Source organism: Lactuca sativa, chromosome 5 (assembly GCF_002870075.4).
Source record: "Lactuca sativa cultivar Salinas chromosome 5, Lsat_Salinas_v11, whole genome shotgun sequence".
In the NCBI taxonomy this organism is placed as follows: Eukaryota; Viridiplantae; Streptophyta; class Magnoliopsida; order Asterales; family Asteraceae; genus Lactuca; species Lactuca sativa.
Window position 1 is genome coordinate 139,401,300 of NC_056627.2, and position 72,089 is coordinate 139,473,388.

At 38.4% G+C, this 72,089-nt stretch overlaps 2 protein-coding genes across 6 annotated transcripts; one reads left to right on the forward strand and one right to left on the reverse strand.

The window, feature by feature from the left end:
- The first annotated feature begins 16,298 nt into the window (after positions 1 to 16,298).
- Positions 16,299 to 35,569, forward strand: LOC111875857 (uncharacterized). 5 transcript variants are annotated; one of them, XM_052764320.1, is made up of 5 exons: positions 16,299 to 19,737; positions 19,876 to 34,371; positions 35,015 to 35,072; positions 35,200 to 35,323; positions 35,395 to 35,569. In XM_052764320.1, the coding sequence occupies exon 1, from the start codon at positions 18,551 to 18,553 to the stop codon at positions 19,646 to 19,648; it is 1,098 nt and encodes a 365-aa protein (XP_052620280.1). In that variant the 5' UTR covers positions 16,299 to 18,550; the 3' UTR covers positions 19,649 to 19,737; positions 19,876 to 34,371; positions 35,015 to 35,072; positions 35,200 to 35,323; positions 35,395 to 35,569. The 5 variants fall into 5 exon arrangements, with proteins under 5 accessions (XP_052620280.1, XP_052620276.1, XP_052620278.1 ...); XM_052764316.1 differs by having other exon boundaries at positions 16,300 to 34,371; XM_052764318.1 differs by having other exon boundaries at positions 16,300 to 34,371; positions 35,200 to 35,303.
- A 1,767-nt stretch (positions 35,570 to 37,336) lies between these two features.
- On the reverse strand, positions 37,337 to 40,950 carry LOC111875858 (putative receptor-like protein kinase At5g39000). The gene is made up of 4 exons (XM_023872382.3): positions 39,920 to 40,950; positions 39,637 to 39,702; positions 39,115 to 39,261; positions 37,337 to 38,041 (listed from the first exon to the last, which is right to left on the reverse strand). The coding sequence occupies exons 1-4, from the start codon at positions 40,937 to 40,939 to the stop codon at positions 37,514 to 37,516; spliced, it is 1,761 nt and encodes a 586-aa protein (XP_023728150.2). The 5' UTR covers positions 40,940 to 40,950; the 3' UTR covers positions 37,337 to 37,513.
- Positions 40,951 to 72,089: the final 31,139 nt, after the last annotated feature.

The window sequence follows — 72,089 nt, forward strand, 5'->3', positions numbered from 1 at the left end:
ATATCTCATATGATATCTAGAATGGAGGAATATATGATCCCTTATCTAAGGACATGCGTATTTGATATGATCAGAGTTGACAGCGGCTTTGGAAAGCTACGATTGCAGATCGGGATCCGAAGTCATACGCAGAATAGTTGTTAGACTTATCCAAGTGGGAGACGGTTGGATTAGTGTCTAAGTCCATAACTATTTTGATATGTACTTGACCCGATGGTGCATGGTCCTTTTGGGTTGCCTTCACCAAAGCAACTTGACTGGAGAAATAAATAAAGAGAGAGGTTATTATGATTTATTAATATGTTATAAGAATAATATTTTAAAGGAGAAATCATATTTGTTTAATTAATATTGGTCAATAATTAATTAAGAATTAATTTTGTGATCAAATGTAATTAATTAAACTAGAGGGACTGAATTGTAATTATGTGATAGTTGCAAAATAAGGCAATGGTTATCCTTGTTAAAGGATGGACGAATTCAAGGATAAAGATATCCTTAAAATCGTCCAAAGGTCCAAGAGATAGGGATTTCCAAGGCTTATCTTATGGTTGCTTGATGGGCAAGTAACTAGATAAGGATAAGGACTGAAACCCTAATCCCAACCCTATATAAAGACCCCTAAGGCCTTAGAATTTCGTACACTTGATCCCTAGAGCATCTAGAGACGAATTCCTACCTCTCTCCTCTCTCTTTATACCTTCTCCATTTGCTCTTGGTGTTTGTAAGCCATTACATGAGTGACACTTGTGACTCTAAGCCTGCCAAAGTCAATTCAAGGAGGAATTGGGATTGTTATTACTACATAACAATCAAGGTAATATCTTAAACCTAATTATATGTTAATATTGATTTCCATATGCTAGAATTAGGGTTTATAGTCATGGATTCAAAGCATGTACAATAGAGAAACCTAGATCCAAGCATTAGGGTTTGTATGAGCACATAGGATGTCTTATGACCAAAAACCCATCAAAAATCATATATAGTATGAAACACAATGTATATAAAACAAGTTTTAAGTACAAGACTCACTTGTACTTTGCTTGTATTCCCCCCTGAAAACAGTGAAAACAGTGAAAATTGTCACAACTAGAAATTTTGTGTCATGTAATCTCTACACTCAAGTATAATGAAGAATCAAAAACATAAAGAGCATGTATGATGCTTACTCTATGACATCTAATTTTTAAACAAATACAGCATATAAGTGCTACAAATGGTCAACAAGCAATTGGAAACCTTACAAGTTCTTGTTAGGTCCATTTTGGACTAGGACTTCCTTATTGGACTCATTGGGCCAATAAGCATCCAATTTGACTATCATGGGATTAGAACCTTTAAATGGGCTCTAATTGGACCCACATCCATTTATTTCAACATTTTGGGCCATATTGGGCCTAGAATGAAATAAATTAATAATTATGAACCATGATTAACCTAAACTAGCCCAACAAAGTGTAAAAATCATATTATATTTATTTTGGGACCAAAAATCATCCAACTTAACCTCTATATGGGCTTAGGGGCAATAAAGCCCAAAAACCTTTTTCCTTTCCAAATTCTCGGCCCAAGGCCCAAATCCAAGAAGAAAGGGGGGGGGGGGTTGACTTCTTCATGCCACCTCACTTTTGTATGGGGGATATCCAAGTCTTTACATCCCAAACATCCATGCAAGTCTCATTTCTCCATGAAAACCACCCTCTTCTTCTCTCCCTCTCTCACTCTTGGCCGATTACACACACACACAATTCTCTCACAACTCTCTCTTAAGAAAACTCCCTCCATTCTTCATCAAGATCTCGAAAATTAGAAGGTTTTCAAGGGGATATTTCCACAAACTCTTCATCTAAGGTAAGGTTATGCTTGGATCTATGATCTAGAATTCTTTGTTTTATCAAAAATCTCTTCCTAATCCATGCAAAAATCATGATCTTGCATCCTAGAATCACCTCAAGGCTGAGATCTTCATCATAGTGTGCTAGGGCCAAAAATCACCTCAAACTTCTTCCAATCCTCTCCAAAACCGAAACCACACCCAAGGTGAGCTTCATACCCCCTTATTTTCGGTTTTTATAAGTTTTGTGGGGGGAGAATACCAGCAAATGTATAGATCTATCATTATGTCTATGCCTTGTATGATTTCTATGTTTATTTACATACTTTTGTGTGTTTATGGTGTTGAAACTAGTCAAAAGGACCTAAAAATCGAGATTGTATTATGATACATGAAACAAGTGCAAAAACATATCATTATACATAAGTCATTACTAGAAAAATAACCAAGTTGGTTTAGATGAACATCTTGGGCTAAAAATCACATTTTTGGACTTAAAATGCTAAAAATATGAAGTTTAAGGGCTCAAAATGTCAAAATACAAATTCTGGAGGTTAATATGTGTCAAAACAGTTTCATAAAGGAATTTTCCAGAAATTTACACTCTAGATTGTTTAAAATGTAAATTTTTAAACTTAATGGGCTAAAAGAGAACTTTTCGGCCCAATAAGGCCCAATATGCGAAAATTTCAAAGTTGAGGGGCTGAAAATGCATTTTTCTGTAAAACAGGGGACTGCTAGTGTCCCAAGTCCATTTCAAAGGTTAAAAATGCTTTTCACATTTAAAAGGGACAAAAATGCAAAAATTCTCTATTTTGGGCCAAAAGCGTAAAATTTGCGAAAATGAAGGTTCCAGTAAAAAAGTTTCATTTTGAGGGACTAAAACTGTTCTTCAAAAAGCTTTGAGCTGAAAATTACTTTTTCTACAAGTTTTGATACTAAAGTGTCAAGAAAAATGGCTTAGGGACTAAAATATAAATTATTTTATGTAAGGGTCCAAAAGTGTAAATTCATCTAAAAAATAAAGAAGGTCTGAAAAATGTAAAAGACTAATGTCTTAAGCAGTGAACCCGACATGATGGAATGCTAGTACCTCGACTATCGGCAAATTACAATACACCTACAACACCAAAAAAAATCGTTACCAAACGAATTGATTCGGTCTCGAATCAATAACAAATCCGAAACTACTAACGCGACGATACTTCAATACACACATGGAAATCTCGGAAACTCGATACACACGCGGGAATACACCAAACATCGATACACCGTCCTTGGGCCCAAAAGTTTCAAATCATGCTTGTTGGGCCTAGCTAGCCCAATGACATGATCTTTAGGCCCGAAGGAAATTTGCTTACATGTAGTTGGGTCTAACACGACTTAATTCCGTGTAAAAGGACTTTCAATGACAAACGTGCTGCTGGTCCCCAAGGGTCCTTCGGTACTGCTAGCGAAGTCGAGAATTCACCAATGCGAGTTGGGCTAAGGGCCCTTCGCATTCACGATAGCCTTGAACGACGTAGGGAATTACCGGGGGCTTCGCACCCTCTTTTTCCCCTCGGTTGTGGGGCTACATGAGTCCGGGGGGTTGGGTTAAGTGAATAAGTGCAAGCGACGCCTAAGGGATCGTTTGTACGGTTGTCAACTGGTCGTTTTCATTAATGTACGTTACAACAATTCACAATCCACAATTAATCCAACGTCTCCGGAGCTCAACGAATACACCTGTCGTAACGAAATAACAATACATTAATTAATAAAAGCAAAGTGATAGGAAAACGTCGGGTTTTCCTAGGGTTTTCAATTATTACACCTACGAACTACATACCGAGTTTTACAAATCGTACTCTTACGTTTATAGAAACAAACAAGCATACTTATGGATCTTCACACCTTTTTTTACTATACTATTTTCAGAAAATATCGGATTTTCTGGTGGTTTTCAAAACAATACAAAACATTGGATTTCAAACATTACTTATGAACTCACCAACATTTCATATGTTGACGTTTTTCAAAATACTTGTATTCTCAGGTAACAGATAAAGTGAAGGAAGAATTGTACTCTATGACGTTTTGTTGTTGTTTAATTAGTAACGAACAATTTACTTTTGGGCATGTAGTATTATGGAACAATGTAATGGATGTAAATACTATCAGTTGTAATATTCCAATGCTTGGTGATGAATGATGTTATGTTTCATGTATATTCATTGTGATGGTATTCAATTGAGTCACAACAGCCCCCGGACGTTTCCGCCGTTTCGTTCAGGGGTGTGACAAGTTGGTATCAAAGCTCTGTTTATAGTGAACTAGCATATCGAACCATACATTGATATGCAACTATAAACCAAAAGAGGGACTAACATAAATCTGAACAAAACAAGTAAAATACAACAGTAAAACACCTTTGGCTGCATTAGGAACAAGGAACATAATACCGAACCAAACAACATAATGCTAGTATCTCGGTTAAATCAGGACTGTTCTTAATGGTACCAAGGAGTGGATGTAGCTTGATCAACTACATTCTCTCCAAAGTATAACTAACACACGTTCTGATGAGATCGTGATAGCTAGGGAACCTAAAACTATACCCCTTTATCACCAAAAAGAGAACGCTTGTTTAGTCTGTACAATAGTTGTAGCACCCTAGGAATAATGTTAGCATATTTACATACTCGCGCAGATAGCATGGCTGGTTTTCATCACCCTTGAGACCCTTATTTCCCTAATCAGGGGAATAACGGATGGTTAGAGGAAGAGCCTGAGGAAGACCCCGAAGAGGAATCTGATGGGGAACTGGAGGCTGGAGACGAAGGCGAGCCTGCCGAACCCGAAGAAGACGAAGAGAACTTCGAAGAGGAACCCGATGACAGTGAAGGGGTGTTTCGGACGCAGAGTCCGAAGTCATCAACCCCCCTTACCCGATCAGGGTGCCTGCTTACCGTGTGGGCCCCAGTGGTCCTACCCCTCCTTGAGGTATTGATCTTTGGAGATGGAGCAGACAGCAGGGACAGCGACCCCCGTTCGGCATGTCGCGCGAGTTCTTTGACCTGAGGGACGGAGGACCGGCCGACCGAGCCGTACCGGTCATGGTGAGACGATTACGGAACACCGGCGATCTTGCTCAGGGCACTGCTGATCAGGTACGCCAGCTGTGGACTAGGGTCGAGCGTGCGGAACAGGAGACACGTGACGTTCTTCGGGAGTTTCACATGAGGCAGGTAAGGTGGGAGTCTCGACTTCAGGACGCAGAACGATTGGTGGCTCGTCTTCAGGGAGCATCTACATCCTTGGCACCACCTCCGAACGCAGATCGTCGCGGTTAGGGATAGACTTATCTTAGTAGGTCGTTAGGAACTATGCTATGTACCCCCGACTCTATGTTTAAGTGACTACACTACTCATAGAGCCGTCATGCTGTCGAACTAGTGTCACCCATGTATGCTCTTACGAGCAAATTTTTCATATATCAAATGCGGATAATATTAGTAAACTTTTACATGCTTTGTTATGATATTACAAATTGCTATGTGTTGAGAATCTATGATTGTATGTTAAATGGTAGGAGTGTTTAAATTCGTACCTTGCACCTAGTTAGTAGAGTCACAACCTCTCAGACACCCCAAACACTCAACATCTTTCCGTTTCATGACAGAAAGATGCCTCACCGACCTACTCGCGGAAACCCTGGACCAACCCCACCCGAAGTTGACTCCACTGCATTCCAGGCGGCCGTGTCTGCTGCGGTCACCGCAGCTATGGCACAACTCCACCAAGGGAATAACGGAGGAGGCAATGGGCAAGGGTCAGGGAGAGGTGATTCAGGACCCCGCTGTTGTTACCGGTACGTTTCCCCTAAACCACACCTATGCATGCATCCTGTTTGACACCGGAGCGGAACGAAGTTTCGTAAGTAATAAGTTTAAGCATTTATTAAAACAACAACCCCAGAAGCTCAATGAAACCTTTACGGTGGAAATGGCCAATGGGAAAACCGAATCTACCGGGGAAATCTACATCGGATGTACCCTAACCCTCAATTAACACGTCTTTCGAATAGACTTGATGCCCGTATCAATTAGGAGTTTCGATGTGATTATTGGCATGGACTGGTTAAGCCCCCACCATGCTGAAATCATGTGTCACGAGAAGGCCGTTCGCCTTCGCCTTCCCAATCATGAAACCCTAGTACTTTACGGAGACAGACCTAGCATGAACCTCCGCCTCATCTCGTGCATCAAGGCACAAAAATATCTACGAAAGAACAACTTGGCGTTCCTGTCTCACATAGTTGATAAAACCAAGGAAGAGGTTAACGTTCAAGACATTCCCGTAGCATGTGAGTTCCCAGACGTGTTTCCTGAAGATCTTCCAGGAGTACCCCCGGAAAGACAAGTGGAATTTCGAATCGACCTCATTCCAGGAGCAACTCCTCTCGCTAAATCACCCTATCGGCTAGCTCCTGCTGAAATGCAGGAATTGTCCAGCCAACTCAGCGAACTCTTGGACAAGGCATTCATCCGCCCTAGTTACTCGCCATGGGGAGCTCCAGTCCTCTTTGTCAAAAAGAAGGACGGATCTTTTAGAATGTGCATCGATTACGGAGAGTTAAATAAACTCACTGTTAAAAATCGCTACCTACTCCCACGAATCGATGATCTATTTGACCAGCTGCAAGGAGCTAGTTATTTTTCTAAAATAGATCTACGGTCCGGATACCATCAACTCAAAGTCCAGGAAGAGGATATTCCAAAAACCGCATTCCTAACTCGCTACGGACATTACGAATTTGTCGTAATGCCCTTCGGTCTGACAAATGCCCCTGCCGCATTTATGGACCTAATGAATTGAATTTGTCGACCATTCCTCGACAACTTTGTCATTGTTTTCATCGATGACATCCTCGTCTATTCTCGAAGCAAAGAAGAGCATGGCCAACATCTCTGACAAGTCCTAGAAACTCTGCGATCGGAAAAGCTATACGCCAAACTCTCCAAGTGTGAGTTTTGGCTTCGGAGTGTGAACTTCCTAGGTCATGTAGTTAGCCAAGATGGAATTCATGTGGATCCCTCTAAGGTCAAAGCTGTTGAAGGATGGGCAATCCCGACAACACCCACGGAAATCCGTCAATTCTTGGGTCTAGCAGGCTACTATAGGAGATTCATTCAAAACTTCTCTAAGATCGCCAAACCACTTACCTCGCTTACACAAAAGGGCATGCCATTCAAATGGACGGACAAACAAGAAATCGCATTCCGAACCCTGAAACAAGCTCTCTGTAGTGCCCCGGTACTGTCACTACCGGAGGGAACGGAAGATTTCGTGGTCTACTGTGACGCGTCAAATCAGGGCTTAGGTTGTGTTCTCATGCAGCGTGGAAGGGTGATAGCTTACGCATCCCGCCAGCTAAAGACACACGAAGTAAACTATACGACCCATGATCTAGAATTGGGAGCCGTAGTCTTTGCCCTAAAGATTTGGAGGCATTACCTTTACGGTACAAAGTGCACCATCTTCACGGACCACAAGAGTCTCCAGCACATCTTGAACCAGAAGGAGCTGAACATGAGGCAACGAAGATGGGTTGAATTACTAAATGATTACGAGTGTGAAATCAAGTACCACCCGGGCAAGGCCAACATGGTAGCCGACGCATTAAGTCGGAAGGAGTACTCAAATCGTCGTACAAAAACTCTCTCTATAACCATTCAATCTCACCTAGTCACTCAAAATTCGGTAGCCCAGTCGGAGGCCATGAAAGCGGAAAACAGGGCAAGCGAAGCGTTGCGCGGAATGGAGAAGAACCTAGAGGCAAAGGAGAATGGAGTATACTATTTCATGAACCGTATTTGGGTCCCTAAACTCGGAGGATTTAGGGAGGTAGTTATGAAGGAAGCTCACAAGACACGATACTCCATTCATCCTGGCTCAGACAAGATGTATTTGGATATTAAACAACACTATTGGTGGCCTAACATGAAGGCGGAAATTGCTACCTATGTTAGTAAGTGCCTTACGTGTGCCAAGGTAAAGGTGGAATACCATAAGCCCTCAGGGTTATTACAGCAACCGGTAATTCCTGAATGGAAATGGGAGGGGATTTCTATGGATTTCGTGACCAAGCTACCAAAAACGTCGGATGGACTAGACACCATATGGGTAATAATCGACCGACTGACGAAATCTGCCCATTTCCTGCCAATAAAAGAATCCTACAAGATGGAGAGATTGACGCATTTATACGTTCGAGAAATCGTGAGACTCCACGGAGTGCCAATATCTATTATCTCGGATAGGGACAGTAGGTTCACTTCACGTTTTTGGCAATCACTCCATAAGGCATTGGGGACTCATCTCGACATGAGCACCGCTTATCATCCGCAAACGGATGGTCAAAGCGAACGAACCATCCAAACGCTCGAATACATGCTCCGCGCATGCGTGATAGACTTTGGGAAGTCTTGGGATACCCACTTACCTTTAATCGAATTCTCGTATAACAATAGTTATCATTCGAGCATCAAGGTGGCTCCTTTCGAAGCACTGTACGGGCGTAAGTGTAGATCACCGTTATGTTGAGCTGAGGTGGGTGATACCCAACTAGCAAAAACACATACGTCGGACAAGGCACTAACGGGACCGGAGATCATTCGTGAAACCACGGAAAAGATCGTCCAAATCAGAGCTCGATTACAAGCATCGTGCGATCAACAAAAGAGCTACGCCGATAAATGGCGAAAGCCCTTAGAATTTCAGGTCGGGGATCGAGTACTGTTGAAAGTCTCACCCTGGAAAGGGGTTATTCGTTTCGGAAAACAGGGAAAACTAAACCCACGATACATTGGACCCTTCGAGATCGTCACTCGAATAGGTCCAGTGGCGTATAAGTTGCAGCTACCCGCAGAGCTAAACAGTGTTCACCCCGTGTTCCATGTCTCTAATCTAAAGAAGTGCCTATCGGATGAAACACTCGTCATTCCCCTTGACGAAATCGAAATCAACGAGAATCTCCTGTTCGTGGAAGAACCGGTTGAAATCATGGACAGGGAGGTGAAGCGTACTAAGCAAAGCCGCATCCCGATCGTGAAGGTACGGTGGAACGCGAAGCGTGGTCCAGAATTCACATGGGAGCACGAAGACCAAATGAAGCAAAAGTACCCTCACCTATTCTAGCATTCTCAAATCTAGCTTTCAAATAGAATTTCGGGACAAAATTCCCTCTAACGGGGGGATGATGTCACAACTAGAAATTTTGTTTCATGTAATCTCTACACTCAAGTATAATGAAGAACCAAAAACTTAAAGAGCATGTATGATGCTTACTCTATGACATCTAATTTTCAAACAAACACACCATACAAGTGCTACAAATGGTCAACAAGCAATTGGAAACCTTACAAGTTCTTGTTAGGTCCATTTTGGACTAAGACTTCCTTATTGGACTCATTGGGCCAATAAGCCTCCAATTTGACGATCATGGGATTAGAACCTTTAAATGGACTCTAACTGGACCCACATCCATTTATTTCAACATTTTGGGCCATATTGGGCCTAGAATGAAATAAATTAAAAATTATGAACCATGATTAACCTAAACTAGCCCAACAAAGTGTAAAAATCATATTATATTTATTTTGGGACCAAAAATCATCCAACTTAACCTCTATATGGGCTTAGGGGCAATAAAGCCTAAAAACCTTTTTCCTTTCCAAATTCTCGGCCCAAGGCCCAAATCCAAGAAGAAAGGGGGGGGGGGGGGGGTTGACTTCTTCATGCCACCTCACTTTTGTATGGGGGATATCCAAGTCTTTACACCCCAAACATCCATGCAAGTCTCATTTCTCCATGAAAACCACCCTCTTCTTCTCTCCCTCTCTCACTCTCGGCCGATTACACACACACACACACAATTCTCTCACAACTCTCTCTCAAGAAAACTCCCTCCATTCTTCATCAAGATCTCGAAAATTAGAAGGTTTTCAAGGGGATATTTCCACAAACTCTTCATCTAAGGTAAGGTTATGCTTGGATCTATGATCTAGAATTCTTTGTTTTATCAAAAATCTCTTCCTAATCCATGCAAAAATCATGATCTTGCATCCTAGAATCACCTCAAGGCCGAGATCTTCATCATAGTGTGCTAGGGCCGAAAATCACCTCAAACTTCTTCCAATCCTCTCCAAAACCGAAACCACACCCAAGGTGAGCTTCATACCCCCTTATTTTTTGTTTTTATAAGTTTTGTGGGGGGAGAATACAAGCAAATGTATAGATCTATCATTATGTCTATGCCTTGTATGATTTCTATGTTTATTTACATACTTTTGTGTGTTTATGGTGTTGAAACTAGTCAAAAGGACCTAAAAATCGAGATTTGTATTATGATACATGAAACAAGTGCTAAAACATATCATTATACATAACTCATTACTAGAAAAATAACCAAGTTGGTTTAGATGAACATCTTGGGCTAAAAATCACATTTTTGGACTTAAAATGCTAAAAATATGAAGTTTAAGGGCTCAAAATGTCAAAATACAAATTCTGGAGGTTAATATGTGTCAAAACAGTTTCATAAAGGAATTTTCCAGAAATTTACACTCTAGAATGTTTAAAATGTAAATTTTTAAACTTAATGGGCTAAAAGAGAACTTTTCGGCCCAATAAGGCCCAATATGCAAAAATTTCAAAGTTGAGGGGCTGAAAATGCATTTTTCTGTAAAAAAGGGGACTGCTAGTGTCCCAAGTCCATTTCAAAGGTTAAAAATGCTTTTCACATTTAAAAGGGACCAAAAATGCAAAAATTCTCTATTTTGGGCCAAAAGCGTAAAATTTGCGAAAATGAAGGTTCCAGTCGAAAAAGTTTCATTTTGAGGGACTAAAACTGTTTTTCAAAAAGCTTTGAGCTGAAAATTACTTTTTCTACAAGTTTTGATACTAAAGTGTCAAGAAAAATGGCTTAGGGACTAAAATATAAATTATTTTATGTAAGGGTCCAAAAGTGTAAATTCATCTAAAAAATAAAGAAGGGTCTGAAAAATGTAAAAGACTAATGTCTTAAGCAATGAACCCGACACGATGAAATGCTAGTACCTCGACTATCGGCAAATTACAATACACCTACAACACCAAAAAAAATCGTTACCAAACGAATTGATTCGGTCTCGAATCAATAACAAATCCGAAACTACTAACACGACGATACTTCAATAAACACATGGAAATCTCGGAAACTCGATACACACGCGGGAATACACCAGACGTCGATACACCGTCCTTGGGCCCAAAAGTTTCAAATCATGCTTGTTGGGCCTAGCTAGCCCAATGACATGATCTTTATGCCCGAAGGAAATTTGCTTACATGTAGTTGGGTCTAATACGACTTAATTCCGTGTAAAAGGACTTTCAATGGCAAACGTGCTGCTGGTCCCCAAGGGTCCTTCGGTACTGCTAGCGAAGTCGAGAATTCACCAATGCGAGTTGGGCTAAGGGCCCTTCGCATTCACGATAGCCTTGAACGACGTAGGGAATTACCGGGGGCTTCGCACCCTCTTTTTCCCCTCGGTTGTGGGGCTACATGAGTCCGGGGGGTTAGGTTAAGTGAATAAGTGCAAGCGACGCCTAAGGGATCGTTTGTATGGTTGTCAACTGGTCGTTTTCATTAATGTACGTTACAACAATTCACAATCCACAATTAATCCAACGTCTCCGGAGCTCAACGAATACACCTGTCGTAACAAAATAACAATACATAAATTAATTAAAGCAAAGTGATAGGAAAACGTCGGGTTTTCCTAGGGTTTTCAATTATTACACCTACGAACTACATATCGAGTTTTACAAATCATACTCTTACGTTTATAGAAACAAACAAGCATACTTATGGATCTTCACACTTTTTTTTACTATACTATTTTCAGAAAATATCGGATTTTCTGGTGGTTTTCAAAACAATACAAAACATTGGATTTCAAACATTACTTATGAACTCACCGACATTTCATATGTTGACGTTTTTCAAAATACTTGTATTCTCAGGTAACAGATAAAGTGAAGGAAGAATTGTACTCTATGACATTTTGCTGTTGTTTAATTAGTAACGAACAATTTACTTTTGGGCATGTAGTATTATGGAACAATGTAATGGATGTAAACACTATCAGTTGTAATATTCCAATGCTTGGTGATGAATGATGTTATGTTTCATGTATATTCATTGTGATGGTATTCAATTGAGTCACAACAGCCCCCGGACGTTTCCGCCGTCTGGTTCGGGGGTGTGACAAAAATGGGTAGGGGTATGAACTCACCAGACGAGAAAACGCGACGGCTTGGATGCTATGTGACGGTTCGGGGCTTGATTACGCGCGAGGTTCCTATGTAATATGAAATGATATGCAATTGTATCTAATTAGACTTTGAACCCTAATTAGACATGAATATGCACTCCAAGACGTGAAAACACTTCAATTCAAGTGTTAGGAGTGATCCGGGTAGCATCTAAGGGTGTGTAGGGCCTAAATATGGAGTTTACTGAGTAAACTCCTTAAGGATTTTACGGCCCATTGACCATATCCGCATGAGTTTACAACTGTAAACTGATGGGTGGTGGGTTCTTGGATGCCAAATGGTCATACAATGCACACGGGAGGTTCAAGGGTCGATTCCATGGCTTAGGAAGTGATCGAGACTTGAAATGGCCTTGGAAATGAGTTTATGGTCTAAGGAGATGTTCTTGGGGAGTTTACTACCTTAAACTCATGAGTTTACAACTGTAAACTCATGTTTGTCCATGAATCAAGGGCTTTGGTGGTTGTAGGTTAATCACATGTGATTCTAGGTCTAAATCCAAGTTATTCAAGGGGTTAAAGGCACCTTAACACCCTTTGAGGGGTGCTTACAGCCTAAGGAGGTGGGTTTACGGTCCAAGAATGTTCTTGGGCTGTAAACTCAAGTTTATCCCATTTGATGATGATTTGGTGCATCACATGAAGGTTTATGAGGTTCTACACTCCCATGGAAGCATTTTGAAGGTGTTTAAGGGCATTTTGACTCATTAACATGAGTTTATGGTCCATGAATGAGGGTTTACGGTCCAAGAACATGCTTGGGCCGTAAACTCATGTCCATACATCATATGATACGATTTTGGGGTCCTAAGCTCATGCATGCAAGTTTCTAGGCTGAATCTAAGCCCTAGAATTGTCTTCGAGGGTTTTTGAGGCTTCAAAACCCTCATATGAGGTGTTCATGGCCTAAGGAGGTTCCTAGACCGTAAACACGTGTTTATGGTCTCATTCCTCATAAAAATTCCGAATTTGAAGGTCTAAGATGCTATATCATGAGTTTGGGATGTTACCTTACTGATTTGGAGCTTGTTTTGGATGATTTTGGCTATGTTTTGGATTTTAGAGAGAGAGTAGTGAGAGAAAAATTTTAGAGAGAGAGAGAGAGTAAAAGCCTCAAAATGATGTCACTCAATCCCTTATATAGGGGTTGAGTTTGTGGCCCGGTGGAATTCTACCCGATACTGCCGTTAGACGATGCTTTTGGTCGAACCCGATAAATTTGCCGTAATTACGATTTACATGAAAATAATAATTTTCCAAACAAATATGGAAAATATTTTAATGATTATAACACATTCCGACATTTACGAGATCAAAATAAATGTTGCGATAAAATTAGATTAATTTAACGCAAAGGTTAACGGAACGAAATTAATACGACAGTTTTATTAGACGGGAACGGTTTTAGTGACGGAATAAATTACAGGTTGTCACATTATCCCCCCGTTAGAGGGAACTTCGTCCCGAAATTCTGAATTAAGATACAAATCATGGATTTGGAAAGAGATGTGGATACTTCTGTTTCATTGAGTCTTCATGCTCCCAAGTGAATTCCGGTCCCCGCTTGGCATTCCAGCGAACCTTCACTATCGGGATGCGACTTTGTTTCGTGCGTTTGATCTCTCGATCCATGATTTCGATTGGCTCCTCCACGAAGTTTAAGTTCTCGTTGATCTCGATCTCTTCAAGAGGAATCACGAGGGTTTCATCGGATAGACACTTTTTAAGGTTTGACACGTGGAAGACAGGATGAATGTTGCTAAGCTCATGAGGTAATCGAAGTTTATAGGCTACCGGACCGATCCTGGCTAGGATCTCGAAGGGTCCAATGTACCTCGGATTAAGTTTCCCACGCTTTCCAAAGCGTACCATGCCTTTCCAGGGCGAGACCTTCAACAGGACACGGTCTCCAACCTGGAACTCCGTCGGTTTCCGTCGGTTATCAGCATAACTCTTCTGTCTATCACGTGAAGCTTTCAATCGTTCTCGGATTTGGATGATCTTTTTCAGTGGTTTCGCGGATGATTTCAGGACCAACGAGAGCACTTTCAGGAAGTTGACTCTTGGCTAGCTGCGTGTCTCCTACCTCGGCCCAACATAGATGGGATCTGCACTTGCGACCGTAGAGGGCCTCGAACAGAGCAACCTTGATGCTGGTATGGTAACTGTTGTTGTACGAGAATTCGATCAATGGAAAATGTTTGTCCCACGACTTGACGAAATCGATGACACATGCCCTCAGCATGTCTTCTAGGGTTTGGATAGTTCTCTCACTCTGTCCGTCGGTTTGAGGGTGATAAGCTGTGCTCATGTCTAGATTAGTTCCAAGAGACTTCTGAAGAGACTGCCAAAATCTGGAGGTAAACCTGCTATCTCGATCAGAGATAATGGACGTAGGTACACCGTGCAGTCGAACTACCTCTTGGATGTAGATATGTGCGAGCCTTTCCATCTTAAACGATTCTTTAATCGGGATGAAGTGAGCGGATTTGGTCAAACGATCGACAATTACCCAAATGGTATCATACCCACTCGGACACTTGGGTAACTTGGTGATGAAATCCATGGTAATCATCTCCCATTTCCATTCAGGTATCTCGGGTTGTTGGAGTAGAACCGAGGGTTTCTGGTACTCAACTTTCACCTTGGCGCAAGTCAGACACTTGCCCACAAACGTAGCGATCTTGGCTTTCATGTTCGGCCACCAGTATTGTTTCTTGAGATCTAGGTACATCTTGTCCGAACCTGGGTGAATGGAGTATTTGGTATTGTGTGCTTCCTCCATGACAATCTCCCTGAATCCTCCGGACTTTGGAATCCAGATTCGGTCCATAAATTTGCCGTAATCCAAATTCGGTGCATGAATTCTACCCGATACTGCCGTTAGACGGTGCTTTTGATCGAATCCGATTAATTTGGCGTAATTACAATTTACATTAAAATAATAATTTTCCAAACAAATATGGAAAATATTTTAATGATTATAACACATTCCGACATTTACGAGATCAAAATAAATGTCGCGATAAATTACAGGTTTTCACAGAAACCGCATACAACGAAGCATACAAAGCAGTAATAAAAGATAACGTCGAATGTTCAAAAACAGTTCTCCTAACACCACAAAAACCTATATCCAGCTTCACACCACAAAAACCTGTATCTATCCCAAGATCTCTTAACTAATTAAATGCAAAAATTGCCCTTGAATCCATTCTATCAACCAAAGAAAAAGAAGCCATGAAAAAACCATCTGCCAAAAAATTTGCCGAATTATGGGACAGCCTCATTTCATACACCGAAGTCCATTCCTTGATGGGCTTTTACCCAATAGCCAGACGCCCAGGTCCTAAAGCAGTTTTCTTAGCCGACTTATCAGATCCTATGACTTTATGGGATTATTTTATTCATAGATTCATCAACGCCATCTATCTAGAAGGCACCAATTTACACTGCATCAGCGAGTTCCCTTCTACTGTGCAAACTATCATCAGAAATTATAAAATACGATTTGCAAAACAGGAAAGAGGATTATTCATTAAAATGCATTCTAGCTATCCAATTTTTGATGAAGACTCTCAACTAATTGTCCCAAGTATTACTTTCGCAAACATGGGAATAAGCAACGGCTCAAAACCAACAAAAGATGATCTACCACGAGAATCACCAACACAGGATCATCTAATTTTTGCACTCGCCGGTGTCTATTTAGCATCATCACACATAGGCAACGGTAAAGATCAAAAGTCAAGAATCAGAGTGAAGAATGCCAGTAAAACTTTCATTATCTATTCGTTAACAAACAGTGAAATCACTCCGGAAGCAATGAAAGCAATTGAAACCTTCGAACAACCTTTCGAAAAGTTTTCTAATCAATTAGCTGAATTACCTGCTGATATCCAAAAAACAACTTTGTAAACATATTATGCATGCACCAAGACACAATTGCAAGTCAATGTTCAGAAAACACAAAAGAAACACCATTCATGGAAGATTAACGATAAAAGAAAACATTATTCAAAAATATGTCTTTTTAGAGGTGGGAGGAATGAGAATGACGTAAGCAATCATCATTAAAGAAAACACATCAATGAAGATAACGAAACATTATAGAAGATAATAATTCCATCTTATCTTTTGTAATTATGTAAGTGTCGGCAAGAATAATTTGTATTTGTCGTTTGTATTAAAATAGTGTCGGTAGGATGTAAGACCCTCCATAGTCTAGGGGTCTATATTGTAAATTATGTGTATCGTTTTGCAATCAAACGATTGCAACAATAGTTGTAACCGGCTCCTTCGAGCCTATAAATAGGGCCTTCGCCCATATGAAATAAACAAGTTAAGTTTGAGTGTTTAAGACTTGAGTTGATCTCAAAGTTCTTCTCTGTTGAAATAGTTTGTCTATTTCTGAATAGCAGAGCCCTATCAAAACTATCCACATAAACATTCAATTATTCAACATAATCCATCATCAAGACAATCCAACGCATCATTCAGGTATAATCTTATCCTAATATTCATTTATCCGTCATGTTGTTAAAGTTGAGAATGAGAATGAGGTAAGCAATCATCATTAAAGAAAACACATCATTGAAGATAATGAAACATTATAGAAGATAATAATTCTATCTTGTCTTTTGTAATTATGTAAGTGTCGGCAAGAATAATTTGTATTTGTCGTTTGTATTAAAATAGTGTCGGTAGGATGTAAGACCCTCCATAGTCTAGGGGTCTATATTGTAAATTATGTGTATCGTTTTGTAATCAAACGATTGCAACAATAGTTGTAACCGACTCCTTCGAGCTTATAAATAGGGCCTTCGCCCATATGAAATAAACAAGTTAAGTTTGAGTGTTTAAGACTTGAGTTGATCTCAAAGTTCTTCTCTGTTGAAATAGTTTGTCTATTTCTGAATAGCAGAGCCCTATACAAACTATCCACATAAACATTCAATTATTCAACATAATCCATCATCAAGACAATCCAACGCATCATTCAGGTATAATTTTATACTAATATTCATTTATCCGTCATGTTGCTAAATTTGGTATCAGAGCTAAGTAACGTTCTTATTATTTTACATATTCAATCTATCGTCAATAAGAAGATAAACATATGCAACATCGTAAACATAATAACGAAAAATCAATGTTTTTAAATACTCATATTTAAATAGTCATCACCAATAATTAAAATATTTATCATAAGAAGATTTAATATCATAAATATGTCTCAAGATATTTTCAATTGTTATATTACTTTTATTTCTCCATGATAGTATCATTTCGAGTTTTTCTAACTATTAATTCTACAAAATTTGAAATTTTTATAATACTCGTTTTTAATAATAATAATCAAATTAATCAAATTCATGCTTGAAATATATATTTATCTCTAACAAAATTTTGATGAATTGTATTCCTAATAAAAATATTATTTTAAGAATACAGCAAATCGATGAATCTATAAATAATTATGAGCAAAATCTCAATCATTCTTACGAACCTAATAATCAACGTACGATTTTAAACAATAACCGATGTTAGATATTTTATAAGAACTAGTACTAAAATTCGTTACAAGCAAATACGTCATCTAAAAACAAAACTATTTGTATTTTAAAATAAAACATATAACTTTTAAATATTAATAAACATTCATTTATACTATTATTTCTATCCTTGGTATGACCGTCTTTATTTGTCATCTTAAACATTATATAAATAATCATCATTATAAGTTATTAAAGTTATAATTATGAGTTTTTCAGGCCTAAACACATATAAACAAGAATTAAATTTTTTTCGTAAAACATTAAAACAGTCTAAAAAATTTCTTCTAAATTTAAAAATAGATTCTAACATATCAATAATAAATTGTATATCTAATATTGAAGCAATACATATAATAAATAATAGTATAAATTGGAAACAAGAACAAATAAAAAACCTTGAAGATAAGATAACAAAATTAATTTGTTAAATAAGTTTCAAAAAATAGAAAAAGCGTTAATAATAACTAATTCACTAGAAAAAAGAAACTAAAAATTTTATTTAATATAGATGGAAACTTTACAAGAAAAAGCAGAAACACTAACTAAATTATTTGCAGCATTAGAAATCCATCTAAAACTCTAGAAAATAATATAATAGAAAATAATTCAGATAATGATGACGCAGAAGTAATATATGATTTTTCTTCAAATGATGAACACCCTTATTCAAATCCATATAGAGATTCACAACACAATTTTGGATTAAAACGAAACAATCATATGTTGAAGATGATTATCAAGGTTAATATATTTATGGACCACCTTCATTAGAAATTTTTTTTTTATATAGACAAGGAATGGTCAAAAATAAACAAAACAAATGGGAAAAAATACCTCCACAATATATACCTAAACTATTTACTTTTCCAACAAATTCAGATATTCTTCTTATTGATTGTGAGCAAAATCCCGAAGCAAAAATTCAAGAATGGAGTAATAAAATGGGAATTCAAATTCAACTAACTGAAGAATTAAGAAATCTACATCCAAAAAATTTTCTTAATTATATTATACATAAAACACAGGGAAATGCATATCGTTTCCTTTCATCTCTCGATGAAACAGAGACGATGATGATAGCAACCACTGATGCTATAGAAACATTTAAAAATGTATTAAATCGGCTTATTCAAGAATTCATAGGAAATCAAATAGAAGATAAAACATCTCAAGAAGCTTTTCAATCAGAATCATTATGGCATCTAACTAACTTACGAATTTGTAACATGTGTTATTTAGACCCATTTATATGCGAATATTCTGAACATTATTATAATCTAGATTTTACTAGAAAAAAGATAGCATTAGACATGTTTTACCAAAAATTACCATCATTAGTAAGTCAAAATGTAATAAAAGATTTCCAAGAAACATTACAACAAAATAAAATTGCAGATACCTTAGGAGCAAGGATAAATATATTAAAAGCATGGATGCAGAAAAAATGTTTAGAACAAAAAACAACACAAGATGCAAGAATTGATTTATGCTGTGATACCTTATCTAATAAAGTTAATCAATATGGTTGTAAAGATAATAAAAAGCAAAAATATAAAAAGAAAATTTGGAAAAAACAAACTTATAAACCTAAATATAAACAATATTATAAACAAGGTGAAAGAAAATATTTTCGAGATAGAAAACAATATAAGAAAAAATATCAATCTAACACAAATTACTGTCCATCTAATAAAAAAGATTGTAAATGTTGGATATGTCAAGAAGACGGACACAAAGCCTACGAATGTCCAAAAAAGGCTAAAACAGAAAAAGAAACAAACTTATTAAAAATTGCATATGATCTCGGGTATGAACCTATAGAAGATTCAGGAATAGATTCAGATATAGATATTTATGCATATACAACTGATACTGATTTTGATTCAGGTAAATAGTCCTATGAAGAAAGCATTATTGGGTTTAGAACATGAGGGAAACCTCATATCTAACCTATCCAAAGTGTACATTGCTAAAACATATATTGGTATGAAAATACCATCCAAAGTAAACAATGATAAAGTATACAGTGATATGAAAATATCACCAAAGCATACATTGATATGAAAATTCTCATATCATCATTTAAAATATTAAAAGCAAACAAAATTCAGCAATTATTCAGGTACCCAAAAGACGCAAATATTCAGTCAGCAGATATATTGAAATGGAAGCCATCATGAAGCAAGTCAAACACCTGTTCAGACAAAAAGAGGAGCAAGAAGCATCATTAATCAGAAAGCTTGAAGTACTCAAACGTGAAAAAAGCAACTACAACAAACAATACAAATTCTATAATCTTATTCAGCATCTAAAGAAGAAGCAGCCAGCAGCTCAACAACAAAGCAACCAAAAGAAGAAATTCAAGAAATGTCATCCGATGAAAGTCAACCACAAATAGAACTCGAAACAGAAAAACAAACCATGACGCCAAACCAGGAGGAGTATCAACCACTACAAGCAGATTAGAAAAATATAAAGAAATGGTACGTAATTTTCAACGGAGAAAACAAAGGAGTATATGACGATTGGGGAATCGCCAGTTCATATATTCTTGGAAAAAATATCATTCACAAAAGTTACAGAACGAAATGAAGCAGAAACCGCATACAACGAAGCATACAAAGCAGTAATAAAAGATAACGTTGAATGTTCAAAAACAGTTCTCCTAACACCACAAAAACCTATATCCGGCTTCACACCACAAAAGCATGTATCCATCCCAAGATCCCTTAACCAATTAAATGCAAAAATTGCCCTTGAATCCATTCTATCAATCAAAGAAAAAGATGCCATGAAAAAACCATCTGCCAAAAAATTTGCCAAATTATGGGACAACCTCATTTCATACACCGAAGTCCATTCCTTGATGGGCTTTTACCCGGTAGCCAGACGCCCAGGTCCTAAAGCAGTTTTCTTAGCCGACTTATCAGATCCTATGACTTTATGGGATTATTTTATTCATGGATTCATCGACACTATCTATCTAGAGGGCACCAATTTACACTGCATCAGCGAGTTCCCTTCTGCTGTGCAAACTATCATCAGAAATTATAAAATACAATTTGCAAAACAGGAAAGAGGATTATTCATTAAAATGCATTCTAGCTATCTATAGATATGATGTCTCTCACTCAAACTACATTCCTTTGAACATCCTTCTTGCATAAAAGTTTCTAATATACACATAGACTCTTAATATCCAACTCCCAATTTGGAAACATTTCCATATTTGCCATATGACAACTCATTCTTAACAGATTCCTATCTATTCATAATAATGTCGATATGGTCCATCCAATACCATACTTCCAACTACTCACAAGAGACCAATCCTCAGCGAACTTTGGATCGTCCTTTGATAGTTGTTTAATTATTTTAGTCAAAACCGATTCTAGTCCCTTTTCCCTCTTAATGCGCTAGGCATTTGGAAAATTTTAGAATGGTCAAATATTATAGCATTTGCAATCAATCCTATACCAGAAGCGTATGGGACACGATGCATAATGTCTTACATAAAGATATGATACTTTATCAATCTTCTACCAAAATATTTTATGTGTCACGTTCTCACTATTTAAACCATGAAGAGGGATGTCGTAATCATAATAAAAATTTGAGAACACACTATGTATCCTTTGACTAAATTTATTAAAATTTCTCAATGTAAGCTTTAGTTTTGAAATGAAGTAAAATATTCTCTCCCTTAATTATAGCAAAACAACTTTTCAACCCCAACAACTTTGCAAAGTGAATCTTTGTTTTCTATAATTAATATTGCTAACTTGCAATACTTGCCATAAAAATCATACAAATATGCTCCCACTATCATGATGATTATTATCATATAAGCATAACATTTATGCTCCCACTAGCTTTGACATGTATTCAGAAAACAGCTGAACTTCCAGAAAACAATACCTATTGAATTTATGAAGTTCATATTTATAATACCAGATGCTTCGATAAGCCTTTATCTAAGCTTCTTAAACTTATACACCTATGCCTTAGATAGCTCATATGTGTGTTTAAACAATTCAGAACTTATATCAATAAGTCCCAAATGTTAGACTAATTGCCAAATCTCACAATTTGAACTATGGAAAAGGATGTCGTAACCATAATCAAATTTGAGAATACAATTTTCACAATTGCTATCTTCTTAAAATCTCTCTTAGTGAAAGCATTTCCTCACAGTCATTTTCATGAAGGAGGAAATCTTATGACACTTAGATTTTAGGGTGTATGTGTTCCTATCCATGTGAATATGCTAAAACGAAGGTTTTGTGACAAATCGAAAACCATATGGACTGAACTTTCTGTTAGGTTGAAACCCTAATTGTGATTTGATGAACAAGATGCGGAAAATAAAAACAAACACAAATAATGAAGGGTTATGTCGAATGATCACTCGATTTATTGAATTGTGAGGAACGAATTACACTTAAGAAATAAGAATCTAACTCTACAAGAAACCTCACGTGGCGGCTACATTTTGCCTCACACTCCTAACCCTAATAATGAATAATACATGACTATTTATAGGGAAAAGACAAGTCTTGGGCTTTTAACCTAGAATTCATCAAAGGGGCCCATTGCCATCATCCATGGAGTGCTTTGAAACCCTACAATCTCCCCCTCAAAGTATGGAATGGATGACAATGCTTTAACTTCCAAAACAAGCATCTAGCAAATAAAAAGATCTGCAACGAGGAATATATGAAGCAATCCACAAATCTTGATTCTTCAATAGTCTTCAAACACGGGCTCTAGGATATATAAATCAAGCACTGAAGTAATGTCTTTAAACTTCATTTTCGAATGTAATCCTAAAGAATCTTCATGAAAACCAAACCCGCCATAAAACCCATCTCAGAACAAAGAGACTGAATCACTTCTTGTCTTTGAAGAGCTCCCCCTCCAAGTCACAACGATCTTCAAATAAGCTAATGATATAAGCCATCAAAAAATATCATGTAACACCCCAAACTTTAAGATTCGTAACGCCACTTGATCGAGAAAATACAAGAAGTCGGAGATATAACAAGTCCTTAGCAGAGCTCGATGAAGAACTCTTGCTGTAAAGGATACTTCTCTGTAAAAACCTTAGTAGAGCTCGATGAAGAACTTCTGTAAAAAAGCTACCTTCATAATTTTCCCACAAGCTTTATCAAAAATCTTCGACTTTGAAAAGTCACAAATCCAATTTCGAATGGCCATACCAAATTCTCCCCCGATTTATAATCAAAAACATGATTATAAAGCCTTCAAAAGGTCATGAGAATGATCTTGAATGGATAAAAATTTACTATGCTCCCCCGCGACAAAAGATATAAAAAAAATCCGAAAAAATCGTGAAAACTTGACGTTAAAAAAAAACGACTTTCCGAACCGCCAAGACTTGATGGAATCTTTATTTTTCTGTTCACAAAAAATATGAGCGTTAAAGAATCCAAAACTGTTCACCGGCCCTCAATGTAGTAATTTTTCTGAATATTGGGCCGAAACTGTCATTTTCTGAAAGACAGGGGCTAGAATGGTAATTCAGCATCAACAAACCCTTTTATATGTAACAAAATCTGCAAATGGTCGAAAACTGCCAAGGCATGAAAAGTATAGGGACCAGATCGTTAAATTCTTGAAGTGGCAGGGACCAAGAATGAAACATTAAGTCATCTTCCCCAATTTAAAGAACACGACTAGAAGAGATGCTCGACCCCAAAATTTAAAACACGCAGATCACACTTTCGTTTCAAGCACAACCAACCGAACCAAGGTTCGTTTCAAGATCGCCATCTATTCACGCGAACCGAACGTTCGGTTCGTTTCATATCAAGCTTCATCAGGCGAAACCCCTTTCGCTTTCGGTTCATCCTTCGTTCGCTCCAACCATTAACAACCGAACCCAGTTTCAAAAGCAAAACCGAGCATCCCGATTAGAATAAGGAGCGAAACCTTAGCCAAGCCGAATTACAGGTTCGCTTTTGGTTCATCTCCTATTACAGTCCCAACATAAACACACGAACACAAGATCGAGGTTCATTCCATGAGCTGCTAATGCGAATCTCCCCCCTTTCGTTCCAAGTGCTAGCACCCGAACCCAAGTTCGCTTTCTGTCTTCCTTTCTTTCGTTCCAAGGCAACAAACAAACCCAATCATAGATTCGCTTCAATTTTGACGATTATACCCCAAAGAGAAGAACAGTAAACGAGCATTCACAGGTAAGAATTTCACAGCGATTTTGACTTTTCGTTTGATAATTGTCCTTCCCAATTGATTTCCAATTCCAGTTCCATTCGTTTGCAGTGAACATCATCAATTTTGACTTTTTGATTTTGACTATCGTATGCACCAGTTAAGATACCAGCGCTCTGACAGCCTATGTTCCGACTATCTTCATAGCATCGCACCAACTACCCTCGACCATTTAACTCAATTTTGACTTTTCTGTTTGACAATTCAAATTGAGATTCAACGCAGTGTATCATATGACTACAAAAATTGCATTCAACCAACACCAAGTCAATACACCACAGATCGATTTCATCTATGAATCATTAGTAATTTGAAGAAACAAATGAAATCGAGTCAATCAGTAAGAACAAAAAAAAAACGATGAATAAAGAATAAAGGAATAACGAATTCAAGATGCGTCTTTTCCAGATGGGTCGATTAAGCCAATCGATATTCAAACGCTTACAAACGATAGCATCGGTCAATCATCGATTTGTTAATTTTGACAGGCAAGGGAGAATCAAATTGAACACTGAATGAAGATGCAATTGGAGACTCGGATGCAATATTAAAGCCAAAGAAACTTGGATCGACACTAAGCGAATGGATCATGAACAGTGAATCGGCCAAGGGATTGGGCCAGATCAAGATAAAATACGAATGGATCCAAATGGGTCAAAACAAATGATTGAAATCAACTGATTTTTGGATTAAGCAATCACCAGATCTAAGATGAACAGAAGAACGAATAAAAAAAATCAGATGAACAGTGATGAACAGCATGAATTTCCATGAGCAGTAGCTTGAACAAAATATTGATTCCATACCGCCAAAACACCAATAATCTTCAATATATGTAGAAAATCACCAAATCAAGAACCGATACTTCAAAAATCAATAGATTTTCAAAGACCCGCTCTGATACCACTTGTTAGGTTGAAACCCTAATTGTGATTTGATGAACAAGATGCGGAAAATAAAAACAAACACAAATAATGAAGGGTTATGTCGAATGATCACTCGATTTATTGAATTGTGAGGAACGAATTACACTTAAGAAATAAGAATCTAACTCTACAAGAAACCTCACGTGGCGGCTACATTTTGCCTCACACTCCTAACCCTAATAATGAATAATACATGACTATTTATAGGGAAAAGACAAGTCTTGGGCTTTTAACCTAGAATTCATCAAAGGGGCCCATTGCCATCATCCATGGAGTGCTTTGAAACCCTACACTTTCTTAATCTTGATTTCTTGTCTTATGATAACACGAGTGCCCACCATGTCTTCCAAGTAGTTTAGCAACTTATCCTTACATATCAATGTACTTTCCATCGATCAAGGTGCTTTGTCTTTATGAATTCAAATGAGAACTCATAGAACTCACTTGCATAATTAACTCAATTGGAATGGCACAGAAAAAAATAATGTCAACACGATAGGTTGTAAACCTCAAGTCGTGTGCTAGTGATGATCGATAAGGTTTATTCTTGATTTGTTCTTGAACCTTTCAAGACCATTAAAACTCCCACTGACTCCTTGACATATAAGGTTCTCTTATCAAGAAACTTTTCTTGACAAACAAATATTCAAGAGTTAGTGTAGATTTTATCAAGACAAAACACTTCACATAATTTGTCCTAGTTGGTCTTTGTCTTATCCAAGACAACACATCTTACCAATTTCAAATGTGCAAGAATAAGAAACTTTTTCCAAATTCCACATTTGTTGAGTGTTATAAAACTTCTTAAGACTTGTCACTCAATTCACAATCTTGGAGTATAACTCTAAGACTTGATATTGGAATGAAGTATGATTGACTTCTTTATTTAACCATTTCCACAATTCTCGATTCCTCTTCTTAGACATACAAATGCACTAAGACTCACTTAGAGGATCAATTGAGATATGATTCTTAATCATTAAGACTTATCATAAAACACAATAAAAGGTACTCTCCCTTCTTCTTTGAATAGAGAACCTTTTATCTTTCTGCCTACTTGATTCTTTTTTACTCGTTCTGCTATTCAATGAAACTCTTTCAATCAACTCAGAATTACACTTAATCTTATAAGTATAATCATATTTACTAAACTTTAGTAAAACATGATGAATATCTTTGTCACTATTGTGGTGGACTTGATCAGTGTACAACCTTGTGTACTTGATCTCCTAGTCCTTCACTTGACACTTTGTCAAAGAATTATTCTAATTTCCAAATATGAAATTTCTCATTCATCACGCAACCAAGTTGTATGATTCCAAGTTTCTGTCCAATTGAAACTTGGGCGATGAGAAACTTTCCCTATTTGGTGAATTCTCGAGATTTCCACAAATAACATAATTAAGAATCAAATCCATTACTGCTAATAATAGAAACCTTCAAACATCAATTTTTCATGCACGCCATTGCAAGGATAAATAAATAAGATAAAATCAAATTTTATTTTATTGCGGAAAAATTTGTCCTTACAATGCAATTCAATTGAAAACCTATGTTATTTCATCCTTCTTAGCAGTCTATTCTAACTCCAAGTAGTAGCTCAAGAATCCAATCTTCAAGCAATGCGATCGAAATCCATTTCTTCACGATTAGATTTAGCTCACTTTTTCCCTTAAGCTTCCTCTCTTTTCTTCGATCTTACAAAACATCAAAATGTAATCTTATAACATCATGTATTAAGAATCTAGAATAGGAACTTAAAAGAGTTAGTTAATGGATTTTACCATAAGTAGAGCCATATGTCTTAACTCTCTTATCTCTTAGATCTCTCAGGTAAATAGGGCAACTTCGTCTCCAATGCCCCTTCTCTTGGCAATAAAAGCAAATGGACTCTTTTGGAATGGCACAAGGAACTATCTCAGAGTTTACCTTTTCTGGATCTCCAATGTCACCATTTTCAATGTCCATTGAAGTTTGGGAGTTTGATTCACCAGACAAATTTGCTTAACCAGCACGCCAAATCATTGCTGATTCAGCAGCTATAAGCAAATAGGTGAGATCAATGAGGGTCACGTCGTGATCCATCATACAGTACTCTCTAACGAACTCATTTTATGATTCAGGAAGTGATTGAAAAACCGAGTACACAACCAACTTCGTGGGGATGACAACACCTAGCATACCCAACCTGTCAATGTGTGAGTTCATCTCTAAGACGTGTGCACACACAGACTTTCCATCTTCGTGCTTACTTGCCAATAGGGTTTGAGTGAGCTTGAACTTTTCAAGCCTTCGATCACATGGGTTAGGGAGAACAATAGGAGGAGGTGGAGGAAGTGAAGCATGATTTCTTGTTCCTCGATCATATCGTGGAACATCATCTTCATTTGGAAAGCTTGTTCCATGGGATTTGGGAAGACCATGATTGTCAGAACTAGACATCTACAAAACGGGAGAAAATTTAAGTTAAGTTGATTGAGTCCTTGATGTAACACCCAAATGAAACATCAAGGCTAGGATCCAACACAATACTCTACAGCCTAGAAGAGGGATGTTTTAATCTAGTTGCAAAATATTTGAAGGTAGGTAAATGACGATTTACCAATTTCCACCATGAAAAACAAAAAATGAAGTTTAAGTTTTAAATGAATTGAAACTCCTAGATCTTTTGAGATTAATTGAACATTTCAATGGCATGTTTCATCTCGATTATGCCCTTCTATTTGTGACTGGGATGTCGAGGATCACAAATAAGGTGTGAATAACCATACGAATCTACATGGTGCACTCAATGCTACTATCACCTAATCAATGTGCCGGTTAACCACACACGCTCCATTGATCTATGATAAACATCGAGCCACCCTTCGCTACCAATTTCATCCCCAAATTAGTGTGCCGGTTAACCACACACGCTCTACTAACTTTTGACAAGGGTACGAAGTGTAATTCCATGGATTAGCATACAATTTCACATTTTCCTAAAGTAACTATGATTTGGGAATTTGTAAAAACATTTACTTACTTTGTAATTCATTATACTTATAATGGAAGGTTTTTGTCCTATCCTACCCGTTCGACTAACGACCCTCCACTAGTCAAGAGTGTAGTGGGTAAGAGTGGATACCCATTCAATCGTCATTTTATAGGCAATTTTCTTAAACACCCCTTATAGACCAGCTTCGTGAATGAGGCCTACTAACGGTAAGACTAACTCTTTACTCACATATATATAATAGTAGACTTTTAATGTTACATATATATATATATATATATATATATATATATATATGGTGTGTTTTACACTTTATTAAAATACTAGGTGGTTTTCATAACTTTCTCTTTTAATTAAACTTTTAATTAATTTAACAAAACCATGAGGGTGTAATTTGAACTTTTCAAAATAGTAGGGTTTTACAATTTAACATTTCAAAATTAAACTTTTAATCAACTTTTAAGTTCCAAAACTTGAGGGCAAGTTTTGAAACATTTCAAAACATTAGGGTTTAGAATTTAAATATATTTCAAAATAAAACTTTTAATCAAAAAATTTTAATTCCAAAACTTGAGGGCAAGTTTTGAAACTTTTCAAAACATTAGGGTTAAACTATTTAAATTTCAAAAACAAAACTTTTAAGTTCAAATTTAAACTATAAAGCATAAAGGAAAAAATTGAAACTTTTTCATAAGATAATTCAAACCTAAATTACAAATAATCAATCTTTATCTCATAAAACAAAAGATTATCTAAATTTTGACAATTATCTTCTATTTTGGTAAGGATATTCACCCAAAATCAATAAAAATCGGATTTTATGAATCAAAAACGTTTATGGTAAGTATCCCAAGCCAAAACAGCGAGAAAATCGCCAAAAATTGCTGCCAGACTCGCTGACTCGTCGAGTCAGCACTGGACTCATCGAGTACCCAGTGGACTCGTCGAGTTCAATCATGGACTTGGCGAGTCCAGCCTCAAAATTCAAAAATTTTCGTTTTTCAGAAAATTTTCGATCAAGTAAGCATCAAATTCACTAACAAACAGCCCTAGGCTCTGATACCACTGATGGGTTTTGAGCACTACATCAATCCTATGGTGTACATGAAAACCATAATAGCTTTGGTTCTAGTTTGTCTAATGAACATGCAATTGATTATCCAAAGCCATAAACCCTAGATCTAACATATTATAAACTAAATTAGGGTTTAGAGAATTACCTTTGATTGTTATATAGCAATAACAATCAATTCCTTGCTTTGATTAGCTTCAGAAAGCTTAATGCCTCAAGTATTGCACCTCTAATGGAGTCACAAACACCACTAAGCAACAAGAATGATTAGGAGAAGAGAAGGCACTCAAAAACGTCTGGAAACCCTAATCCAAGTGTTAGCCACGTTTTTGGTGCCTAAGGGTTCCTTATATACTTAGGTTATTAGGGTTTTGCACTTAGGAAACCCTAATCTACCTGCTTAGGCCCTAAGCAGCCCATGGACTCCTTTAATGATATCCCTTGGACGAATTCCTTATGGTCTTCCCATAGAATTCGTCCAACCTATATTATTAGGTAATCCATAGCCCAATTGCAATTATCTTATAATTACAAATCCAGTCCCTAAGTTTAATTAATCTCTTTTAGCCACAAAATTAATTCTTAATTAATTCTTGACTAATATTAATTAAACATTATGATTTCTTCTTTAATATATTATTCTCATAATATATTAATAAATCATAATTAATCCTTTCTCTCCTTAATTCATCCTACATATTGTTATGGTGAAGGAAACCTAAAAGGATCATGCTCATAATCGGGTCAAGTACACACCAAAATAGTTATGGACTTAGACACTAATCCAACAGTCTCCCACTTTGATAAGTCTAATAACTATTCTGCATAACTTCAGAAACCGATCAGCAAAGGTCAGACTTGCATCCTGTCTTCTGAAAGACACAGATCGAGACTGCTACGAGGAGGTTAGACACCCCTTCGGAGGCGTGGCGGTTGCTTGATGGCTTGGGAGGAGTTTGTGACGAGGTTTCGGGCTGAGTTTGCACCAGTGATTGAGGTCCAACAGTTAGCTAAGGAGTTTTAGGGCCTTCTCCAGACTACTGATATGGTGGCAGAGATCGGTGCTATGTTACAAGAGAGGGCGTTACTAGTTCCTCAGTATGTTGTGGACAAGGAGATGAAAAAGTAGAGATATCACGAGATGTTGAGGAGCGATATCAGATAGTTTATGAGCAGATCCAGTTACAAGACACTGGACGATATGGTGGTGCAAGCTAGAGTGAGGGAGAGTAACCCAGATATGGAGAAGAAGAGGAAGTCGAATCAGGTTTAGAGTTCTGAGTGTTCGGTCAAGAGCCCTAAGATTTTTGACTCGAGGCCGAGGGGTCAGCAGGGTCGGGTCTACTGTGGCAAGGCGCACGATGGGGCATGTAGGTGGGTGATTCTGGCTGCTTTAAGTACAGTAGGACAGGTAAATTTAGTAGGGATTGCACTGCCACCACCACCAGCCAAATATATAATCTTATTTGCTTCCATTGCAATCAGAGGGGCCATAAGAAGGTTAACTGCCTGAGTTTAATAGTTGGAGGACCATTTGCAGCACCCGCGCCGACAACACTACAAATTACTGATGGCTGACAGGGCAAGGTAGAGATGCCTGTTATGAGTGGCATGGCATTTCAGTTGATAGCTGAGGAGGCTCATTAGGCACTAAATATGGTGATACGTATGTATCTTAACCTTTTCTTTTCTATTTATGTTGATTTTCCTACTTATATATGTGTTTGTTTTAGGGTTGTTCCTTATGAACAATATCTCTCATTTGGTCTCGTTTCATTCGGGGGGTTACCCGATCCTTTGTATCTCTCATGCTTAGTAAGAGATTTGTTGATGCCCCAGGGGAACTAGAGTATCCATTAGAGGTTGAGATTGCTAATGATCGACCTATATGAGTATCGAGTGCTCATCAGGGATATATTTTGGAGTTATTTAGTGAGTGGTATCCGATTGAATTGGTTCATATTCCTCTGCATGAGAGCAAGGTTATTATGGGGATGGATTGGTTGAGTCCCAACATGGAAATGATTTATTGTAATTTGTAAGCATCAGATGGTATGTATTCGGATCCTAAGTGGGGGAGAGTTAGTGATTCAGGGAGAGGGTGTTCAGTGTGGACCCACTTTCTGTTTTGCGGCTTGGGCCAGGTGCTACCTTCAACAGGGTTGTTATGGATTTGCTGCTTATGTGATGGATACTCGGGAGAAGGGTAAGGAAACTGCGGACGATATACCGATTATTTAGGAGTACCCGGATGTGTTCCCTGAGGATTTTCCTAGTGTGCCTCTAGAGAGGCAGGTGGAGTTTCGGATTGACTTGGTTTCTAGTGCAACTTCGATAGCCAAAGCACCTTATTGGTTAACACTCCCCTAGAGATGTAAGAGTTGTCTATGCAACTGTAGGAGATGTTAGACAAGGGATTTATTCGGCTAAGTAGTTCACCATGAGGAGCGTCGATCTTGTTTGTGAAGAAAAAGGATGGGTCGCATCGAATGTATATGGACTACCAGGAGCTGAATAAGCTAAGTCGCTTTGAAGGATTGATGATTTATTTGACCAACTTCTAGGTGCATCTTGATTTTCGAAGATTGATCTTTGTTCAAGTTATCATCAAATGAGGTTCAGAGAGGAGGATATGCAGAAGACGGCCTTACAGACTCGTTATAGTCATTACGAGTTCATAGTGTTTCCCTTTGGGATCACCAATGCTCCAGCCGCATTCATACATTTCATGAATCACGTATGCAAGCCTATGCTGGACCAATTAGTGATTATGTTTATAAATGACATCATGATCTATTCTAAGACCCAGGAGCAGCATGAGGAGCATCTGAAGGAGGTATTGGAGACTCTTAGGAAGGAGAGGTTGTATGCCAAGTTCTCCAAGTGTGAGTTCTAGTTGCACGAGGTTCAGTTTATGTGACACCTTGTCAACCAGAACGATATTGTAGTCGATTTGGCCAAGGTTAAGGTGACGATGAGGTGGGAAGTTTCGAGGTCTCCATCTGAGATTCAGAATTTCCTTGGATTGGCGGGGTACTATCAAAGACTCATTCATGATTTCTCCAAGATAGCGGTTCCTTTGACCAAGTTGACGAAGAAGACCATCACGTTTTATTGAGGGGCTGAGCAGCAAACATCTTTTGAGACTTTGAGGTGGATATTTTATGAGGCGCCAATTCTGACCCTGCCATAGGGTGTTGAGGAGTCTATGGTGTATGGTGATGCATCAATCACGAGTTGGGTTACGGTACTGATGCAGCGAAGTCATTTGATCGCTTATTCTTCAAGGTAGCTGAAGCCTCATGAGGCGAATTATCGTACGCAAGATTTGGATTTGGGGGCAGTGGTTTTATGGGGTAGTGTTGTACTATTTACATGAATCAGAAGAGTCCGAGGTATCTAATGGACGATACGAATTTGATAATGAGGTAGTATGGATGGTTAGATGTGGTGAAGGATTATGATTGTAAGATCCTTTATCACCTAGGAAAGGCCAAAGTGGTAGAAAATGTTATCAGTTGCAAGGCAGTTAGTAACCTGATCATGAATGTGTGTTTTAGGATGAAAATGATTACCCCACTCTTAGATCAAATTCGAGAGGCTTGGGTCGAGGCTATGAAGAAAGAGCACCAGAAGAGTGAGCTCATAGTAGGTTAGGTGGCTTCCTTTAGTTATGAATGAGGGGGATTATTGACCCTTCATCGTAGGGTGTGAGTTCCCTATTGGTGTGGTACGCATCGGGTTTTGATGGACGAGGCACACAAGTTTAGATTCTCTATTCATCCCGAGGCAACAAATATGTATACAGATCTCCGAATTGACTATTGGTGGCCATGTATGAAGCGAGAAGTGGCCTAGTATGTGGAGAGGTGCTTGACTTGCCACAAAATCAAGGATAGGCATCAATGACCTCATAAAAAATGGTGTCGTTGGGTGTTCCCGTTTGGAAAAGGGAAGAGATTATGATGGATGTTATCACCAATTTACCTCGGACAACACACGGGGTGGATTCAGTTTAGGTCATCATGGATCGATTGACCAAGAGTGCACACTTTATCCCAATCCATGAGAGTATTCAGCTGAAAAGCTGGCCAACATCTACATTCGAGAAGTGGTCGCACGACATGGGGTGTCGGATTCTATGCTCTTTGATATGGATAATCGTTTTACTTCCAGGTTCTGAAAGAGATTCCATAAGGAGTTGGGTACTCGTCTACATGTCATCACGAATTTCCACCTACAGACTGATGGTCAAAGTGAGCGGACTCTCCAGACATTAGAGGACATGCTGCAAGCATGTGTACGGGATATTAGTTGTAGTTGGGATAAGTATCTTCCTTTGGTGGAGTTTTCATATAACAACAGTTATCACTGCATCATTGATCGACCTCCTTTTTAGATGCTCTATGGGAGGAAGTGTAGGACCCTGATATGTTAGGGTAGGGTCGGACAGCAAGTTATGGCGAGTATGGAGGTGGTACTCAAGACGACGGAACTGATTCAACAGGTTTGCGACAGACTTCATACAACATGGAGTCGACAGAAGAGTTACGCAGATAGGCGCCATTCAGACTTAGTTCTAGGTTGGGGACATGGTACTCCTAAAGGTGTCACCTTGGAAAAGTGTCATCCAATTTAGGAAGCGAGGTAAGCTAAGCCCTATGTATATTTTTATTTTTAGGGTGATATCCCTGGTGGGCAGGGTTTCATATCGATTGGATCTTCTAGAGGAGCTCAGTCAGATCCATTGTACTTTTCATGTTTCTCAACTGCATAAATGTTTGGTTGATGATTCCATAATGGTTCCTTTGGAGGACATTCATGTGGATGATCGCCTGAATTATATTGAGAGACCAGTGTCGATCCTTGATAGGAGGACGAAGACTCTACGGAACAAGGTTGTAGATCTGCTGAAGGTGCAGTGGCAACACCGAAAGGGTTTGGAGTATCCGTGAAAGCCTAAGGACGAGATGAGGGAGCACTACCTAGGGTTGTTTGCGGTAACAGACTTCAAGGACAAAGTATAATCCAAGTTAGGAAGAATTGTAACACCTGGATTCCAGGTATTTCTCATTTTGATCCTTGGTATTATTTTAGTTTGCAAATTTGGTCCTAAGGGACGTAAAGTGAAATTTAAGGGTGGGGCGCGTACATCGGGTATAGTCCTAGTTAAGCATCATTATGGAGCTTGAGGCTACCCTCTCATCAACCTCCTTACCCAAGAAGATATCCTACAAAACCCTAGTCTCTTTTGAGTGTTCTTGAGCCTTATAGTGATCTTGTGGTATTTTTTTGGTGGTTCTTGGTGGTGAAGGAAGTTCCTTGAAGAAGGAGTGGATCCAAATTCTACATATTCTTATGCATCTTTAAAAGGTATCAAGTTCACACCTTGGAGTTCTTTGTTCTAAATCTCATTATGTCCATGTTTATGCACTTTATTGTCACAAAACCTTGGTCTTATAGAGTATGGACTACTCCTGACCATTTTAGCAGTCCTTTTGAGCATTTAGGAGTGCATGAAGTCATAAAAATCATATCTTGAGAGTTAATGTTCACCTATGTTTGTGTTGTTGGCCTTTTATGATGTTTTGGACCTAGGGTTTAGTGTTGTGTCCCATTAAGCGATGCAAATGAGTAAACTTGCCAACTTTATGGATTAAGACCTTATTTAGATATAGATTTGAGGTTTGGATGTTAAGATCTTAAGGGATTAAGACCATTGTATAAGGTTTAGGACACGAGCGTACTTTTGAGTACACTGCGTGTATTAGGTCTAAGGCACATTCAAGGTCAATTTGAGTACGGGGGGTATATAGGCTAGGTACGTGGGGTGTACTACCAGTTGTGGGCCTAGGATGCTTTTTGGGCCATTTGAGGGTCTAGGATTAGATTGGAGTGGGTTTAGCCTTGAGGGGTAAAATGGTCTTTTACCCTAAGAGCTGGGATTATGGACTTAGGCTCTTGGTTATGTTTTATGACCTAATTATTAATTAGGATATTATTTGATCGTATTTAGTGCAGAGATTTCCCAGATCAGCAGTCCGAGCATTTATCTAATTTTTTAGCAGATTGAGGTGAGTCTCATCCTAGTGTCTAGCGGTTCGAAGGCACCAATGTCGACCTATTGATTATTTTTATTTGTATCCTAGTTGTTTGTATAACTCTTGCATGTTTTGTATGTGTTTTATGTATGTTGGGCAGGCCCCGATGATACGCAGGGCCTAATGAGTGTGTTGGGCGGGGCTCGTCGCATGTTACTGACAAATATGTTCTGGGTGGGGCTCAACGTCGGGCGAGGCCTGAAGGTTGTCGAGAAAGGCACATAGTATGTATGATATGGGGTATTTCAGGGAAATCACTAAACTTTATGCTTACGATTTGTAGTTTATGTTTCAGGTACCTCCAGTTCGAAGGGGAAGGGCTCGGGATGATCACAATGCACACACACCATGATTAGCCGCTGTATTGACTCTGATGTATTTTGGATGATTATTGATATACTACGATTTCCTTATGGTTTTGATAAACACGCTTGGTTGATGATTTATTTAATATAAAAACAAAATTTTTGGGTCTTGGGTTTTGGGACGTCACAGCTTCGTTGTGGTATCCTTTAGTGCAAACAGCAGTGAAAAGTTGATTTGCTTAAATCGTTCACTTAAGCGGTTTAACAGTAATTAACATGAATTATTAAAAAATATAAAGTAGTTGATTTATTAGTGGCGTCCAATTTTGAAAATTTGTGATATTTCATTAATAGAGGGGTATTTGCGAATGATGATGTGATATAATTAAAAAATGAGTAAGATTGCATCGATGTGGATGACTTAAGTACCAAACATCATAAGGTGTTGCTTTTGTTACCCCATTGAGTTGACATAAATAAAACCCCTCCTAATTCGTCATAAATAACACATTTTGATTTGATTTTTTTTTGTCATTTTCTTGTTTTTTATTTTGTTGTCTATTATTATTATTATTATTAATAATAATTAAATAATTAATTTTTATGATCTTATATTGTGTTCTAACTATCATTGTGTTATTATTATTAGTCATCTCATGTTTACGATTCTATAAAAAAAATCAAAATGGCAAAATAGTCATTTCAAAAATTTCAGGGACCAAATCTGCAAAAAGTTTCGATTTGTGGACCACTAATGCAAGTTGAAAAGATTTTGAACTCCATCCATAGTTTTTTGCAAACCACAAGGACCAAATTTACAATTTAGTGTATTTTTTTCGTTCCAATTACCTTTATGTTATTTTTTTGCCGTCTAGACATCCATATGTTATTTTTTCCTTATGACTATTTTATGTAATTTTTTTCGTTCCGACTAACTATGTACTAATTTTTTTTTGTTCGGACTAGTTATTTTTGTGTAGGGCTTTTATTTAATAGCTATGAAAATCATAACAAAATAAAAACACAAATAGCTCGATCCAAAAAATAACACAATAATAGCTCGAACGAACATAATAACAGATTGATAGTCCAAACGGAAAAATATACGTGACATAGAGATAGTCGGAACAAAAAATAACATAGAGACAGTCCGAAAATAAAAATAACACATGAATAATCGAAACGAAAAAAACAACATAATGTTAGTCAGAATAAAAAAAAATAACAAAGGGTAGTCTAAATGAAAGAAAAAGCATGTGAATAGTCCGAACGGAAAAAATAACATAGAGATAGTTTGAATAAAAAAAATAATAAAAGAATTGTCTATGAAAAATATAACACATGAATAGTCCAGACGAAAAAATAACATTGAATAATTCAACCAAAAAAAATAACGCTAAGATAATACGAAGAATGAAAAAAATAACACAATGATAGTTGGAACGAAAAGAAACATATTGATAATCTGGATAAAAAAATAATACAAAAAGAGTGTGAAACAAAGACAGTGGAAATGAAAAAATAACACAGTAATAGTCCAAATGATATCCATTGGTTTGCCCTTTTTTTGAACATTTTTTTAACCGAAAATAAAGGCGCTCAGGGTAGCCAACTGATCTACCACAGATTTGGTTTCCCCTGCAAAACCAAAACCAATGTAAATGTTTCAACCGATTCAACTTTTACAAGGGTCTTTCTGATCGTGAATGCTTGTAGTTTTTACTGAATCTCTCGGGTAAAAGCCCAAGCACCATAATGCGTTATGAAGGAATTAATTATTTTTATTTACTCCAATCTCCAAGAACCAAAAATACATGTTCACACTGTCCTAGCATATTTCCTTGTCTGTTGTATACCTTTGAGATTTAAAAATATGATTACTGATTACATATATATAAAATATACAAGTCTACACTTTCTCAACAATTGTGCTAATGCAAAACAGACAATAGTATCATAGACAAGTGGGACCATACACCCCACTTGGAATAGTACGGATTGGGTACATTACAGCTCATTAAAGAAATCGGAGCCTACGAATAATTTTGTTAATGTACAAACACAAGATGAAAGAAACTAGCAATACATATCATCATCATCACTCACTAATCAAACAGTGAAATATGGTTCCCGAGGCTTTCGAAACTCCAATAATCTCTTAGCAATCTTTCTCTCCCGTTGGATAGCGAGTATATCTGTGACTGATGCTCCTCTTTTATCCAAACTCTTCCTGGTGGAATATCTCCGCCACCATGCTTGAATGAAGGATGCCGCCCAAGTCCGCCAAAGCCTGAAATGAAGGACAACAAATTTCAACTCTTCTACTGGTAATGCAAATGCCTCCACGTATCCCGAGGCCTTCAAGGTTCTAGTGGAAGATGGTAGGCTAACTCCGGATTCAGGATCGACTACCCATATTAGAAGCTCATCACCACAAAAGTCTCCTTCTTCTAAAAAACCGCTGTTGAAGAAATTGTCTGTGGTTGCACTCTCGAGACGACCATGTATGATGAAGAGCATTTCTTTGACCCGGTCTCCTTTCCGGATGATGTAACTATTACCCGCGTATAAACGCGGTATCAATCGTTGACAAATGTCATCAATCAACCGCTCATTCATTTTCTTGAACAAAGGAACCTACAATGCAATTCGACAAACAATCTTTAGATTATTGACAGGATATACTCCATTTTTCTCGATATAGAGGAACCTTCTGAGTCACAACTAGATAATATAAAGACAAGAATCTTATTTTACTCGTTAGTGTAACATACAAAATATTTGTAGAATGTGGAAGGAGCAAGTATGTGAATAGAAAGTATCCGGAATAAATAGGACTATGTGTGTTAAAAGTATATGCGTTACACAGGACACGAGGGGCTACTCACGTCTTTTGCACAAACCATAGATTGAGAAAAAGTCTTAGCCCCACCTTTTGGTGTCCTATTGACAATATTGGTCTCTATCTCAGTCTAATACACTCCCAAATGTAATTGCTTTTTAGGGATCAATTGTGATAATAGGTGGTAAAACCAAGGTTATCGATAGCGATAGCGAGGAAATAGCGACAACCACCTATACACTACGTAGCGATAGCGATGGAATAGCGACAGCTATTTCATGTTTTGTGATTTCTTATAAAATTAAACTCTATATTTACGTGCACCTATGCAGCAATCAAAAATAACATAGAACTAACAAGTACCAGTTCTATTAAGCTAACATTAAGTTCCAAAACATGTTTACTACAAAAGATTGGTTAGTTTTAGACTCTAAAGTCTAAAATTAAGTTCTAATACCACAAAATAATGGTTATTTTTAGACTCGAAAGTCTAAAACTATGTTTCAATACCACAAATCGATTTTGGTGAGGTGTGCTATTGTCGTAGAAGGGAGAAATAACCCGCCAAAATTGATTTTGGCTCCGATCGTACAATCTTAGTCGATTAGAGGGGAAGACACGAAATTGATTGTACAATTGCCCACCTAAACCTATTCGGAGCCTAATTGCTACGTTTCTTACCGATTTAAACAAAAAAAAATTGTCAGACGTCGCTACACACGCTATTGCCTCGCTACATGCATCGTAGCGATCCATCACTGCTATGCTACGCTATTCGCTATAGCGAGTGTAGCAATGGCTATCAACAACCTTGGGTAAAACTTTAAAAAGTGTGAATATCCAGCATAAATATATAAAAGTGAATTACCCTTCTGACCAAATCAACACAAATGTGACGGTTTATGTCTCTTTTCGGATCCTTGAGTAGATTTTGAACCTTGTTCTCTTCAACCTCTCTATGAGTTTCCAACCACTCATATAGATCGTGGTGTGTAAATTCTTTTTGGAGATCAACCTGAAAAGGAATATTAAAAAAAAAAATCATCAAAATGCTTAGCAATGCTTACCGTTTACCGCATAGGAAAAGCAATTGAAAAATAGATGTTTTTATTTAATATTTTGTTATTACTTCATAGATAGATATAATCAAGTTGGAAATGCATCAATTCCTTCCATGTTGAAATATCATCAAATGTTACATCTTGATCAAGTTTTCCAAACATACAAACCTACTTATTTGCTTAAATATTCCATTTCAATCAAGTCATTAATTTGTAATTTTTATTGTTAAAATCAATGGGAACTCGTTACATCCTATAGGAGTGGAAAATGAGGTTGTAAAGGCAAAAGATGTTGCAATATACCAAACAACTAACCAAAGTACACAAACCTTTTCTGGTATGAGATTTTCAAAACCGTGCTGGCTTATCTGTGTTGACTTCGAAGCCGTTGAAAGCTGTCAATAGGAAGTGTACATAGATTTTGTTAGACAACAAAAGGAACCACATGATGAGAAAAAACAAAATTAAAAATCTACGCTTTTTATTACTCATAGAATAAGATATAAAATTTTGTTTCCCCTTTAAATTTTCTTGAAATTATAATGAAGACATGGATTGAGACCATAAACGAAAAAATGAATGAAAAGAAAAGAAAAAAGAAAGGCAACTTACTTGATATTGCAGTGCAGTTTCAAGTCCTTTCAAGACGTCATTCATTAACGGACGTTTTTCATTGTCACTCTTTAAACATTGATAAGCAATTTTTGAAAACACCTTCAAAGAACTAGGACGTATTTCATCCTTTATATTACTCCATATAATTTCATTTAAGCTGTTTTGTTTATAATGCTTCCTTACCAACTGAGTAAAGGATCCACTCTTGCAAAAACACAACCTCCCACACAAAACTTCAAACAAAACCACACCAAAAGAGTAAACATCCGACTCCTTTGTTAGTATCCCAGACTCTAAATATAACGGATCACAATACCCAATGGTACCTACAGTATTATTGGTCACAAGAAACGTATATTTTTGGTTAGCAGGACCAAATCTAGATAGACCCAGATCTGCGATTCTTGCATTCCAATTTTCGTCTAATAGGATGTTGGAACTTTTGATGTCCCGATGTAATACTCTTTGCTGGGTCTCACCAGGATCATGAAGGTATGCTAGTCCACGAGCCACCCCAATGCAAACCTTAAGGCGTCTAACCCAGGTTAGATCTTTGTTCTCAAGATGCAAGTCAAGACTTCTATTGGATGCATACTTGTACACTAGAATCTTCTCGCCTTTCTCGTCACAAAACCCTAGGAGGGAGACAATATTTTGATGCCTATAAACTGAAAGTGTAATGACCTCTTTCCAAAACTCAGAGTCTCCTTGCCCAAATGCACGATCTAAATGTTTTAATGCGACCATGCTATGCCCCTTGGAATGGAGTAGTTCTCCCTTGTAGACTCTCCCAAATCCTCCTCTTCCTATGCAGCTTTCTTTAGCGAAGTTGCTGGTTGCGGATTCTATAACTTCTAGTCTTATTCTGAGATGTTCGAACTGTTTTAGAACAGACATCCTTTTTGATGACCGATCAGAAATACGAAACAAGAATGGCGAAGTGGGAAAAAAAAAGGAGAGCGATGGAGAGAGAAATAGACAAAGGAGACGGATACACAGGTGGGAGACAAAGTTCATATATTTTCAAAAAGAGTTGATCATTTTTAAATGTGTAAGGAAATAGAGTTTTTATTTGAGTAAATAGGAAAATTGGTCCTTATACTTTAACAAAAAATACAGTTTGAGGCCTATATTTTTTTTTCTGTAGATAGTTACTTTAAATTTGAAAATATCGTATAGATTTGGTCCTTTGAATATTTCATATATATTTAAAAAGATTATTTTATCCTTTTGATTTTTTATTTTTATTTTTTATTTATATAAATATTTTTGTAATTAAAAAAAAAGAAATAAATAAATCCCCTATAACCAACTTCTTCCTCGGAGCACCACCATCGACCACCGTCGGCCACCTCTGTCTAGAGATTTACAGTTGTCCATCTCCGTTCACCTTCGTCCATATTAACCGTCGCCTACCTACATGCAAACCTGTCAAGATCCACCACTGTCCACCTCCTCAGTCAAACAGATCTATAAAAATTATTTTCATTCAATCATTTATTTTTGTCAGATCCAACGACCTTCTAATGATGGTCGTGTTTCCAGACCCGGTGACGTTCCTCCTTGACGGAGCCAGTGAAGTTGGTTGGAGTAGGTGGTGACCTTGTTACTTTCCATCGGTGGTAGTGGTTTCCAACGAGATAATGGTGCCCAGAGGTGGTCGGTTATAATGGATGACGGTGATGCTCCAGGAGGGAGAGAGAGAGAGAGAGAGAGAGAGAGAGAGAGAGAGAGAAGAAGAAGAAGAAGAAGAAGAAGTTGATATATTGAAAGAGAAAGGGTTGGGTGGGGTTATTATTAGGAGATTTATTTTCTTTTTTCTTTTCTTTTTAATTATAAAAATAATTAATGAAATAAAAGAAAATCACGAAAGAAAACTAATTCTTTTAAATGCATTCAAATTTTCGAGGTACAAATTTGCATAATATTTTCCACTTTAGATGAACCATGCGACAATTTATTTATTTATTTATTTTATATTTATTATTTATTTTTGCTTGAAACTGTATTTTTTTGATAAACCACATGGACTAATTTTACAATTTACTTTAAACAGTTTAACATGTTTGTATTCTATGCATTATAAAGTTAAAATATTCAAGAAATCAACATTATATATCATAATATATATATATATATATATATATATATATATATATATATATATATATATATATATATAAGAGAGAGAGAGAGAATAAGAGAGTTTGAGAGAGAGAGAGGGAGGGAAAGAGAGATAAGTACAATTGATAAATTAAAAATGTTGAGAATAAGAGAATATTCTCATTCAATCATTTATTTTTACCACGAAACGCTCCAACGTATAGACGCAACAGAGAATGAGTAATATTCACATATATAAATGTAAGTGTATTCACATATGAATCCACCACCTTCCATCCGCCACCAACCACCACCACCGCCGCCGCCAACTCCGTCTCCACCACCACCTCTACTACCAACCACCGCTACCTCTACCACCGACCATCACGCTCATATTTATATACTAATAAGCACTTCCTCTATATTTATTAATATATAAATATATGTATTCATATATTAATAAACTTATTCATATATTAATATGATATGTTCTATCGGCTTGGTATGTTGTAACCCTTAAGCGGCAGATTTGAAATAAGTGACTCAGATGCATTCTCTTATTCTTAACCTTTTTTTATCAACTGAGCCATTATATATATATATATATATATATATATATATATATATATATATATATATATATATGTGTGTGGGGGGGGGGGGGGCGTGTATGTGTATGTATGTGTGTCAATGCTAGTGGGAGCAATGTTCTCACCCTTGGTCAATATACAGATAATATACAATTCATTGGTAACGATGTTCTAACTTAGCAAGTTTAAAAGCTTGATTTGGTTTAGGAATTGGTTGACTATGAAAAGACATGGGAAAAGCAACACATGTGTATAATGTAAGGATCAATCGAGATAGATCTGAGTAATTCATTAGATTTATCAAAAGTACATAAAATCTTAAGGAAACTCTACATGCAGAACTCCAAAAGAGTTTGTGCTTATAAAGCATCGCATGACATTAAGCATTGCTAATGTCCTAGACATACTGTTGAGTTAGAGAAAATGATTCAAGTGGCATATGCTTCTGTTATGGGATCAATCATATATGTCATGTCATGTACTGGTCTGATGACTCGTATGCCTTGACCCAGGCAAGTCATATCAGATCAACTTGGAAAGAATCAACGAATCAAAAATCAAGTACCTTCCTAAGTATCATCGGAGAATAGATGAGATGATCTTTTTAGTATGGAAGAGATCAATGTAAGAGTTACAGTGATGCTAAGTGCCACCCTAATACAAATGATTTCGTTCATAATCGATATTTGTGCTTTTACTAAATGGTGAAGTGGGGGCTTTGAAGAGTACTAAGTGATGTAGCTAGTTAAAATGTAAAGGAAAATTATGTGACTAAAAGAGATTCATTGGTGACATCAGTGTTTAAATTCAATCCATAATAGCCTTTTTGAAGTTTCATGTGACTATAAAGGTGAATTTAGCTTGATTAAGGATCCCAAGTAGCACAAGCTCACATGACGCATACTAGTAAGTCTCATCACATTTTGATGGTTAGTAGAATGTGAAGATGTCATAGTCAATAGACTTATATCGAAAGAAACTCTTTTTGATTCATTCTGTAAGCCAATCTCAATAACCAAGTTTGATAGGCAACCATGGTATGAGAGCATTAGATTTGCAAATGAATTGGCTTAGGAATATTTAGTTTAGTTAGTTTTAGATTTGGAAACTTACTTAGTATAAGTCTATATCTAATTTGATGATTTGTAAGTAGAGATCTTAATATATGATAGAGATTAGTCATTTCATTAATTTATCACTGTGGACTCCTCTTTCATGTGATTTAAGACTTTCATGGAATATTAGTATATTGTCCATGTTGATTAGACATAGCATAGAGGCTGCGATCGACACTCATGAGTATTTAATGGAGATTTAAGCATTGGAACGACTTACACTTAGGGATTACTTCATGGATAAAGTCAAAAGTAATTCTAAGATGATAATATCTATTGTTCTTCAAACAAAGATACATGAGATTTTTCTTTATAAATCTATTATGCAGCGGTCTCCGCTAACGTTGTTCGTAATTGGCAGTAATACAAAGTTTGACTATGCTACATGATGAGTAGACAGAAACTACGTAGTCGAATTTTATTTGTTCCTTCTGCCCTAACAGGACAAGCGTTATATATGGCCCCTTGATGATTATTTTTGTTGTTTAAAAGTGTTTCACCAAGCTATGACTAAAATTGATATGTTAAATTTAGTAGTCTGATGTGGTCGTCACAACTCTTTATCAATAAACATAATCTAGAACACTGAGATTGACTCTTATTCATATCTCAGGTTTATAATGATATCTTGTAAAACAAAGGAATAGTTGATCTTTTATATAAGGATTGAATATTGATTTGGTCAGAGTTTGGCAGTTACATTGGATGGCGTACTCTTTGTTGATTATTTGAGGAATATTAGACCTCGTATAGTTGATGATGTGTTCAAGTGGGGGACTGTTGGAAAAAGTGTCCAAATTTGTAACTATTGGTCATATTTCTAATAATAACATGGTCCTTTTAGGTTTCCCTTAAGACCCAACTAAGCAATTGAAATAAAAAAAAAAAAAAGTATTTACGTGAAACTAGCTTATTAAATTGTCATGTTATGATAAATTAATTAGAGATTATTTTGGAATTAATTAAGAATTAATTACTTAAAGGGAGTAAATGTTAATTCATCAGAACATTCAGGAAAGATAGTGATAGGGGACGATTTTAGGATAAGCTTTATTAAGGTTTGGAGTTGCTTTGGGATTAAGCAACTGAAAGACTAAAAATAGGGAGCTAGCAGATTAAACCCTAGATGCTCATTTTTACCCCAAAATTTTGTCCCCGTCCTTGTCTCTCTCCTAGGTGATGCAATACAACCCTTCTAGGGTTTTGGTTTTGGGGATTTTATGTACCCACTCCTAGGGTTTAGCAGGTTTTTCTCTTTCAGTGTTCTTGGGTGTGATACCATCAGAGGGATTCTACTTTGGGTCCTTACTGTTGGATCTATATGCACAGGAATCATTATTGAATGACATTTGCTAATAACATATGATCCTATAGCGTCACATCTATTTATGCAAGAGTCAACTTGTATATTTAATTAGGTAAAATTATTATATCATGTAAATAATATGTCTAAGAGATCATAATTAGTTATTATATCATATAGTATGATTTAATAAGTTATGTAAATATTTTGGGTACATTGGATATCACCTGAATTTCATATATACACTAGTTATATTAGATGAAGTGTTGAACACTCTTTTGTCTCACTCTTGAAATAGTTAGGCCGAACCCATTACTAAGAGATTCGTTGTTCCTTGTCTTGCTTTATAAGCTATGTATCATCCCTCCTTTTGACCATCTATAAGTATCCTTTTTGTTCTTTGCTATCTTCATCAACTTTCCAATTCCTAGTGGGATCAAAGACTCTAAAGGTTGTCTTCTTAACATCCTATGTGTGGTTATAATCTTTTGAGTTCATGTATATCGTAAAGGATGGTCAATCCTCTATTTCATTCATTCAATAAGCACACATTATGTACATAGGATACAAACAAAGGAATCCACAAATAAGGAAGGATTATCTTATCTAAACATAGAAGATTATACAGATCAATAATATAAATACAAGATCACGAGCTATCTCTAATAGTTCCCCACAGTTGGAGTGGGAGTAGAGTAGACATTCAAACTGGAGCAGAAGGATTCAAATAATTAGTGTCGTGGGAGTCCCTTTGTAAAAATTTCGGTGTACTGGTAAGCAGCTGGGACATGGAGAACTCGAATGTGTCCAATGGGTTTTTCAGACAAATACACGGCTGAGATATTGTCAGTAGACGATAGTAGCTTGACGAACCGGGATGTGAAGTTCAAGTAAAAGGTTACGAACCCATATAGATTCGGCAACGACATTTGCAAGGCCCATGTATTCTACTTCAGCACTAGAACGGGATATGGTGGGTTGTCTTTTGGATGACCATGATATTAGGTTGTCACCAAGGTAGACGTAATATCCTGATATAGAGCGTCTAGAGTCCGGACACCCCCCTTCCCAATCAGCATGAGAGTAGGTCGTGATATTTAGTTAAGGAGAGGCGTTAAGATGAAATCCGTAACGAATGGTACCTTTTATGTAATGCAAAATACATTTTAAAAATGTAGATGAGGCTCACATGGAGCATTCATGAAGAGACACATATGTTGGACAGCATAGGTGATGGCGGGCCTAGTAAAAGTTAAGTAGTAGAGGGCTCCAAATAGGCGTTGATATAGAGTACCATTGTGAAGGAGGGGGTCGGATGTGGCACTTAGCTTGGATGAAGTGTCAACATGTGTGGTTGTTGCATTACATGATGTCATGGAAGCTAGTTCAAGAATATCTTAAGCATACTATACTTGAGATAAAAATAAACCTTATTTATTCTGCTGAATAGATATACCAAAAAAATGATGTAGTAGCATGAGGTCAGTCATTGAGAATTCACGAGATATAGTAGCGATGATATCTTTTAGTAGTGTGGAGTCCGATGTGGTAAGTATGATGTAATCGACGTAAAGCAAAAGGCATGCGATACGTGATCCCTTTTTATAGACAAATAGAGAATTGTCACATATCCTACTACGAAACCCATTAACGGTGATAAAGTTGGAGAACCGAAGATACCACACCCGTGGGGCTTCCTTGAGCCCCTATAATGATTTCTGTAAACGACAAACATGATGAGGTTTGGTGGAATCAATGAAGCCCGAAGGTTGGTGCATGAACACAGTCTCATGAACATAGCTATGTAGGAAGGCGTTTTTGACATTAAGTTGGTGGAGAGGCTATGATCTTGAGATGGAAATGCTTAAAACTATATGAATTTTATAGGGTTTGATGACCGAACTGAATGTGTCGTCACAATCTACACCAACTATTTTAAATTTTCCATTAACTACCAAACGGGCTTTATACTGTTGTAATGTCCCGTCGGCATGAAATTTGTGGCGAAATAACCACATACATCGAATGATCGGGCGGTTTGTAGGCCGAGGGACAAGTTCCCATGTATCATTTTCCTGTAATGCAATAAATTCATGTTTCATGGAAAGTAACCAATTTTGATCCTTAAAGGCTTGGGAATACGTTTTAGGGGTTGGGGAGATAGGTTTGGTTGAGGTTGTGTGAAGGTTTAGGAGTTGTCTAGGTTTGAAGACACTATGTTTTGATCTGGTAGTCATAGGATATGGTGGTTGGGTCGTATAGAGGTAAAACGCGGGCTGGTATAGCAGTATAGAGGGGGATATCGAATGTGTTGTAGGTGGGGTTATTTGTTATGAGGATTTCGAGAGGAGAAGTTGGTAAGCAAGGGCTGGTTTTTGATTTGTCAATAGGAGAGGGTTCATGTGGGGTGGGTAGCATTTGTTGTTGAATGGTGGGGGTAGTATGCACATCCAAAAATGTGAAGGTGATTGTATGTGGGATGCCTAAGGTACAGAGAAAATGTTGTGGTATTGAAATGAAGAATTTTTTTGGGAAGTATGTTATGGAGGTAGGTGGCGGTGTGAAGGGCCTCGACCCAAAAAGATGGTGGTAAGTGGGCGTGAGCAAGAAGGGCTCGAATAATGTCATTGAGACGCCTTATCATGCGTTTCAACTTTGCCATTTTAGGACAAGGTTTGAGGGCATGAAAACCAAAAAGTGAGACCACGATTTGAGGAAAATGTTTTAAATTTGGTGTTATCGAATGGTGGTAAGGCTTTGTTGTGTTGTTTGATGGTGTTGCTTAAGTTGTAACACACTTCGAGCAGTGTCCTAAGATGGAAGACTTTGGTTGATGAAAGATGCCACTATGTCATATTCTACAGGAAGACCACAAACTAGTTGTAGTACAAGCCTTTGTTCGTTCACTGGGTTTTCAACATCAGTGAGTTGGTTGGCTAAGTCTTTTAGGCACTGGCAGTAGTTATACATGGATATGCACGAGGTCAAGGTCAAGGTGGTATACTCCTGCTCTAGGTCCGCAACCCTAGATCCTTTGTTGTTCAAGAAAATTTCATTTATTTGTTTCCAAATGTCCTAAGTTGTGGTGTAGGTGCCAAGGAAATGGACCAAAAGTTCATCAGATAGTGTTTCGTAGATCCACTGTAGAATAATAGTATCGTCTATATGATGAAGGACCTTGTAACCTCAAGCATGGAGTTTGAATAATTTCACCTAGGAGGAATAAGTTACTTTCATACCACCAGAGTTTTGATCTTGTTCTGAATGTTCATGACCGTGTAAACTAGGTGAAGAGATGAAGGTTTTGATGGTGGATCATTGGTTGACATTGTGGTGTTTAATTATCATAGCAATAGGAGAGGGCACCACATGTTCTTTTAGGGTTTGAAGGATTGTATATTTGATACTGTAAAGGATGGTCAATCCTATGTTTAATTCATTCAATAAGCATACAATATATACACATGATACAAACTAAGGAAGCTACAAATAAGGAAGGATTATCATATCTAAACATAGAGGATTATATAGATCAATAATATAAATAAAAGATCATGAGCTATCTCTAATATACGGATCCTCTTGGTGGTTTTGTTAAAAATGGTCTTAAAATAAACTAGTTATTTTTAAATATTTATGTTTGTCGTAAAAAATTGTTTATAAAAAAGATCAGTTTTAGCTTTCCAAAACTCATATGTGGTATCAGAGCCTTTTTCACATGTTGGAAAGATTTATTTATATGTTTGATAACCTTTTTTTATATAAAAAATATGTTTGATGTTTCTTTCGGAAAATAACTCACAAAATATATTTTCTTTGACAACTCATAGTTTTATAATTAGTATTTTATATGCAACCAATTTTTTCATGCATTTGGTTATATAAAGTTGACTTAGAAAAACAAAATGTTTTTTTGTATGCTTCATATGATTTTGTGGTGTAAAAAAAACTATTATGACCATTGTGTTGTTATTACATGTTATTTATGTATTCATGAGATGTAATAGATAAATATGCATTTTTTAGTTGTTTATTTTGCATGTAATAATTTAGTTAGACTAGTTTTATTCCTTTTACCAAATGTAACAAGTTGAAAAAATGACCAACTTTGAAGCTTTGCTATGTCTTACGAACTTGAGACTACAATCCCATCCTTGAACTTTTACTCTTGGTTTTAGGCTTAATTATGGTCTTAAGGATTTAAATTTCATAACCTCTACAACACATGGTGTCTTGAAGTCCTTTTTGCAAGAAAGATTTTTCTTGTCAAGTGCGAGCTTGAAGACCTTTTAAAGTGTCCCTTATGTTATTTAGGAAAGACTTAATAATTCTTGGGTTGGCTCACAAAAATTACTAATAAAAAATGGCTTGGTTTATACACTTTAGATGCATGATTGTTATGTTTATTTTATGTTGTTAAATGTTATAATGTATGTATGAAAATGGTTTTTATATGTTAAATAACATTTTATCATAAATTAACATTGCTTGGACTTTTAGAAATAAATATTTAAATTATAACATAGGACGTTTGCAAATGAGTTTTTATTTAACAAAAGAAATTTAAACATTTAAAATTGTGTTTTTTGTATAAATGGTTTTTGATATTGCCATATTTATACACTTATTTATGCATTATTTTAATACATTTAATCTATATTTTTGTAAAATGTAACACCCAGTTTTGAAAATGTTTCGCTGCTCGGGGCTGCAGCCCAATTATCATTGTCATAGGGTTTAGGGTCCTGGGAAAGGAAGGAAATGACCCAGTTCGGAGGTGGGAGTCATGACATGAGTGACCCAAGTATTCATTTATGTCTCTGGAAGCCAATAGTATGATTGTAAACGAATATCTCAACCTTTTATGGATTTTGTGTTTAACCTGGGAGGGTTTTAAGGGTTAGGAGAGTTGTTAATAGCGTAGGGCTTCTTGCCACCTTTTCTTGGATATAAGGTTCGTTGGAAATGGACCTTGGATGAGGAAGTTATGGAAATTTGAAATTATTGACAATTTTAGTCCCTAATGAAGACAAGTGGCAATGCAGTCCTAAGCATGCATGGAATGCAGGCGTGTGTTTGGTTGGGTATCCCCAGTGTAAGCTGGGTTACGCCCAATATACAAGGTCATTTGGTCGCAGGTGGTTTGTGAGTACACCGGGCGCACTAAGAGGTACACGTGGCATACTCTATTCAGACCAAAACCCTAATTATAGGGTTTCGCACTATATAAGGAACATTATGCCCCAAAGGCCAGACTCCTTTTCAACCTAAAGCAGCTACTACGAAACTGTCACACCCCCGAACCAGACGGCGGAAACATTCGGGGGCTCGTGTGACTAACAATTGAATTATCATCACAAAGAATATACATGAAACATAACACATTCATCACCAACATTACATATCACAACCAGCATTCTTCACATCAAGTACATTGTTATAGAATACATAAATTCAAAGTATTAATAGTATGCTGAGTGAATGTTACACAAAATAAGCCATACACACTTGAAAATCTTCCTGCTTAACGATTAACTGAGAATACAAGTTATTTTAAAAACGGTCAACATATATAATGTTGGTGAGTTCATAAGTATGTTTGAATAAAAGTCTTTCTATCTTTTGTAAAAACCCAAATAATCCAATATTTTCTATAAATTGTTTAAAAGTGATGTGAAAATCAAGTATAAATGCATGTGTGAATTTCATAGCAGTAACATATATGATTGCAGTTTTAATTTCTTTGTATTGTAAGTAAGTGATAATTGAATAATAGTATTTCCCCAGAAAAATACGATATCTTCTGATTTATAACAATGTCGAGGTTCTTGTATCATTAATTAAGTTGTTTCGTATTCACACGATCGATGGGTTAATCTTCGATATGTTAAATTGGTATTGGATCTCTATATGAGCCGTTATAACCATGCATGATAATGACTAGATTGCATGTCTTAGCATTTTCCAAACGCCGGTATTTGCTCAAGGTTTTGTCGCCCTAGACTAGCCTAGTCTAGCTGTAGTGAACAGCTAAGGCATGGGGGGTCACCCGTATGGATCTATACATAAACTCCCGCTCTCCCTCCAGGAAAATCTGGTTATAACTACAGGCTACGATTAGACACTCAAAGGTGCCAACCGACATGTCTCACTAGATTCTCAACCTTTCATGTTTGTTATGTTTTTCACCATGTTTAATGTTTACGTGTATTTTGTAGATTTTCAAATCCAAAGGTATGTATATAAGTATACGAAGTTCAAGAATTATGTAAAGGTATAGTTACGATCTACTAAGCATGTGAATTTCATTCCAAGCCCAATTAGCATGTAAATGGACCACAAAGGTCCAATAACATGTAAGAGGGTAATTTAGGCCCAATAGGCATGTAAATGGACCACTAAGGCCCAACAAACATGTGACCCATAACTCAGGCCCAAATTAACATGTAAATGGGTCGCAAGGCCCAATAAACATGTCATGGAAAATATTGGGCTCAATATATACTTTAATGGGCCCTTAAGTCCCATTGGCCATGTAATGTGAATATTAGGCCCAATAAAATTTTATTGATGTAATTCGTTATTGTTTCGCCCATTGGCCAGATTCTATTCATGAAGTAGTGAGTTTCGTCGTCTTTAACTTCGAGCTCCTTCTCCATTACACGTAGTGATTCATAGTGACATTCTTCAGCTTCAATGCGTCCAATTGGGCTTCCTTGATCTGTAAGGCTGGGATTGGATGGTGTTTGATATATGTTGGAACCTGAAAGTGAACATCTAGCAATCCCAAGTACCTATTCCGAAGCTTATTGGTTCCAAAGTGAAAAGTGCTCTGGAATCTGTCTGGAGCTGAAGAGAAGAAGAGGAAGAATATTTTGATGAGGGACACATTTCGGAGTGACACTCACGTCCGGAATCTATGCTGATCCGGAAGAACATCTTTTTTGTCTTTTGTCATTTATTATCCTTGTATTGATGTAACGTTACATAGGACTTAGCCTTTTGTTGTATTCAACAATCAGAATATCAGAAATAGTTCTATTGTCCAGTCCGATGTAAGTTACTCAGTTAATCCACTGTAACATTCTCTCCTATATAAAGGAACATTCAATACAAGTTAAAAACGGAACTTCTGCTCAACTTTTGTCATTTACTTAGTTATCTCAAATCTTTTTCAAACATTCTTCTTGTTCTTCATTTATTAGCTTTACCTTGATCATTTACTCTAGTTCTTCATTTAACATCTTGATCATTTGTTGAATATAATATCTAAGACTTGACTGGTCTTTCCAGTCTAGACTTGAACTTCATATAGTAAGCAGACATTGATCTTAAGCATTCATTCAAGGTTTGTATTCTCAATCCTTGTCCCTGCGCAACTGAACAAATTCTAGTTCTCATAATTGGCATCAGAACATGAGTGGTTGTCCTTTGAATCCATAAGAGCAGATTATAGTTGGTTTGAATATACCTTGGTATCTCAACCATTTCTGTGTTGAGGATAAAAGTTCTTCTATATACCACTTTTTCTCAAGATATCTTAACTTCAATGGCTGCTTCTAATCCTCAACAAATGATTTCAATGCAAATCGCAAATAGTGTGGGTGGCCCTACACGTGCCTCATTACTAGTTGTGGAAGAATATGATCACTAGAAAGTTAGAATGGAAAGATTTCTTTTAGCCAAAGATAAAGGTGAAGAGATCTGGAGATCCATGAAAGAAGGTCCTCATGTTCCTGTAAGAACCGTTGTAAGAGATGTCGCTGCTCAGCTTATGGGTCAAGATGAAAATCGTCCAGCCCCTATAATTGCTGATGACATTGAAAAGCTGCATGCAGACCAAGCTGCTTTCTATGAAATGGTGTTTGGTGTTCCTCCTTCACTTTTCGAGCACATCAAGTTATGCAAATCAGCTAAAGAGATTTGGGACACTCTTCAGGACCTGATTAAAGGTTCGGAAAACATGAAAGACAAGCGCCTTACTTCAGTTATCAATGACTTTGACACCTTCACATCCACTCCTAGTGAATCAGTAGCCTCTGCCTCTAACCGTTACCGAATAGTGGTCAATAACATGACTGCTCATGGGATTGTCCGAACTCCCCTGGATAACAATCTTAAATTCATAAACAGTCTTGGCAAAGGATGGGGAAATGTAAAATCTTGTCTTCAAAGTAATGGTTCCTTGAAAAAGTTAAAGCTCTATTAACTTTTTGATGAACTTCAAGGATACGAGTCAAATGTTGCTCAAACCATAAGGGAACTTTCCAGAGGACCTATTGCTCTTCTTAGTTCCTTCGAACCAACTGTTCCGAATTCTTCTGCTTCGGACTTTTTCAAAACCACAGTTCCACTGGTTAATTCATCCACATCCTCTCAAAATTATCCTATTGATGGCTCCAAAGCCGTGGACTCAGAACTCTGTTTCCAACAGGAGTTCGCCTGCTTTCAATTAAATACAAACGTCCTTTTAACCCTTCCTTCAAACCATACCAAAACAGATTCCAAGCTCCTCACCATAACAATCCTCAACCATACTCAACTCCGGAACCTAAACCAACTTCCTAAAATCCTCCTGCATACAAACCAAACCTCTCAAAGTCAAACTTTGCTGTTGAATCCCCTCAGAATTCCATTTCAGACAAACCAAAAATTGTGTGTCACAAGTGTGGACATGCAAACCACTTCGCAAAAGATTGTCAAGTTGACTCTGAACTGAAACCAAAAATCAAGGATTTTGCCTACTATGTCCAAAAGGCTCAAGAAATGGCTAAAAGTGAAAAAGCTTTTGTAACAACTGTTTCAAGAGACGTTGAAGGTTACTGGTCATCCGGAGATGATGATGATGCTACGATGATCGGAAGAAATATGTGCTTGATGGCAAAACAATATGTTGAATGTGAAGATGGTTATTGGTCGTCTGGATCTGAGAAAGATGATGAAGATGCTGAACCCAACTACTGTTATATGGCTACAAATGACCCTTCAGGAAGAAGCATCATTTAACAGGCACTTTGTGCTTCGGAGCAAGAAATAGTATGGTATATTGATAGTGCTTGCTCCATGCACATGTCGAGATAGAAGAACATTCTGCGAGATCTAAAGCTTTCATCAAATGTTGGATATGTAACATATGACAATAATTCAAACTCTTAAATCCGAGGTTATGGCACTCTTACAAATGGCAACTTCTCAATCTCAAATGTGGCATATGTAGCTGACCTAAAGCAAAACTCGATAAGTGTTTCTCAACTCACTGATGCAAATTGTCGAGTTGAATTTTGCAAGAAATACAGTTACATCATGACCGAAGAACGAAGCGAATGTTTAATCAAGTCCAATCACAACAAGAACATGTATCCTCTTGACATCAACATGATCATTGGCAAGCCCTAACTGTGCTTACTCTCCAAAGCAGTCCCTGATGTTAGCTAGTTGTGGCACCGAAGACTTACACACTTAAACTTTAGATACATGAATGATCTTGTGTCAGGAGAAATGGTCCGAGGTCTGCCACTCCTCAAATTTGAAAATGATCATTTATGTGCTGTGTGTGAATGTGGCAAGCAGTCAAAGAAAGGTCATCCCGTCATCATTGAAAAATCCATTTCGGAACCTCTGGAACTTCTACATATTGATTTATGTAGGCCATCAACAGTGGAAAGTTTACATCACAAAAAGTACATTCTTGTGATTGTGGATGATTTCACTAGGGTCACTTGGGTTCTCTTCCTCAGGCTAAATTCAGAAACAGCCTCCAAACTCATCAACTTTATCAAAGGAATAGAAGTTCTCATCATGCTCCCAGTCAGACGTATCCGAAGTGACAGTGGTTTGGAATTCACAAATTCCTCCATTGAAAACTTCCTTTCCGAAAAGGATATTGACCATAATTTCTCTGCTCCATATACTCCTCAACAAAATGGTGTACTTGAATGAAGAAACAGAACTCTTGTTGAAGCTTCTCGATCAATGCTCAATTTCGCAAATCTTCCACTCTATATTTGGGCTGAAGCCGTATCGACTGTATGCTTCACTCAGAACCGAAGCATCATAAATTGCCGCCTCAACAAAACACCATACGAAGAAATGAATGGTCGGAAGCCTACAATCTCATTTCTGTATGTGTTCGGATGCAGATGCTTCATCAAGAACAATCGTGATCAGCTTACCAAGTTTCAACCCAAAGCTGATGAAGCAATTTTCCTTGGGTACTCCTCTAAATCAAAGGCTTATCGGGTCCTCAACCGATGTACTCGAGTTATTGAAGAAAGTTTTGATGTTACCTTTGATGACAACTTCATTCAGAATTCCAGTCCTACTCACGTTATAACTCACATCATGGAGTCCGATGCTCCTTCCCTGGAATGTCCAAACATCCAAGTAATTCATGAAGTTGATTTTGATACTCTCTTTGGACCGTCCGAAACTGTCCTTGATTCGGAATCTCGCAAGGCAAAGCTCAATTCCGACTCCTGAGGCTCTCGTCTCTCAAAATGTCTCCGGTCCAATTCCAAGTCTCCCTCCATTTGATTCTGAAGCATTTCAACCTTCTCAGATTAAGGGGGAGAATGCACAATCCTCTCTTGAATTAAGTGTAGACGGATTCCAAGATGCGGCTGCTAACTTCGATGACTCTAATCCGAACAACATCGATAACAATGAAAATTTCTTTGAGTTTCCTTCTGATGATGATGTCAATCTCTATGGTTCAGAAGTTCAGGGGGAGCATCATCCTCAAGTTCAAATTATTCAGGGGGAGCAACTCAATCCTATTGTTGATATTGGCTCATCCGCTGCTGAAGAACTTCCAAGATTGCACGTCTAGACCAAAGATCATCCTCCAAACCAAGTAATTGGAAACCTCAATGCTGGTGTACAAACTCGCTCTGCCTCAAGTATCCAAAATGAATGTCATTTCTCAGCATTCATATCCATGATCGGACCCAAATCCATTAAGGAAGCATTAGAGCATGGTAACTGGATCACAACCATGCAAGAAGAATTGGCAGAATTTGACCGAAATGAAGTATGGAATCTCGTTCCTCCTCCTCCAAACCATCCTATTGTCGGAACATGATGGGTATTTTGCAACAAGCTTGACGATGTAGGAGTCATAATCCGGAATAAAGCAATATTGGTAGCCAAAGGTTTTACTCAGGTTAACGGGCTCGACTACGATGAGACCTTTGCTCCTGTTGCACGACTTGAAGCTATTTGAATCTTCCATGCTTACGCTGCTCACAAAGGCTTTGTGACAACCCCAAATCTATTGCCGTTACAATCCCGTCTTCACTAACGGAATGCGTCGCTATATGTTATTTTTTGTAATATTTGGAGTCGTCAATAAACAAATATCTATTTATTTATATGTCTTGATATTATCATAAGTAATTATAACTTGTATGTGTTAACCCCGTTTAACTAAATAGAGTTATATTACTTTTCAACCACTTCACCCGGGTAAAAAGTTTTGACCCCGTTAAACTTTAGCATCGGGTAGCCGTGTACCGGGTGCAATACCCAAGACATATATAAGCAAATGAACACCACTTTTAAACTCTTTTACCACTCATTCACTCTCTCTCACTACTTTCTCTCTCTAGACCCGAACCCGACTCCAAAACCGCAAATTTCGGCTTCCAAACGTAAGGATTTATTCCCTATCTTATTCTAAACATACTTCATTGTATTTAGAGGCCAAAAATCATAGAATTTAGGGAACAAAAGGGAGTTTACGGTCTAGGAAGCCCCTTAGGCCGTAAACACCTAAAACCTTGCCAAAAGCCCCATTTTTCCTTCCTTTAAGCATGGGTACTAATTAAGGGAATTACCTAGGTGAGTTAGGGCATGAAAACTTAAGATTTTGAAGCCTAAAAAGTAGTTTATGGCCCAAGCTTATGCTTAGGCCGTAAACACCCAAAAACCTTTGATTAAAGTCCCAAAAACTCATCTAGGGCATGTAGTAAATTAGCTATGACCCTTGGAAATGTTTAAGGCCATTAAACAACACCATTTGGAGTCAAAAAGAGGAGTTTATGGCCAAGCCTAAGCTTGGGCCGTAAACACCTAATAATTATGCCAAAAGTCCCTAAAACTCCACCTAAGGCCTTCAAAAATTTATCTAAGGTGTAAGGAAGTGTTTTGGACCATTTAAACATCCATTTTGAAGGATTAAATGGAGTTTACGGCCCAAGCACAAGCCTGGACCGTAAACTCCCCAAAATGCCCCAAAATGAGGGTTTAAACCCTCCAATTTAGTTCAAGACACTTGCTAGGAATTTAGGGAAGTGAAATAAGGCCTTAACTTGCAATTTTGGAGGACTACATGAGTTTACGGCCGTAAACCCCCAAGTGTTTATAGTTCGTATATCTTTTATAGGTTGATATACTTGATTCACTATAAACAATGCTCTGACCAAGAATATATACTGTTAAGTATCTAAAAGATCTAACCAAGTATATATATATATATATATATATATATATATATATATATATATATATATATATATATATACACACACATCACTATAAAACACAGAAGTCAGTATCACCCTAGAACAAAACAAAAGTATTAAGATTGTTGGGCAGCACAATTGGGCTTAGAGACATATAGTCACATTCGGGGTGATGTAGCCTGATCAACTACGTTTTCCTGAGAGTGACTAGCATGTGCCTAAGTTTGGTTGTGGTGTTGCAACAAGTCTAAAACTTACCAACACTACCACAATAACGTTACCATAAGAATACTATAGGAGTATTATGTATCTCTAGAACATACGTATGTGATAACAATAAGGGTCGTTACTAGTAGGACAATAGTTGCTAAGTGGATACACCACGGTTACATGTGACTAGGGCGTTATAGACTCAGAATCTGAAGCCTTTGCTTCATTCCCTATTCTTGTTTGATTGGGGGTCTGAAGTTAGGGTTGCTTATTCGAAGGACTATCTTGCTTCGGTTACATGTAATCGGTATGCACTACGCAAGTATTGGGTCGACTAATAACGATTCATCCTATAAGTATCTTAGAATAGTACGTCTATTAACCTCTCCTTTCCCCTTTCTCGCATAGATAGCATGGCTGGTTTCCATCATCCCGGCGATCCGTACTATCCGAACAAGGGCAATGGAGGATGGCTCGACGAGGAGTCAGACGATGATCACCCGATCCCTTTTGATGATCATCATGCTGAAGGCTTCTCGGATAGCTCGAGCTCCGAACCAGAAGTTAACAACCAACCTCCTGAAGCCCCGAACCCTAACCCCCGTCCGGCATTTCAGGGTCCTACTCCTATGTGGGTCATATCCTTGCACCGATGGAGCGAGGAGCAGGGTCATCCCTTGCCTTACAATGGAGACCGAAGCTTCTACAACATAAACGAAGGAGGATCAGCGGATCGGGTTCTGCCCATCACGATCCGAAGGATAGCCAGAAATGTCGAGCAGGGTCAAGCTGCTATAGGTCAAGTTGTAGAAGTGGATGCCAACTCGAATCTCAACATGGTTCGCATCCGCCAACTCGAAGAAGCCATGGACAGGACAAGGAGGACCAACGAGGCTCTACAGCATCAGCTGGCTGCATCCCGAGCCGAAGTTAGGGAACTCCGAGCACGCCAAAGGACTCATGATCGACACCTTCAAGAAGTTATGCGTCAGCTAGCGGATTTGAGGATTCGCCCAACAAGTAACCGTCGCCAGTAGAAGACGTCTAGTTACCTCACTCTTTTGTTTAAAGGACTAGCCTTTTTCTCTCTATGTTCCGTAGGTCTCTTGTCTGTAAACATTCCTAGCTTAAAAGTACTCTCGTTAATCCTCTAAACTGCCAACATTTTCTCTATGGTATGATGTAAGACCTACTGTTAGCTCAATTTTCATGAACTTGTGTTGCACCATTAATACCAGTATATTGGAAGTTGACTACTCTATTGCTATGACTCTCATTCTGATCTTGGATTATATTGATTTAATCCACGAAGCACTCTATTCATATTCGCAATAGGCTCTTACTATTGCTATCATTTCTATGATCTTCCAGTGAAGGATGCCTCCACGAAAGCGTCCAAGCAGAGGAAGACCAGCCACTAAAACCCCTCCTCCACCACCTCCTCCTCCGCAGTTCGATCCGGTGCTGTTCCAAACAGCTGTGACCGCGGCTGTGACAGCAGCCATGGCCCAAATGAACTCGGGTGATGCGAGCGGTGGAAATTCTAGATTTGGTGAAGTCCACCAACGAGTGCAGGGATGCACTTATAAGGATTTCATGAACTGTAAACCTACCTTCTTCGATGGTACCGGAGGAATTCTGGCATTATCCCAATGGTTCGAGAGAACCGAAGCCGTATTTGAGATGTGCTCTTGCCCCGAAGAGAGCAAAATCAAGTTCGCTACTGCTACCCTCACTAACAGGGCCTTGACATGGTGGAACGGCCATGTCAGTGCACTCTCCTTGGTCACAGCCAATGGCATGGGCTGGGACACTCTAAAAGATCTCATGAGAGGGGAGTACTGCCCCGGGGGCGAAGTTCAGTGTGACAACCCGATATTTCAACTCTTTGTAATGACCTAAAAACGTCAAAGTATTGTAACCACTTTTGAGTAATAAAATTTACTTTCATAATAAAATGTACAAATAGTTCTATTTAAATTCCTTCTATGTTTAAATGTCTTTAAACCATGATCGTACGTAAAAAGAACGCCCAAATCCGACTTCATATATCGAAGTTATGATTTTTCCAAGTTCAGCTTAGCATCAGACAGCTAAAACCTCGAATCGGAGATCGAGCGACTTTTGGCCGGAATGACCTAAACGAGAATCGAAGGTCTCGACAATGGTATTTCAGCGGTAAAAAGTCTGGCAAAAACCGACATCAGATAAAGAAGTTATGAATTTTCAAAGAAATTCCTTAAACACGATGAGTTATAAAATAAATAATAAAAAAAATAATTTCGGAATTTGCCAACGGAGTCTAAACGAAAGTTGTAGAGCGTAGTGTCACCTACGCGTGGATATAAAGACCATCAAAAACGGAGTTCGTATGAAGAAGATATGAATTTTTGAAGTTTATTAAATAAATTATATATTTATTTAAATCAAAATTCAAGCCTTATCCGAAGAGGAGTCAGCGTCCTCATCCGAGGTACGCGCTGCGTACCCCTGTACGCCCTGCGTACCCGAGAGACTTGGCCTCTGATCGTCCACGTCGCCCTATCCGAGGCTTCCAACCCGTCCGACCCGCTGTCCCATCCGACCCGCCGCCCCATCCGATCCGTCCCATCCGAAGCCGAGGCAGTCGAGGCTTCGGTCATGCATGACGTACGCGTACGCGCTGCGTACGAGTGTACGCCCCGCGTACGAGGCTTCTCAGACCCTCCTATAAATAGAATGCGAGGGCTTCCGAGAAAAATGCTCATTTCTCTCCTTTCTCCCACAATCTTGCCTCGTTTTCCGTGCCCGTTCAAACCCGAAGCTCTGGTCTTTTTGCTCAAGTCCCGAGGGTCGATTTTACTCCCGATATTCCCGAGAATCCCGAGAAAAATCCGTTTCCGGAGACGAAACTCTGCCCGGTTTTCCATCTCGCTATCTTCAAACTTTCAAGTGAGTTCATACCCCTTAATTTACCTTTTAAATATTTTATAAATTCTTTTATATGCTTTCAAGGGGGGGATTACAAGTAAAACACACGAGTATTATCGTGTGTTACATAAAGAACTCTTTTATATGCTTTCATATATTCAAATCACATGCGATTTACAAACTTTTAAGGAACTTTCATATATATAACATATGTTAAAATAGCATTCTATCTTTTGAAATATAAATTTGTAGTAATGCATGTATAAACTAAACTTTTCGTAGATTATACTTGTCTATCTTAGACTCTACACCAAAAATCTATGCTTTCATAAACAAATGATTCCTTTTCTAGGTATTTCTAAACAAACGAGACACACTGTTAGAAAACTATAATAGGTATAGTTTTACGAACAAATTTCTAACTCTTATGTACTAGAGACATGAATTTCAAGAAGTCACTTTCGTATACAAGAACAAACGTAACATTTTAACAAGTAGATCTGTTTTTATACCACGGTTTTGTGAGACACTAACTTCATGTACGTTCGAGTACACATTTCAAGTCCTGTATTATATACCAGAATCCCTTGGAGGGGGAGCATGGTGTTTGTGTATAGATCTATACGGGCTTGACAACCCGCGCCCTGACTGTTAGCTGCAGTCCACCGTTTGGGGTGACAAACGTCATAACATTCCAACGCCTGAAGAACGTTGTGTATAGGCATTCCGAGTCAATAGTATGGTTATAAAACTCACATGGGGTATTAAAAATGCATTGATTTACGAGGTTTTCAAACACATTGATTATTTTACACTTACATACATTCTAGAAACAAACAATGGTCTTGAGTGAAGGCTACTTTTATACTAGTAGAAAATATAGGATTTTCTAAACACAAACAAACAAAGACAAAACATTTCATTTCATACAAACATTGTCACTTAAATACTTATGAAACTCACCAGCTTAAATGCTGATCTACTCTTTCAAAATTACTTGTATGTCCCAGGAAATCATTAATTTCAGGTATTCATTACGCTTTTGATGAAGGGATGCTGCGGCGCCAGTTTAATCTCGTATTTGACATCATATTGTAATTGGTTTTGAACACGTAACTTTTGACAAATGTAAACTTTCAATTATATATATGATGGTTGTATTGCTTTCTTTACTATGTAATCAATTGTTACGTTACCACATGAAGTCATCCGCCCCCGAACGTTTCCGCCGTTCAGGTTTGGGGGTGTGACAGATTGGTATCAGAGCAATGTTTATAGTGAACTAAGTATATCGAACCACATAAGATATACAAACTATAAATGCTTAAGGGACTAATACTCTCTGACAAAACAAATTTTCTTTTTACGCTTAAGCAGCATTGCGTTCAACTTAAATTGATAGTTCATTTAAGTACAATTACATGCATACCACAAATTATTTTCATGTTATCCAACTATACAAGTATTTAGACAAGTTGACACTACGATTGAGACTCGATATATGTAATCAGATTTTGGACAAATATAGCGTGATCAATTATATTTGCCCGAGATTGGACCAACGTATATCGAGAAATGATCGTAGTAAGCAACAAGTCAAACCTTACCAAACCATTACAAGAATCAAACATAAGAATTTAAATACTATAGGAGTACTTGCTATCTAAACTAGTTTAACTTACATGTTTTACATGTTCCAACTTTATTCAATTCTTATAACCCTATTTCTCGTACAGTCAAATGGCTGGATTTCACCACCCTGGCAACCCCTACTTTCCCAACCAAGGCAACGGAGGATGGATCGAAGATGATCCCGAAGAGGAAGAGGAACCTATAGAATTGGGTGATGACTCCGGTACCGACTCAGAGCCGGAAGTTATCGATCCACCACCTATTCAACCTCCCGTCTTCGTAAGGAACTTTCAAGGACCGACTCCCGTCTGGGGAAGTCACCTCCACCATTGGAGCCAACAGCAAAACCTACGCCCTCCCTATGGCATGTGCCGGGACTTCTATGATGTCCGCGGCGGAGGTTCGGATGATCGAGCACTCCCGGTAATGGTGGGTAAGTTAGTCAATCAGTCCTATCAATCTGGAGTTCAAGCTAGTCGACTCCGGGATGTCAATGTGGAAGTGCAGGTTCACACTTCTGACATTCGTAGGCTGGACAAGATACAAGACAATGCTCAACTCCAAACCGAAGCATTTCAAGCGCAAATGATTGCAGCCCTCACCGAACTGAGGGAACAACAAGCCGCTTTTGATAGGCGTCTCATGGAGTTAAAGCAATCAGATGCGGAGTCAAGCTCCAAGCGCAACCTACGTCGCAAGTAGTGCTTGTCAAAGACTCAAATTTTGTTATAGCTTAGGACCTCGGCTAAAAGTCTTTAAATTTCTTGGACTTTGTAATCGGAGACCCTTATAGGGGTCAAATTTTCATGATCGTTGTAACAACTTCTATATTAATATAAGTGACACTATTACTACTATGTTAAGTATTTCGTTCGAACCTTGAATGGTCTTTGTGAAACCAAATACTTGTTTCATACTTTCAGTCTTACAAATAACTTTCATTCTTCTATTTTAAGATTCATACTATCATCTGTTGTTGAACTATAGCGATTTAGTTCATGAGACACATACATTTTCTATTCTATGAAATTCTTATCCTTGTCATTTCAACCTATAGTTGAAGGATGTTTCCGCGTAGAAATCCAAGGCGAAACAACGGTGGGGAAGCACCAGTACCTCCACCACCTCAATTTGATGCTGTTATGTTTCAAGCAGCAGTCACCGCAGCGGTGGCAGCTGCCATGTCACAGATCAATAACTCGAGTACTAATGGCTCGGGATCTGGCACACACCTATCCAACCATGGCGAGAGTCATGGACCACCTCGAGAATGTACCTATAAGGACTTCACTAATGCCAAGCCCCGGATGTTTTATGGAACTGGTGGTGTGATGGCCCTGAGGCAGTGGATTGAAAGGACGGAAGCAGTCTTTGAAATCTGCTCCTGTCCCGAGCACAGCAAAGTCAAATTTGCAACTTTCACCCTTATTGATAAAGCTTTAACTTGGTGGAATGGACACGTTAAAGTACTTACCCTAATCGTGGCAAACTCCATACGCTGGGAGAGCCTGAAAGCCATGATGATGAGAGAATACTGCCCACAGGGAGAGATTCAAAAGCTTGAACACGAGCTATGGACTCTCGGAATGGTTGGTACCGACATCGCTACTTATACCAACAGATTCTGCGAGCTGGCAATTCTTTGTCCAGATATGATTGCTCCCGAGAGCAAGAAAATAGAAAGGTACATCTAGGGACTGACGCCCCAAATTCGATCAAGCGTGTTAGCTTCCAAACCTGACACCTTTGAAAGTGCTAAGGAACTGGCACAATCTCTGATTGACTACGGAGGTCATCAGAACTCAACCACTTCTGCACCAGAAGCACAGAAAGGAAACAACAACAACAACAACAACAACAACAACAATAGCAGGAAGAGAGTGTGGAATAAAGGGAAGGGTGGGTCTTCCCAGGAATCCGCAAAGAAACAACTGGTTTCAGTGAATGCTGCCACTGTACCTACTACGGCTCCTACAAATACCTACCCAACAAAGCCTTATGTAGGTAACCTCCCAAAGTGCACCAAATGCAATTACCACCACCATGGACCTTGTCGGGAAATGCAGTGCGCCAACTACAACAGGAAGGGACACACAGCCCGTTTCTGCAAGGACCCCGCAAAGCCGATCACTCAAGTTTGTAGGGCAGACTTGCTACGGTTGTGGCGAGGTGGGCCACTACAAGAGGAACTGTCCTAAGGCAGCAGGCACCGGAGGTGTGGGACGAGTTTTGGCAATAGGCCACGACGAAGCTGTAGCTGACCCAACTATAGTTGCTGGTACGTTCCTTCTCGATAATTCATATGCATGCATATTATTCGATAGTGGAGCGGAGAGAAGCTTCATGAGTCAAAACTTTATTCATTTACTTAAACCTAAACTTAGCAAGTTAGAAAAATCATTCACTGTAGAGATGGCCAATGGAAAAACCGAAAACACTAACTGCATATACATGGGCTGTACGTTAACTTTAGACGGCCATTCTTTCCCAATCAATCTCATGCCGGTCCAAATTAAAAGTTTCAACGTCATAGTCGGCATGGATTGGTTGAGTCTTCTTCGCGCCGACATCATGTGCTTTGAGAAAGCAGTCCGTCTTAATCTCCCTAACAACGAAACATTAGTTATCTACGGCGATAAATCTAGTACAAATCTTCGCATCATTTCGTGCATCCAAGCTCGCAAGTGCTTGCGGAAGGATTGTCGAGCATTCCTAGCGCACATCGTTGATACAAGTCAAGAATTGAAGGACATCAAGGGCATCTCGGTAGTACGCGACTTTCCTGACATCTTTCCAGAAGAACTACCAGGATTACCACCGCAATGCCAAGTCGAGTTCAGAATCGACTTAGTTCCAGGAGCTACCCCAGTAGCGAAGTCGCCTTATCGTCTCACACCAGCAGAGATGCAGGAACTTTCCAGTCAACTTAATGAACTCCTTCAAAAAGGATTCGTAAGACCAAGTTTCTCACCTTGGGGAGCACCGGTCTTGTTTGTAAAGAAGAAAGACGGATTGTTTCGTATGTGCATCGACTACAGAGAACTGAACAAACTAACTGTCAAGAACCGTTATCCTCTACCCCGTATCGACGACCTATTCGATCAACTTCAAGGGGCGAACTACTTCTCAAAAATAGACCTACGATCCGGATATCACCAATTACGAGTTCTAGAGGGGGACATTCCAAAGACAGCTTTCCGAACTCGTTATGGACACTACAAATTTGTAGTGATGCCGTTCGGATTAACCAATGCACCAGCAGTATTTATGGACCTAATGAATAGGGTATGCCGCCCTTACATGGATCAGTTCATCATCGTCTTTATCGATGATATACTTATCTACTCTCGAAGTGAGGAAGAGCATAGTCAGCACCTACGAAAAGTCCTAGAAACACTGCGAACAGAGAAACTCTATGCGAAGTTCTCTAAATGCGAATTTTGGATTCGAAGAGTCGAATTTTTAGGCCACGTTGTTACCGAGAAAGGTATACACGTGGACCCCTCCAAAATTAAGGCCATTGAGAACTGGTCGACACCAAAGACACCTACAGAAATTCGTCAATTTCTAGGTCTAGCTGGCTACTATCGCAGATTCATAAAGAACTTTTCGAGCATTGCGAAACCTCTTACTTCATTAACCCAGAAAGGCGTGACCTTTGACTGGGAAGCGAAACAAGAGAAGGCATTCCAGACACTAAAGCAGGCCTTGTGCACCGCACCGATACTATCCCTCCCCGAAGGGATAGAAGACTTCGTAGTGTATTGCGATGCGTAAAATCAAGGACTTGGTTGTGTTCTTATGCAGAGAGGGAAGGTTATCGCTTATGCCTCCCGACAACTTAAGACACACGAAATGAACTATACGACACACGATCTCGAGTTAGGAGCAGTGGTATTTGCTCTGAAGATCTGGAGGCACTACTTATACGGAACAAAGAGTACTATTTTCACCGATCACAAGAGCCTTCAACACATTTTCGATCAAAAGGAACTCAACATGCGACAACAACGATGGGTTGAGTTACTAAATGACTACGAATGCGAAATTCGTTATCATCCTGGCAAGGCCAACGTAATAGCTGACGCCCTCAGTCGAAAGGAATACACTGGTCGGAGGGTCAAATCTCTGACCATGACTATCCATTCCCACTTATCCACACCAATTAAGGAGGCACAAATGGAAGCTTTGCAACCTGAAAATGTGGCGGGTGAATCCCTGAGAGGAATGGAAAAGAATCTAGAAGTCAAGGGTGGCGGAGCCTACTATCTCATGGACCGAATCTGGACCCCGAAACATGGTGGTTTCAGAAACATAGTCATGACCGAAGCTCACAACTCAAGATATTCCGTTCACCCGGGTTCAGATAAAATGTATATGGATCTTAAGAAACTGTACTGGTGGCCTAACATGAAAGCAGAAATTGCTTCCTTCGTGAGTAAATGTCTTACTTGCGCTAAGGTTAAGGTCGAGTATCAGAAACCGTCAGGATTACTACAACAACCAGAGATACCAGAATGGAAATGGGAGCGGATTACTATGGACTTCATAACCAAGTTACCCAAGACGACAAGTGGACTCGATACCATATGGGTCATTGTCGACAGATTGACCAAATCCGCGCATTTCCTACCCATCAAGGAGACTGAGAAAATGGAGAAGCTTACAAGAACTTACTTAAGGGAAGTAGTGCGACTGCATGGTGTTCCGATATCCATTATCTCCGATAGAGATAGTAGATTCACTTCAAGATTCTGGCAGTCACTACAAAGTTCCCTAGGAACTAGGCTAGACATGAGTACAGCCTACCACCCACAAACAGACGGACAAAGTGAGAGAACAATACAAACTTTAGAAGATATGCGAGAGCCTGTGTGATTGACTTTGTAAAGGCATGGGATATCCATTTACCCCTTGTCGAATTTTCATACAACAATAGTTATCATACAAGCATAAAGGCTGCTCCGTTTGAAGCCCTCTATGGTCGAAAGTGCAGATCCCCTCTGTGCTGGACTGAAGTTGGCGATATCCAGTTAGCTAGAGGAAGAGTTCCTGAAAGCACTCTCACCGGTCCGGAAATCATACGAGAAACGACAGAGAAGATCGTTCAGATTCGTGAATGATTGAAAGCCTCTAGAGACCGACAGAAAAGCTACGCTGACCAAAGGAGGAAACCTTTGGAATTCCAGGTAGGAGACCACGTCTTATTAAAGGTCTCATCGTGGAAGGTTTTTAATACGCTTTGGAAAGCGTGGGAAACTAAATCCAAGATACATAGGGCCTTTCGAGATTCTTGCCAGAATCGGCCCTGTGGCTTACAAGCTTAACCTACCGCGCGAACTTAGTAACATCCATCCAACCTTCCACGTCTCAAACTTGAAAAAGTGTCTGTCCGATGAGACTCTTGTTATTCCACTCGACGAGATCGAGATCAACGAGAGCCTCAACTTTGTGGAAGAACCAGCAAAAATCATGGACCGAGAGGTCAAACAAACAAAACAAAGTCGCATACCCATCGTTAAGGTTCGCTGGAACGCCAAGCGGGGACCTGAATTCACATGGGAACACGAAGATCAGATGAAACAAAAGTACCCTCATCTCTTTCATGTTCACTAGTATCTTTACTACTTTAAATTTCGGGACGAAATTCTCTCTAACAGGGGGATGATGTGACAACCCGATATTTCAACTCTTTGTAATGACCTAAAAAGGTCAAAGTATTGTAACCACTTTTGAGTAATAAAATTTACTTTCATAACAAAATGTACAAATAGTTCTATTTAAATTCCTTCTATGTTTAAATGTCTTTAAACCATGATCGTACGTAAAAAGAACGCCCAAATCCGACTTCATATATCGAAGTTATGATTTTTCCAAGTTCAGCTTAGCATCAGACAGCTAAAAACTCGAATCGGAGATCGAGCGACTTTTGGCCGGAATGACCTAAACGAGAATCGAAGATCTCGACAATGGTATTTCAGCGGTAAAAAGTCTGGAAAAAACCGACATCAGATAAAGAAGTTATGAATTTTCAAAGAAATTCCTTAAACACGATGAGTTATAAAATAAATAATAAAAAAATAATTTCAGAATTTGACAACGGAGTCTAAATGAAAGTTGTAGAGCGTAGTGTCACCTACGCGTGGATATAAAGACCATCGAAAACGGAGTTCGTATGAAGAAGATATGAATTTTTGAAGTTTATTAAATAAATTATATATTTATTTAAATCAAAATTCAAGCCTTATCCGAAGAGGAGTCAGCGTCCTCATCCGAGGTACGCGCTGCGTACCCGAGAGACTTGGCCTCTGATCGTCCACGTCGCCCTATCCGAGGCTTCCGACCCGTCCGACCCGCCCGTCCGACCGACCCGTCCGACCCGCTGTCCCATTCGACCCGCCGCCCCATCCGATCCGTCCCATCCGAAGCCGAGGCAGTCGAGGCTTCGGTCATGCATGACGTACGCGTACGCGCTGCGTACGAGTGTACGCCCCGCGTACGAGGCTTCTCAGACCCTCCTATAAATAGAATGCGAGGGCTTCCGAGAAAAATGATCATTTCTCTCCTTTCTCCCACAATCTTGCCTCGTTTTCCGTGCCCGTTCAAACCCGAAGCTCTGGTCTTTTTGCTCAAGTCCCGAGGGTCGATTTTACTCCCGAGATTCCCGATAATCCCGAGAAAAATCCATTTCCCGAGACGAAACTCTGCCCGGTTTTCCATCTCGCTATCTTCAAACTTTCAAGTGAGTTCATACCCCTTAATTTACCTTTTAAATATTTTATAAATTCTTTTATATGCTTTCAAGGGGGGGATTACATGTAAAACACATGAGTATTATCGTGTGTTACATAAAGAACTCTTTTATATGCTTTCATATATTCAAATCACATGCGATTTACAAACTTTTAAGGAACTTTCATATATATAACATATGTTAAAATAGCATTCTATCTTTTGAAATATAAATTTGTTGTAATGCATGTATAAACTAAACTTTTCGTAGATTATACTTGTCTATCTTAGACTCTACACCAAAAATCTATGCTTTCATAAACAAATGATTCCTTTTCTAGGTATTTCTAAACAAACGAGACACACTGTTAGAAAACTATAATAGGTATAGTTTTACGAACAAATTTCTAACTCTTATGTACTAGAGACATGAATTTCAAGAAGTCACTTTCGTATACAAGAACAAACGTAACATTTTAACAAGTAGATCTGTTTTTATACCACGGTTTTGTGAGACACTAACTTCATGTACGTTCGAGTACACATTTCAAGTCCTATATTATATACCAGAATCCCTTGGAGGGGGAGCATGGTGTTTGTGTATAGATCTATACGGGCTTGACAACCTGCGCCCTGACTGTTAGCTACAGTTCACCGTTTGGGGTGAAAAACGTCATAACATTCCAACGCCTGAAGAACGTTGTGTATAGGCATTCCAAGTCAATAGTATGGTTATAAAACTCACATGGGGTATTAAAAATGCATTGATTTACGAGGTTTTCAAACACATTGATTATTTTACACTTACATACATTCTAGAAACAAACAATGGTCTTGAGTGAAGGCTACTTTTATACTAGCAGAAAATATAGGATTTTCTAAACACAAACAAACAAAGACAAAACATTTCATTTCATACAAACATTGTCACTTAAATACTTATGAAACTCACCAGCTTAAATGCTTATCTACTTTTTCAAAATTACTTGTATGTCCCAGGAAATCAGTAATTTCAGGTATTCATTACGCTTTTGATGAAGGGATGCTGCGGCGCCAGTTTAATCTCGTATTTGACATCATATTGTAATTGGTTTTGAACACGTAACTTTTGACAAATGTAAACTTTCAATTATATATATGATGGTTGTATTGCTTTCTTTACTATGTAATCAATTGTTACGTTACCACATGAAGTCATCCGCCCCCGAACGTTTCCGCCGTTCAGGTTTGGGGGTGTGACATTCAGAAACTTGAGGAAGAACTATGGAACCTCAAGATGAAAAGGACTGACATAACAGCTTACACAGCCAGGTTTTGCGACTTGGCGGCTATGTGTCCCAACATGATCCCATCCGAAAGCAAGAAGATTGAACGATACATCTGGGGTTTAGTGCCCCCGTATCGAGGAAATGTTCTGGCCTCACGCCCTACCACTTTTGACAGCGCCAAGGAATTGGCCCTGAGTCTGATCAACCACGAAATCTCCTCCACTCCAGCAACAACAACCACAACAACCACTGCACCACCCGATTCATCTGATAGAAAGAGGAAGCGATAGGATAAGAAGAAGGGCAAGAAAACTCAAACCTCCTCCAAGGACCAGCAAATCGTGGCGGTCCATGCTGCCACCACCCCAGCCACTCCAGCCGCACCAGCCCCGCCAAAAGCTTATAGCGGGAATCTACCCAAGTGTCCCCAGTGCCCTTTCCACCACAACGGCCCCTGCCATGAATTGCAGTGTTCCAACTGCGGCCGAAAGGGCCATACTGTCCGATTTTGCAAGGCCCCTCCCAAACCTATCACACAGGTTCCTGGTGCGGGAGTGACCCCGACTTGTTATGGCTGCGGTGAAGCGGGTCATTTTAAGAAGAACTGTCCGAGGGCTACAAATGTTGGGGGAACTGGAAGGTTACTTGCTATCGGTCACAATGAAGCGGTAGCTGATCCCACGGTGGTCACGGGTACGTTTCTTCTCAACAACTCTTATGCCTGTGTCTTATTCGATAGTGGTGCAGAAAGAAGCTTCATAAATCAAAACTTTAAACACTTACTCAAACAAACTCCTCAACCACTAAAAGAAACATTCGTCGTAGAAATGGCTAATGGGAAGACAGAAAGCTCTAACGAAATCTATATAGGTTGTACTCTCACGTTAGATGATCACCCACTTTCAATCGATCTTATACCGGTCTCAATCAAAAATTTCGATGTCATTGTTGGTATGGATTGGTTGAGTCTTCATCGCGCCGATATCCTATGCTCCGACAAAGCCATTCGCCTGAACCTTCCGAATCACAAAACCCTATTGATATATGGAGATAAGCCGAGTACGAGCCTTCGTATCATCTCCAGTATTCAGGCTCAGAAATACTTGCGCAAGGAATATCGCGCCTTTCTTGCTCATGTTGTCGACACTAACCAGAAATCGAAAGATCCAAAAGACATTCCCGTAGTATGCGATTTCCCTGATGTCTTCCCGGAGGATCTTCCAGGCCTACCTCCCAAACGTCAGGTTGAGTTCAGAATCGACCTAGTCCCAGGAGCTACCCCCGTAGCTAAGTCGCCCTACCGTCTAGAGCCCGCCGAAATGCAAGAACTATCCGGTCAACTCAACGAACTGCTCAGCAAGGGTTTTATAAGACCGAGCTTCTCACCTTGGGGAGCTCCGGTCTTGTTCGTGAAGAAGAAGGATGGATTGTTTCGGATGTGCATCGATTATAGGGAACTCAATAAACTCACGGTCAAAAATCGCTACCCTCTCCCTCGTATCGACGATCTATTCGACCAAATACAAGGAGCAAGTTACTTCTCCAAGATTGATCTTAGATCCGGGTATCATCAGTTACGATTGCTTGAGGAAGATGTTCCGAAGACAGCCTTCCGAACCCACTACGGGCATTTTGAGTTCGTAGTGATGCCCTTTGGACTGACTAACGCCCCTGTAGTATTCATGGACTTGATGAATAGGGTGTGGCGTCCATACCTGGATCAGTTTGTCATCGTCTTCATTGACGATATACTCGTCTACTCTCGGAGCGAGGAAGAACACAAGGATCATTTACGACGAGTCCTGGAAACATTGCGATCCGAAAAGTTATATGCGAAGTTCTC

Bases quoted from the DNA above. Each gene is read 5' to 3' on its own strand.
- LOC111875857 (XM_052764320.1), top strand. From the start codon at position 18,551: ATGGTCAAAAATAAACAAAACAAATGGGAAAAAATACCTCCACAATAT.
- LOC111875858 (XM_023872382.3), bottom strand. From the start codon at position 40,939: ATGAACTTTGTCTCCCACCTGTGTATCCGTCTCCTTTGTCTATTTCTC. The intron at 39,703-39,919 runs GTAAGTTGCCTT...TCCTATTGACAG, and splicing joins AAACTGCACTGCAATATCAA to CTTTCAACGGCTTCGAAGTC. The intron at 38,042-39,114 runs GTAATTCACTTT...ATTGCATTGTAG, and splicing joins GTGTTGATTTGGTCAGAAGG to GTTCCTTTGTTCAAGAAAAT.